Here is a 67,431-nt window from a genome sequence, read left to right on the forward strand (position 1 = left end):
TTCTGTAGACAATGACTATAACCAATGAGTTGATAGCCCGTGCCATAGAGATGATGACTATGGCTATGCAGCAGCAAAATGTTTATTTTGTTAGAATGGACGCTGATAGAGCTGCAGCTGGTGCAGCAAGGCCCTTGGGGTCGTAGGAGAGCCGGGATCTTGTTGAGTTCTGGAAATGTCGTCCCCCACAGTTCAAGGGAGATGCAGACCCAGAGGTAGCTGACCACTGGATCTGTGAGATGGAGAAGATCTTCACTGTGCTGGGATGTTCTCAAGAGAGGAGGCTGACATATGCTGTCTACATGTTGATTGGGGAGGCTAAGCATTGGTGGAGAGATACTCACCATATGCTTACTGCTAGAGGAGGAGTTGTTGATTCAGCTGGTCAAGCTGAATCATTGTTGAGGGATGGGGCATAATGCTGTCTTTTGCCTGCTGCTATGAGTGTGGAGACCGAGAGGGTCATTGCTGAGATTGATGTAGTAAGGGATTTTGTTGAGGTGTTCCCTGATGAGGTGTCTGGGTTGCCTCCTGTTAGGGAGATGGAGTTTAGCATTGACTTGGTTCCAGGTCGGGGCCAGTGTCGGTGGCTTCCTATAGGATGGTCCCTGCTGAGTTGGTTGAGCTGAAATGTCAGTTGGAGGATCTGTTCGAGAAGCAGTTGGTGTGACGAGTGTACCGCTGTGGGGTGCTCCCATGTTGTTGGTGAAGAAGAAAGATGGAGGTAGTCGATTGTGTGTTGATTACTGGCAGTAGAGCAAGTTGACCATTAAGAAGAAATATTCATTTCCCCGGATAGATGACTTAATGGATCAACTTAGGGGAGCATCGGTTTTCTCAAAGATTGACTTGAGGTCAGGTTATCACCAAATCTGGGTGAAGGAGGGTGACATACCGAAGACTGCTTTCAGGACTAGGTATGGTCACTATGAGTATGTTGTGATGCTGTTTGGTGTGACGAACGCCCCTGCTGTGTACATGGACTACATGAACAGGATCTTTCAGCCGTTCTTGGATAAATTTGTTGTGGTGTTTATTGATGACATCTTGATTTATTCAAGGACCCCGGAGGAGCATGAAGAGCACTTGAGGTTAGTGCTGGAGATTTTGAAGGCGAAGCAGCTGTACGCTAAGCTTTCAAAATGCGAATTCTGGTTGAGTGAGGTGAAGTTCTTGGGACATGTGATCTCAGCTGAGGGGATTGCTGTTGATCTGGCTAAGGTGGAGTCGGTGTTGCAATGGGAACGTCCAGGGACTGTCACGGATATTCGGAGTTTTGTGGGTTTGGCGGGTTACTATAGGAGGTTCATTGAGGAATTCTCCAAGATAGTGGCGCCTTTAACCCAACTGACGAGGAAGGAACAGCCGTTCATTTGGACCGATGCTTGTGAGCGGAGCTTTGATGAGCCAAAGAGGAGGTTGACTACTTTTCCTGTGCTGGTGTTGCCGGATTCTGGTGAGCCCTTTGATGTGTATTGTGATGTTTCTCACCAGGGTCTGGGGTGTGCGTTGATGCAAAACAGGAAAGTAGTGGCATATGCTTCAAGGCAATTGAAGAATCATGAGAGGAATTATCCCACTTATGACTTGGAGTTAGCAGTTGTGGTATTTGCCTTGAAGATATGGAAACATTATATTTATGGTGCTCGATTCAGCGTCTTCAGTGATCACAAGAGTCTGTAGTACTTGTTTGATCAAAAGAAGCTGAACATGAGGTAGAGGCGGTGGATGGAGTTTCTGAAGGATTATGACTTACAGTTAATGTATCATCCTGGTAAGGCCAATGTTGTGGCGGATGCGCTGAGTAGGAAATCCATCCACATGTCTGGTATGATGGTGAAAGAGCTGGAGCTGGTGGAGAAGTTCAGAGATTTGAATCTCTGTGTGGAGTTAGCTCAGGATCACATTAGTTGTGGGATAATTACCATAACTAGTGAGTTCTTGAGGCAGGTTAGACTTAAGCAGTTGCAGGATGTGGAGCTGGTGAAACTTCTTGGTTTGCTGGGAACTGAGAAGGCTATTGGTTTTGAGCTGGGAGGAGGTCCTACCGCCGGTTGAGTTCACGTAGAATAACAGCTTTCATGCTAGTATTGGGTTGGGACCGTTTGGAGCCTTGTATGGCAGGAGATGTAGGACTCCTCTGTGCTAGTATCGAGTTGGTGAGTCAGTGGTTGTGGGACAGGAGCTAATCCTACAGACTACTGAGGAGGTGAAGCTGATTCAAGAGAGGATGAAGACTGCTCGGAGTAGGCAGAAATCATATGCTGATAAAAGGCGTAAGCCTTTGGAGTTGCGGAAGGGGAACATGTATTTCATGTGTCCCTGCTGAGGAGGTATGTCCATGACCCTGGTCATGTGGTTGAACTAGATGATGTGCGGGTGAAGGAGAATCTGACATTTGAGAAGTTGTCAGTAGCTGTAGTTGATCATAAGCTGAAGGAGCTGAGGGGCAAATCTATTGCCTGGTGAAGGTGTTGTGGGATGCAGCTACTGGTGAGGCTACTTGGGAGGTGGAGCAGCAGTACAGCGAGCGGTATCCGTTCCTTTTCCCAAGTAAGTCTGTTTTCGGGGACGAAAACTCCTGTTGTTGGGGAGGTTGTGAGACCCCTCATACCCGCAACCTCTCTCCCTCTCTTTGCTCATATCTCTTCTCCCTTCCGTTTCCTTTTCTTTCCAAGCTCTTGATCCTTGTTGCTGATTTCTTCTCCTTAGGCTGAGTTGGAAACATCAAGGTGGTGCTTTTCTCGTGGAGCTTATTCAAGAGCGGAGCTTTCTTTTTCTCCTTCTTCCATTTCTCTCTTCCCGTTGTCCCGGAGCTCGGATTTCTCTTCACCGAGGTAAGGGAAGCTAGTTTCTTTGTTGTTTTTTGTTGAGAATGAGTCTTAGAAACTCATTTGCTGTTTGTTGGTGGTTGATCTTTGGCTGAGATTTAAGAAAAACTAGTTTTTGGTGTTTTTCGAGGTTGGGTGAAATTTTGGGGTTTTCCCCTTAATTTTGGATGCATGTTGAAAATGAGCTGTTTTTCTTGATGTTTGATGGAAGTGTAAACTTTTGGATGGTTTGCATGTTGGTTTCCTGGTGTTTTTCGCAGGTTTTGATGAAATTTTCGCAGTAGGTAAGGGTTCCTGTTTGAATTTGCGCTGGGCATGATTTGAAATGGGAAATCTCTGGGTGAATCGCGTCGAGCGCGGGGAGAACCACGCCGGGCGCAATAGACCTCTGTAGGTCTCTGGTTGAGAATTGAGTCGGGCGAGTTTTTAATGCGCCGGGCGTGCATTTGATTTTGAGAATTGGACTTTATAGTCTTCATGAAAGTTGTAGCCTTGGATGTTAGCTTTCCAATGGCGCTGGAATACCCAAAAAGGAGTTTTAGAACTCCAGATATGGTTGTTTTAGTGAAGAGGGGTCAAGCTGCTAGCATTACTTATAGCTGTTGCGGTTTTTAGAATTTTTAGCAAGGTAGATGAAGGAATTAGGACTTGGTGTCTTCATGAGAGTTGTAGGAAATCTTCTTATCTTTCATATGAGATTAGGATGAGTATGGTAGGAGTAGTATAACTCCTGATGCGCTATTTTCTGTGAAGGTTGCCATTTCACTTTTAGTGATTTGGTTAAGTTGAAAGTTGTTTTAGGTGCTTAGGTGTATTGGTGTTGTTTGGGTGAGTAATTTTGACAAGATAGATGAGTTGTAAACAATATGGTTGGGTCGTATTATGTGTTGAACATGTTGTACGTTGTGAAGTTGTTGATCATGCTATTTTAAGCTGTTAATGATGGATGTTGTTGAACTGAATGATGATATTGATGTGCTGCGCTGAGCGGGACCCTTGTCGCGCTGGGCGTGAGACTTCTTGGGAGTCACTGCCTCGAGGGCGTTGGGCGCAATTTGGTTTGCGCTGGGCGCGAGACCAAGGGAGGTCTCTGCCTTACCTGCGCTGGGCGCGGGTTGGGGCACGCCGGGCGTGTGAGACTCCTTGGAGTCTCTGCCTGGCCTGCGCTGGGCGCAATTGGGTATTGCGCCAAGCGCGAGAGAGCTTTGGACTCTCTGGCTAAGTCTCGCTGGGCGCAGGCATGCTTGTGCCGGGTGCGCTGGCCCTGGAGCCCTCTGGTTGTGCCACGCCGGGCGCGACCATGAGTGCGCTGGGCGCGTATGAGGATGTGAAGTTATATCCTGAATTTGCTGATAATATTGTTTTCTGCTGATTAATGTTGCCAATGTCGTGTGATGAAAAGTTGTGTTGTGTTGTATGTTGTTAATGATGTAACGCTGAGTTATGCTGTGTGATGCTAATGCTGGACTTTATTGTTTGAGTCGAGCTGAATTATATGCTGATAGTTGTTGGATTATGCTGAAATTGCTGAGCTGAGATGTAATTGATAAATATGCTGTGCTGACTAGATGTAAATGCTAAAAAATGATGTTAAGCTGTAATAGATGTATATCGTTGTGCTGAGCTGAGCTGTTATTGATGATTTTAAATGCTGATTTATAATATGACTGTGCTCTAGAATGATGAGCTGAGTTGTGAGTAGTAAGCTGTGTTGAATACTACTTAGCTGTGTTGTATATTGATTTTGTTGTGCTGTGCTGTGAGCTGTTTTGCTGTGTTGTTTATTGCTGAGTTGTATGCTGTGTTTAGCCACTATTGTGGTGCTGTTATAGCCGCTATGTCGGTGCTGTTAGCCACTATTGTGATGTTGTTATGGCCGCTATGTCGGTGCTGTTATAGCCACTATTATGGTGCTGTTATAGCCGCTATGTCGGTGGTGTTAGCCACTATTGTGGTGCTGTTATAGTCGCTGAGCGATACTGATATTGCTGAATTGCTGTGGTGTAGTATAAGCTGTGCTGGTGTGCTGATAGTTGTAGGTGCTTTTATTTACATATTTATGTATGTATGTTGATCTCTTTACACTAGCTTACCCTTTGTTGTCTCCATGATGTTTGGACTGCAATGATCATACTTTGTATGGGAGCAGAGCAGGGATAGGTTGGTGGCTGGCGATAGGTTTGTAGCTGGCTGATGGAGCTGATCTGTTTTAGACCTTTTGTTGTTTTAGCTACTGTGTGTAGTAGCTTTGATGTATTTTGTTGTACACTCTAACTCTAGTCAGATTGGAATCTTGTATATACATATATTCTAGATTCTATATTATATACTTGTTCTATCTGTCTGGTGTTTCCGGTGTGCTGTGCCGTGTGTAGTGACTAGCTGGGTCGTTACAACAACCACAATTAGTTTTGAAATATTTACATTTTCTTAGAGTTTTTAAATATTTACACATGAATAATGAAATTTGTGCAGAAGAACAAGTAGATAATGTCAATGACATTGATTCAAGTATTTAAGAACTTGACTAGGTAATACAAGAGTTTGTTAGGAAGGCATGGACAATGTGGTGGTGAAGTAGTTGTGACATAAATGAAATTAAAATGACAAATTAATATAAAATCTTTACTAATATATAAAAGAAATACTTTTTCTTATAATCATTTTTCTTCTCTATGATTATATATCTTTAATTATTAAAAAATAATTTTAATAATCACCTGCTAATAATATAACATTATGCTTCTTTTCATCAGTATCCTATAATTGGTTTATTATAATAAAAAGTCAGAGGTATTATTATTCTGTAATATTATTTTTGTGACACCTTTACTACCCCAACACATGTATTGTAATAATGAAAACTTAACAAAAACAATTTTCAGTTTCGGTAAAAGGGTTCACATGAGAATCTTCAAAATTATTCTTCAATAACCACAACAATAAAAATGAAACGTGAGAGTTTACAAATGATTTTCAAAAATAATATTTACAATTCTAATTCCATATAACAATCTATGTCCTAAAGAAAATCCTCTGCCCCGATGTCACAATATCAGAGCATACCCACAACTCAACCGTTAGCATTCTAGATACCACTCGTAGCCGGATCTTCCTCACCTAAAATATCCACAAATCGCACGGTGAGAAAAGAAAACATCTATATATATAGCACATAAGAAAACACAACATATTATCTCATTATAACTTAATATTCATAAATATTTCAACATATCGTATTTCAATCAATCATGCATCGTCATCACATCATAATTCTCAATCACACCAATCATCACAAATCTTGCACTTCACACTATGCCAAGGTCACGCTACCCATTTAACAATCTTAGGTCGTGCTCACCCCTGATATAACACTGTGCCAAGGTCACGTTATCCCTATCCCAGGGCCGTGCTCACCCTTGACATGTTAACCAAGGTCACGATACCCACATAACAATCCAGAGCCATGCTCACCCCTGATATAACACTGTGCCAAGGCCACGTTACCCTTAACCTAGGGTCGTGCTCACCCATGACATGTTAACCAAGGTCACGATACTCATGTAACAATCTAGAGTCGTGCTCACCCCTGATATAACACTGTGCCAAGGTCACGTTACCCTTAATCTAGGGCCGTGCTCACCCCTGACATGTTAACCAAGGTCACGATACTCATGTAACAATCTCGGGCCGTGCTCACCCCTGGTCATAGGTGTGAAGAACCACGATCACATCTCATTCACATCCACATTCACATTCACATCCACATCCACATCCACATCCACATCTCAATTCCACAATACACACACAATCCACACAAAATGGTGATTCACATACCCCTCAAGTAATTCATCATCTAGATCATCAAATAATATAACAATAACATTCATAAACTAATATAACAAACAACAGAATTATCAATTTAATATAATTTTAACGTAAACAGTCAAATCCCCAATTGTTCCAAAACCTAACTCACAGGCACTTTTCTACAATTTCGTTCTCCCTCTCAAATCATCATTCTTACAAATTATTAGCATATCTATAATCCTCAACACATACAGAATCTAATGGGATCCTCAATTTCTCAAACAGAAATCATCCAATTTTTCACAACCTAACTTACAGACACTTTTCTATAATTTCGTCATCTCTCCCAGAGCATCATTTTTACAAGTTAAACATATATTCGTAATCCTAAATATATATAGAATCACATAAGATAATTAATTCTCCAAACATAGATAATTATAAAATTATTCATAACCCTAAGGGCTCTTCCTCTACCTAATTCCCTCATGTAACTCTACATATAAATAATCTCCTTTTCTCTCGTACCTGGATAAATAGGAACTCGGGCAGAACCTCCTCCTCTTTTTCCTTAAACAAGGATCGGAACTAAAACTGAAGCAGAACCTCATTCTCTGAGTTCCTCTTGGTCTTCAGAGAGAAGAAGAGGAACGAAAGAGAGAATAGAAGAGAAGAGAGAGTGAGAATGAGAGGTGTGTAGAAATGAGAGGATTTGAGGCCTATTTATAGGATTTTTCGCCCACCTACCACTACGGCCCATTCCAAAATCGAAACGACCTGTTCTGGGCCCTTCAAACCTATGTAAATTTTTCAACTGGAACGGCCCGTTCCCAAACCAGAACGGTCCGTTCTCAAACCCAGCAGAACAGCCCGTTCTGCTTTCAGAACGGCCCGTTCTGCTTCTACAATTTTGGTCATACTCACTATTCCAGAACGGCCCGTTTCAAAATTGAAACGGCCCATTTTGGGCCACAAATTGGGCCTTTGGCCCACGAAAAATGGGCTGTTACAATTTTGATAGCGAATTATTTATTTTTTTAGCACTATATTTTTTAGTTTTTATGTCCTTTTTATTTATCCATCAATTCTTCTTGCTTGTAATTTTGTTGGGAAGGACATCTAGAAGGACATGTGACACTTTCTCAACAACAATACCCATGAAACTTCACCTTAACGTCTCTCCATTTATTCTCTAAAATAAATGAAGATAACTTATAAACTATTAATCCATTCAAAATGTTTTTAAAAATATAATCCATTAATGACTTTTTTCTTTCTTTTGAAAACGTCAACTTTATTTTTTTTAAATATTTATTTTCTAGATGAACACATAATTCATCTAATTGTTAAAAAGTTATATCTTACTTTTTTATTTGTGAATAAAAGTTTCTCTAAAAAGTTTCTTTCTTTATTAGTATTTTTCTTAAAAAATAAAATGAACTCTTACTTTCATGACTATTATTAATCTAATATTTTAACCAATTGATTTTTAAAAAAAAATAATGGTTGATTTAATTACGGATTAATAATTATTGTTGGTATTTCTTACGCTGAATGAGGCTAAACGACCATTGTGGGACAGTTTTACAAACTTATTATCAAAATGGGGTTGTTTTGAAACATTTTACACCTTTGGGGCTATTTTATTGGGTGTCGCTATGGGCTATAGCGACACCCATGACACGTGGCATTTTTTTTATTTTTGGCTTGGTTGGGCTGAAACAGTGTCGCTATAGGCTAACCCACCACACCTGATGGGCTAAAAAAATCATGTAGCCCATAGCGACACTAGGTAAAAAAAAAATAATAATAAGGAAAATAATCATAATGTAAAATAAATATAATAAAGTGAATTATTTATTATAAAATTATAAAAAGAAAATTAAGTTTTAAAAAAACGTAATTTTAAAATAAATAAAATGTATTTTTTTAACACAGGCGCTGTGGCCCATAGCGCCTGAGTGGAGCTATGGGCCATAGCGCCCCAATTAAAATATTTTTTTTTTGTTTTTAAATTACTTTTTACATTTTATTACTTATTTTCTAAAATTATTTTTTTCTTATTTAAATTATTTTTTTCCCTTTTATCTGTAAGTTTTTTTTATAAATTTCTAAATAAATTTAATATTTAAAAAATATTAGCTAGATTTTTATAACGTTAATATTTAATATTTAAAATTTAATAATTAAAACGTTAAAATTATTATTAACGTAAACATAAAATAAATTTAAAATATTTAATAAAATAAAATTATAAAAACGAAAAAAAAAAAAGACAAGAGAAACTTACGAAAGTGAAAGGAGGCGCTAGGGGCCCTCGCGCCTGTGAGGCGCTATGGGCCCTAACGGCCCCGTTTTTATATTTTTTTTTTTGTTTTTATTTTTTTCTCACATTATATTACTTTTTTTTTTAATTTTCATTTTTTCTTATTTCACTTCTTTTTTCCGCTTTTTTATGGGAAATTATTTTTAATTAATTTATCATATTTTATTTTTATAAGATATTTTACATATTTTCCACTTTTTTTAATAATTTCTTAATATATTAATTAAAAAATATTAAACGAAAAATACATAATTAAAAAAATGAAATAAAAAATTAAGGCAGTGTGACACTGCCAATTCTCTCTATATATATTTTTTTTCGTTTTTAATTTTTTATTGCATTATATTATTTATTTTTTGAAATTTATATTTATATAAATTACAGTTCTATTTTTCTCTTTTACTACTATTTTTTTATAATTTTTTAATTACGTTTTAATATTTAAAAACAATATTTAAATTTATTTATTGTTTTTATTATATTTCTTAATCAATTAAATCATTTTAAAAGTTAAATATACTTAATCTTAAATAAATATAAATTACACATAAATTAATTATATCATTTTATAATTTAATTATAATTATGTTTTAAATAAATAAAAATTACACACAAATCATTTTATCAATTTAAAATTTAAATGTATTTATTATTTAAATTAATATCAATATACTGCAATAAATTAAATCAATTAACAATTTAAGTATAATAAATTTTCATATATATATATAACTGAAGGAGGCGCTATGGGCCTCGACGCCTGTAAGGCGCTACGAGCCCTGGCGCTCCGTTCTTATATTTTTTTTTTTTTGGTTTTTATTATTTTTTTCCACATTATTTTACTTTTTTTTTATATTTATATTTTTTCTTATTTCAGTTCTTTTTTTTCGCTTTTTTATCCGAAATTTTTTTTAAATTAATTTATCAATTTTTATATTTATCAATTTTTTAATACAGGCGCTGTGGCCCATAGCGCTTGAGTGGAGCTATGGGCCATAGCGCCCCAAATAATTTTTTTTTTGTTTTTTAATTATTTTTTACATTTTATTACTTATTTTTTAAAATTAATATTTTTTTCTTATTTCAATCTTTTTTTTCCCTTTTACCCGTTATTTTTTTATAAATTTGTAAAAAAAAAATTTAAATTTTAAAAATATAAGATATATTTTAAAAATATTAGATATATTTTTAACACAGGCGTTGTGGCCCATAGCGCCTGAGTGGAGCTATGGGCTATAGCGCCCCAAATAATTATTATTTTTTTTCGTTTTTAGCCGATTTGAGTCGCTATAGGCTATAGCGACTCTTTGAAGGTCTCCACCAGCTACAGCGACTCTATCAATATGGCGTTCATGGCTCATATTCAGACAAAAAAATGCCACGTGTCATGGGTGTCGCTATGGGCCATAGCGACACCCAATAAAAGAGCCTCAAAGGTGTAAAATGTTTCAAAACAGCCCCATTTTGATAATAAGTTTGTAAAACTGCCCCACAATGGTCGTTTAGCCCGCTGAATGAAGTTTTACTTTTATGATTGGGAGATTAAACGAATTTATATATAGATGGATTGGATGGTTATCGAATTAATGGATATAATATCTAATCCCATTTAAAAATAATTTTTTTTTTTTGGTATTTTAATGTAAATAGAACAAAAAATAATGTTTATATATATATATATATATATTATATAAAAAATATCATTCAATTAATAGTTAGAGATTAATTTATTTGTGAAACATAAAAATTATCGAAAGAAATTTTTATCTCTTTTAATAAAATTTAGAGTTGAATTCAATTATCTATTAATTGTGTTGAATTTTGTTCGTATTTTTTTATACTTTTTTTAAGAATAAATTAAATAACATTTTAAATCAAAATATCAATAAAAAATGTATCAATATCAAAATGCAGGGAAATTTTTTTAGAAATGATTTATTTTACAAAAAAAAAGAATGAAATTAAAATACTAATGTTTTTATAATAAAAAGAGGGTAGTTGATGGATCGTTGATCCTTATGTAAAAACTTGCCAACGATATGAAAGATATGTATTCGGGGATAAAAATTAAATGCAATTTTTTTAGTATATATATATATATATAGAACGGTTCAAAAGATACTGGTATAACTTTTACTAAGTGTTACACTGCTTAATAACTTTAAATTAAATATAAATTTTGTAAATTCAACCGTTAGATTGAAAGTTTTTTACTCTTAGATCATATATACAAAATTTTATATTAATCCAAGATAATTTGATATTTCATTCTTATAAAACAAAATTGACGTAATATATTCATTTTAAAATATACTAAAATATGAACATTTTGATTACTCTCAAATTGTTGTTGAATTTTAACAAAATTTGATATACACATATAAAGTGATATGAACTTTCAATCTAACAGTTGAATTTACAAAATTTATATTTAATTTAAAGCTATTAAGCAGTGTAACACTTAATAAAAGTTACACCGGTATCGTTTGAACCCTCCTCTTTTATATATATATATATATATATATATATATATATATATATATATATATATATATATAATTTTATTTTTTGAGTGGTAACGATCCAGATCAATCTGATACACCGATGAATTCAACTCGATCAAAAACTTAAAAATTTATATTAATTTGGATCGGATTGAAAAAGTTGTAAATATTGAATTATAGATTTTAATGTTGGAACAATCATTTTTTTAAGTTATATAAATCCAATCAAATACGATATATCTGATCAATATTTTATATTATTATTTTTTATAATTTTATAAATATTTAAAACTTATCAGTAAAAAAATAGAATTTGAACTAAAAAACAAATCAAACTTTTCATTTATTTTTTATATTATAATACACTTCGTAATATACATAGTTTTATAATTTTATAATTTGTAAGGGTTAGAATTTAAATGTAAGTATAGTAAAATCACTCATATTGTATGTGAGAATGAATATAACATTAAATTTGTTTTGTTTTGTTTTTTTTTTAATTTTTATTTTTAAATGATAAATTCAATAATCTTGTCTAAATCAAATTAACTATACTTGAATTGATTCAATTTAAATAGTAAATTTTAATTCAATTCAATCCAATTAAATTTAATTAAGTTAAATAAAAAAAATAACACAAATTCAATTTCATACATGAGAATCCTCTCCTCTCCTTTTTTTTTTTAATATTATTTCTCCAATGATATTGAATTTTTACTCAAGTATCACATCCCTCTCCTCTCCTTTATATATATATTGTTACTCAAGTGATATTGAATTTTTACCTAAGTATTAACACAATAAAGACTTATATTAAAAGTGAGTATAAAATTAAAAAAAAACAGGTATAAGTTTTGTCATGTGACTTTTGTTGTGCAAAAGAAAAGTAGGTTTGATTAAAGAAAAGTTGCTACTCCAAGGGCAGGAGGAGTGTCATCATGAAAAACATTGAGGGTGTCCTTAGCAATTGTTGTGGTAGTTGCACTAGCCTTTGTTGGTGGGTGCGTTTAAGTGTGGTGAAGTGCTTCACCAAATTAGGAGGGCATCACATTGATGACCTGATCAAGAGTGGGGAAAGTACTGTCCAATTTTTCTGACAATGTTGACCACTTTATTTTAAATTTTAAAAAAACTATTTATAAAAAGGTTTTTTTTATAATAAAAAAATAATAGATAGGAGTTGTTTATTATTTTTAATTAATACATTAATAAAAATTATTTGTTTTATAAAAAAAATAAAATTAAACACACCGATCCATTGTGTCATTAAAGTTAGATATGCATTTTATTTATTATAAAACATATGCATATAAAGAATTTTTATATTATAATCTAATGAAAAATTGTTACTTTTTGTAAAATTTTAATTAATTGACAGTGTAATTTTTTACACTAATAATGTATAAAAATTAACTTAAAATAGTTAGACATGCATGCTAAAAATATGTTCTTTATGTTAATAAGATGTACGATTGATCCTTGATGGAATTTATTATAAAAATATTTATTTATTGTGGAAAATAAAAATAAAAATTTATTTAGGAAGAATTTTAATCTAAGAAAGTGCTTAAAGATATTGATTTTGTTTGTTTAAATTTAAATGTAAGTATTTATAAATAAGTATTTTTTTAAAAAAATAATTCTTTAAGAAGCAAACAAAAGTTGCTTCTTTTAAGAAATAGAAAATTGTTAAAAAAAAGTTTAGATAAACACATTAAAAATTAAAATAAAAAAAAACGGTTTTAAAAGAAGAAAAAAAAAAGTTTGAACAATCAAACTCGTTGAATGATTTGTGGAGAGTCTTGAACCCATTTAGTTCAAGAGTTGTTAAGGAAAAATAATTGCAACTTTGTTATGAAAAAAAATTGCCATTTTTTTAGAAAGTAAGTTTTTTGTATCCCCTCCCTCTTCTTCTTAGAAGCAAGAAATTCTGTCTTAACATTATTTTTACCTTTTCTTTTGTACAAAAATTACATTATATTTTTATAGCGTTGTTTTGTCGGTGCCGAAATTACTTTGTATTTTTCAAGAAGATTACCAAACTGTCTTTAAAGAATTATTCTAATGGGATTTTTATTTACAAATATTTTTATTTTGATCGAGAATTTTAGTTAGTTTTTTTTTTCTTTACAAATAAAAAATCTCATTAATAATAAAATTATTTAAATTGAACACAAGGTGTGGAGCTGTAAGTCAAGTAAATTTCACATGTCAAGACAATTTACTTTATAAGTCTAAAAGTAATTGGGAGCTATATGCTAAGTATGTTATTTCACCGGCCTACTTTTTTGTATTGAAAATAAATAAATTAGATTTTATTTTTGCATTGTTTGTTTGTTTATTTATTTATTTCTCAACACACATTTTTCAACTCATACATTTTCCAGGGACCAAACAACACGTTCTACAGGGACCAATATTAAAATTTTTAATATGATTTTGAGTTGGGATTATATAATAGATATTTTTTTTAGGTCTATACAAAAGGCATGTTTATTGTTTATTAATAATTTAAGAAATTTTAGAAATTAATTTTATCGTATATTATTATATAAATAATTTAAGTTATTTTATTTTATTTTAAAATCATGATTACATGATAGAGATTATTTTTTTCCTGGTCAATGAATTAATCATTTATTCGAATTAAATGATTTGAGAGGAAAGAAGTGTGACAAAATTGAACAAAACAACTGTGAATTTCAATTTCAACGTTTGGTTTGTTTGGTGGTACGGATGAGGATAGAAAGAACTAGCGACTAAAGAGCAATTTTTAATGTTGAAATTATAGTAGAGTTATCTGATTTGGTTTTGCTGGGTTTTACAATATTACAGAAAATTCAATTTTTTAAAAAAAACCAAGAGTATAATTCTTAAAAATTTATAATTAGTTCTTCAAATATTTTACAAATATTAAAAAAATGTTAAGAATTTTATTTGTTTTCTTGTGTAAAAGTTTTAAACATAGTTTGTCTTCAAAAAAAGAGAAAATTTTAATTTGGTATTGATTGTTTTTTAAAAAAAAAATTGTAAACATTAAGATTTCCCACACTCTCACACCTGGTACCATTCAAATCGCATCCGATGTCTTCTCAACTTGAAATGAGTGTCTCTTTTCATGTTTAGTGTTACTGATCCTACGCCTGACGTGATTGAGACATATCTTTGGTTAGAACTATGTTCGACACCACAAAAACGCACCTAACATGACTGTGATTTCTACATGATCTTGATCACAAAAATTGTCCTAAGCACTAGAAAATTAGAAACCCACCAACATGCATTGCAACGAAAAGCAATACATGCAACAATAATCGATTTCACCTCTGTGTACCCAAACACTCGAGCTTGACATGTCCCACCCCGAATTCAAGTAATTTCAGCATTCAAACCACAATCCCTTCAATGTATTCAATTTAGCCATTTGATTTTGAGCTCTCTAAGAAAAAAGAAGAAGAAGGGAAGAGAAAACTCCATACCCACACCGAATTCTGAGTTCCAACAACTTGGGATTTTTACTTCAATGATCCACACAAACCTCTCAAGCCTCCAAGGAATTTAGAAAGAAGAGAAGAAGTGTTAGAACTCCAAAACTTCTCACTCTACTTTCTCTCTCTAAGGTCTATGAGGAATCGAGTTTATGATGTTCAACTCTCATAAACTTTATATACTTTTCCACCTAGGGTCAACTAAACCTTTGATCAAAGAGCATCACCACTCACCTAAGCACATTGTTCTAGTCTCTGTAAAATATTTTTGTTAAATTTATATCTCTTTAAGGTTTAAAATCACTATTTTTTTCCTAACATTCATTTTCAAGTATATAAATAACATTATTTTAATATTTATAAAAAATAACATTATTTTAAAGATTTATAATTTTTTTATATGTATCGCACACTAATAAGGTATTGTAAACAATTGTGGATATTAGTGGATATTAGGAATGTAAATGAGTTAAATTTGACCAAATTCGTGAAGCTTGAACTTGATTTGTGGAAAAAAAGATTGTTCATTCTTTTTATGTATGAAAATTATAATAACAACAACAAGATTTGAACTTAATATCACATAGATACTATTCAAATTATACTTTTATATGTTTAGGTTATTTATAAAGTTATTTTTTTGGTATTATATATGTTATTTACAAATAATAATTAAAATATAATTTTTATGTAAAAATGAAAATAAAATAATTTTTATTAATTAATTAATTTTTGACATTTAACAAAATTAATCTTTCAAAACTTGTTCTTCAATTTTATATATGTTTTTATTATTATTAAAATAATTATACATATTAACTTATAAATGTATTTGTTCATTAGACGAGATAACTAGTTTAAACTTTTAAAAAATACCAAATAATTTATAGTTGAAAAAAGAACTTTTAATCCAAAAAAAATAAAATTTAACATTAAATATTAACAATCTAACTTTTAATTAGAAGTTCTATATGTATAAATTAAATCTACAACTTTTTGCAAAGTTTGAAAACCATATGATACTTTATTATTTAGATTTAATTTAACAGTTAAATCATTGAAACTCATTGTAGACAATGAGTTATTAAGTGAAGTAAATATATGAAGACTTCCTCCTGAAGTAAGAGAATCCTCCTAATACACACATATAAGGAGGGGGTCCACTTATTTTAAGAAAATTATTTGATACTCTTTTTCATTAATTTAAATTAACGTATAAAATATTTTTATGATTATCTATCAGTTTGAATTAAAAAAACAAAGTATCAAATATCTTTTAATTTTTTAAGAATTTATAGACTTGATTAATGTATTAAAAACTTTTAATTTAGCGATTGAATTATTAAAATTTGATGTAGAACATGAATTATTGAGTGAAGTAAGTTTACAATTTGATGTAGAGTATGAACTATTGAGTGAAGTAAGTATCAGTATACTTATTACACTTAATAATTCATAATTTACATCAAATTTTAACAATCAAAATAAATTAAAAAATTTTAATATATAGATCAAATTTAAGTTGTACATATATATATATATATATATATATATATATGTATATATATATATATATATATATATATAAACTTCATTTATTTACTATGTTAAAAAAAGATTCATCAGATAAATTTTACTACAATTGGAACAACCCGCCATGATCGTCACACTTTATGAAACCAACTCTAGTAGTGGAAAGATTAATAACATTTATCTAAGGGCAACATTAGGCAATTAATAGATATATAACAACTATTATGTACACGTATAATCACAACTAAAATAAAATTATATATATATATATATATATATATATTAATTTAAATAACCAAAATGTGACCCTAAGTGCTGACTAAGCACACATATACAATAGTTACTAGGGAGTATTACCAAAAGACAACAAATGCCACCATTTTCCAAATGACTTCCACAACATCTCTCCTTAGACTTATCCCTACTCTGTTTTCATACCAAATTACAATTAAATTATATGAAAACAGGCAATACATACATCATGTTTTAATGCCTATAACATTTTCAACATCAACACCTCAACATACATTATCTATATGTATTACCCTAGGTCAATACATATAGTGATCCAATACCATTAAGTACAACATACCAATGCTTATCAACAATTTCAATCATACTACATCTACATATATTATACCAAATCAATATACATAGAACTATCATCATCCTTCAATATACAACATGTAATATATTTAATAATTCTATCCATGTTCACCATCAAAGTCACCAAACAATAATAACATACAAAACAACTTGCGCTCGACGCAACATACCTTGCACCTATCACCATGGAGGCAAGAAACTCTCTACTTCGCCTCAACCTGCATATGGGGTGGCTAGGTTAAGGAACCCTTGGGACTTACACTAGCGTGGTAAAATCTCATGTTCGACTTCATGCTTATCCAGGATGATTCTCTCTTTCACTTCTGGTACCACTCTTTTTGTACTCAATGCTAATCTAATCCAAGATAATTATCTCATCTCATGTTTAACACTATTCAAATCACATCTAATGCTAGTTCAACATGGGACGATTCCTTCTCCTCACACTCGATGTTACCATTCAAATTACATACATTTTATTGAATTAAATTTAACAATTAAGATATTGGAGAAAAACATTTAAATGATCATAACTTAAAAAGAAAAAAGCAAAACAAAATGTGAAAATAAAAATACTAAAACAGCACCGACTCCATTAACTTTTTAAGACATGTAATAAATCTTTTAAAATGTTAAATATAAAATTGGTAAGTTTTATATGAAATTGCTTATATTTTTATCTGTAAATCCCTTAATTAAATGATGACACAATTTTTTTTTAAATAAAAACTTTTATCAAACACGTACGATAGAATTTTAGAATAGAAAGTTTATATATTATAATTATTATTGGATTAAGTAAGAATATAAATAATATAATCTAAATGTTTTGTTAGGTTAGAAAAGAGTATAGGCTTAAATGCTAAAGTCTGATTTAGCACAGTAGAAAAGTTTGGATCCGCAGAATGAGGTGACACGTGACTGTGACATTGACCTGGTGACTCAGCATTGCCTTGCCTTTGTCTGCCATGTTTACTATTATGCTATGGTGGATGCCAATGCCCCCACATGCATCTTACATATCTACCCATTATATTAATCATTCAAATTATTTTATACCCACGTGATATCACTTTGACAAATTGTCATGGGTAGAAGTAGAACTCATACTCATAACTCATACTTAAATAATATTTAGGTCTACAATGAAAAAAAAATCGTAATTGTATATATTTATAGGTAAAACTAGTGTAATAAAACACGTATTATTTATTGTACAAATAATAAGATTTTTTTCTTAATTATATTGTTATTTCTCTAAATTTAGAGTAATTATATTTTTCTTTTAAATTTAATACTTATGTATTTAGTTCTCTAAGTATAAAAATTATTTAGTCTCTTATGATCTCTAATAGCATAATTGATAATAATAAATTACAACAATTTTATAGTACTAGTTGATTTAATGTGATATTTTCACTAATAATGACATTATTAATAACATAATTGACAATGATAAATTAAGATAGTTTTATAGTATTAGTTGGTTTAATGTGATATTTTCATTGATAATGACACTAATAAAAAAATTCTATGCAATAAATTAATTAATGATATTTTAGCAGATGAGTTAAAATAATATATATATATATATATATATATATATATATACATGTGAGGGCTGAGTCCAAAGTGAACAATATCTCATCAATATGGAGACATGTGTATGTGTGTGGTAACCCCCAGTGCTCAACAAGTGGTATCAGAGTCGATGGTCTGATCAGGTGATCGGCTCGACGAGTATGATAACTGGCAGGTGAATCCAAGTTTGGGATCCCTTGTGTCGAAAGTATTCCTAAACGGTGGAGGGTTAGGAGGTGTGTCCCAGGTCATGATGGAGCAGCGGTGCAAGCACTCAGAGCGTGAGTGAGCTTTGTGGGCCACCATCAGATAATACTCGTAGTTTTTGCTACAGGAGAAGGGGTAAACCGTGGTCCTTTGTTTGAGGAAAAGATTGTTGGGATGCAAGCAAAGTCCCACATCGTTCAAACAAGAGGATGTATATGTGTTTATATACAAACAATTGTCTCCATTGGTAGAAAGATCTTTTGAGTAATGTCCAAAAGTAAAACTGTGAGGGCTAGGCCCAAAGCGGATAATATTGGTGACATGTGTATGTGTGTGGTAACCCCTGGTGCACAATATATATATATATATATATATATATATATATATATAAATATTTTAAATTTGAGAGATAAAAAAGATAAATTTTGAATCTAAGTGACCAAAATAATATTTTAGAGACTAAAAATACAAGTTTTAAATTTTAGAGACAAAAAAATACATACATGAAATTGAAGGACTAAAAACATAATTAATTCTTATTATTTCTTTTTACAATTTTTAAGATTACAATAATTAATTTATTTTTAAATGCTTTTTTTTATCTTATATAACACTTATCAGTAGTTATGTTTATACTATGTGTATTTTGTGAAATATTGTTGTTTTATTTAATTATATCTCGTTGTGATTTATTGTTTACACATTGAGAACTCTATGAATTCAGGAATTCTTAGGGGTTTTCAGTTATTTAGATGTTGCTCTAAGTAGAGGTCAAGTTGACTAATTTAGGGAAAGATATATAAGATTTTCTTTAAGACTTGAATTTCGTAAATTCATTTCTATAGAAAACTTAAAGAGAAGTTAGAAAAAGAGAAACTTTAGAATCTGAGGAGAACCATTTTCTCTTCCAACCCTATATATTTCTTCCATTTGCTCCTCTAATTGTAGATCTTGTAGTTATGTAGGTGACTCAAATCTCTAGAGTCGTGTGTTAGAGATCTTGAAGGATTGGTCGAAGTTCTTCGAAGGGTTCTTCTTCTTCCTCTATTTAAGTTGATTCAAGGGTAAGGAAAATTAGAACTTCAATCTTTTGTTGAATTGTGGAGTTGAATGGTTTGTGATTTCAATAAATCTGTGGTCGTGTTGATGATTGGGATGAAATTCTTGTGTGTTGTGAGATTGGTGGTCTTGAACATGTTGAGATGAATTTTGGTGAACCTTATCTTGGATAATTGCATGTTGAATTTGAAGCTAAATATAAGTAGTTTATGATGTGTAGTAGCAATATATGACATTGCATGTTGGATTTTCCTGAGTTTCAGGTTTGGAAAACCAAATTTGTGATTTTGCCAAGTGTAGAAATCACCATCATGTTGGGTGTAGCTTCAAGGCGTCGAGCATGATGCAAGCCAGAGGCTCTTTGTCTCACTCTCATCAGGTGTAAGATTGATGGCGCAGGATGTGAGTTAGAGGAGAATTTTTTGACTTGGTCACGTTGCGCGTAGGTTGAATAATGACGTCAAGCATGAATGCTTTTGGAGTTCTCTGACTTGGTAACATAATGCGCTAGTTGTGATATACAAAAGCTTTTTGCCTAAATGACATTGGGTGCCAGTGTTGTGACGTCGGACGTGAATCATACAAAGACTCTTTACCTAAAATGAGGTCAGGTGTGGGTTTTGTCATGCTAAGTGTGATTGACACAGGAGATCTCTACCTCATTTATGTCAAGTGCAGGTAGTTTGTTTTCAAACATGGGCAAGCCAAAGGCTCTCAATGACATTTGGTGCGGGAAGAATGGCGTCGGGTTGTGCCTAATAAAAGACTTGTTGTTTTGTTGATTAAGTGTTGAATATGTGTTAGTAGATTAGATTGCTCACATGATACAAGTTTATGTATGATTCTAATGCTTTTATACATTAATCTAGGACGATGTATATTGATATTTAATTTACTAAAAGTTTTAAGGTTGTTGAATGGTGGAATGCATTGAGAGTTATATATTGTGTAGTGTTAAATAGTTGTGTTAAAAATGCTTAAAGTATAGTGTTGAATTGTGTCAATTGACTTAAGATTAAAGGGAAAATTATTTTAAAAGTTAAATATCTCATTATAAAAATATTATATTGTTAATACAATGTAATTCGATGCTAATCTTAGCCTGAGTTGTGTTTGAATTGTTGTTTATACGCATGTCAAAACATCTAAAATAGAAGTTTTAGAACGTTTGTGCATTATAAACATAAAACTATAACATGGAGTTAGAAGAGACTTAGATGCACTTCTATTTATTTGTTAATAGAAGTTTTTTGAAATTGATTTATACTTCAACTTATGTAATTTGTTCAGATTGATTGACTCATTCTTTGATCTTTTAACTGCTTTGCTCTTGCATATAATTTGTTGATATTGATTTACACTTCAACTTATGTAATTTATTCACATATCAGATTGACTGACCGAGTATTTGATTTTTTTAGTTGCACTCCTGCATATTTACGATTTGTTTGAACATTTTTTTAAAGATGCTTTTAAAAAGAAAAAAATAGTAATAAATGAAATAACATTTTTATTAGATAAAATTAATTTGCACATAGGTTAAAAAAAGTTTGTAATAATTATAAGAAATAAATAAAACAACTTTTTATTAGATAAAATTAATTTATACATAAATTAAAAATATTTTTTTAATAAAAATAACATGATATAAGTTTTATAAATTAATTTATGAATAAATCAATTTTAACTTATAAAAAATCATTTTATTTTCCTACATGTTTTCTTTCTAAAAAATATTTATAAAGAAGTTTATTTAAAGAGACTTTTCACTAATTATATTAAGGCTCGTCGTCTTGATGTAATAATTATTCATCAAATATAATTAAAGAATTCAATAAAAAAAATTTAACTTTGTAACCATATTTTAATGCAGGTATATCAACTTTTGTAACATAGTATTGTGACTTGTATGCTTTATTTATATTGCATGTTATTTGATTTAGGTTAATATGATATTTGTTGTGTTTTTAAAATTTTAAGGATTAAAGACTTTTTACAAATATAGTTGTTTGATATTATTTTATATTGAAGTTAAAGTTGACTTAAAATCAGAAAATATACATATAAGATTTCCTGAGAACTTGAACTTTAAAAATTTATTTATCAAAATGTTAGGAAAAAGTTTTTTTTTAAAAAATAGATTCTAGAGTTGAAGGAGACGTTTTTTCTCTTCTGATTTCATAAAAGTGTTTCGATCCTCCTCCAAATTAAAGTTATGGTAACTAAGTTGAGATTTTGGTACAAGAAATTATGACATATTTTTATAAACAAATTGAAATAGATTATCATTTATAAACTCTTAGTTTTTTCCTCTCCTTTTTTATTCTTATTAATTCACTTGAAATCTCTTTTCATTCCTTTTAATTTAGAAATAATTTTATTTGTATGTTATTCTTATAGTCTCATTATTAAATAAGTAAATACGCCTTTATACATTAATCAATTAGCTTATAAACCAATCTTACTTAATATTTTTAATTCAGTCAATTAATTTATAAATTTTTAACTAATTCATAATTTATAAAAAAGTTTGTAAGCTAGTTGGAAACCGGAAGAATATAAACTAACTAATTGAATTAAATTAAAATGGTTAGTAAGATTAACGGGTAAATTAGTTAAGTAATGTAAAATGATATTTTTTTATTTAATAATAAAAATGAGAGAATAATATATTGTCAAAATTATTTCTAAATTTAAAAAGAGTAAAAAAAATTCAAATAAGTTAAAGAGAATAAGAAAGATAAAAGTCTATAAACTATAAATTATTTTAATTAACTTACATAAATAAAATTACATGTCAAATAAATTTATTTTGGTTAAATTAATTTATAAACAAGACATATGAGATTATAACTTTCTCAAATGTCTTGCAAAACTATCGATGGATTCTTTTAGAAAATTTGAATATTATAAAATCATTATGGGTGATTATGATTTAGGAATGATAAATGATTGTCTTCATGCATGACCGGAGCTTTAGATACGTAATGAAGATCGATAAGATGATTGGACGTACGAAATTTTTTGTCGAACCTCATAGTTTTATACACTCTTCTTAAAAATCTTTCCCAATAAATTATGAAGTCAATTTTATAAATAAATTTTCATACAATAATTATGTATCACACATTCAGACACGACGTAAGAATATGACACAGACACAAATACAAGAATATAATAAAATAAAACAATAAGACACATGAACACGATATATATATTATATATAATATAAATAACATTAAAAAATATATTAACATTAAATAACTTATTAAGTTTTTGAAAAATAAATTAAGAGTTATTATATTCTACAACAAAAAAATTTTGTTTTTAAAATCTCAAATCTTCTCTTCTTTGTTTCTAATTTTATTAAGGTTTATTTTTCTTACTTTTTAAAAAAAAAATCTCAAATTCTCTTTTCTTTGTTTTTATTTTTATCAAAATTTATTTTTTTTTAAAAAAAAATCTTGAATTTACATATTGGGTAGTGCATCAAGATAGACATGTTCAGGTGTCCGCGATGGAGATATATAAGTTTTTAGGTGTTCATGGTAAAGATATGTCCAATTTACGTGGATACGATTTGTCCAATATGTATCCATTCCGGAAGAGTGTCGAAATAAAAAAACATGTCAATCTCATGCCGTATCTATGCAATATATAATAATAATAATAATAGTATAATAATAATAATAATTTAGTATTACGAAAATAATAAATTGGATAAAATGCATCCGTGGTCCAAATCCATATTAGTTGATTTAATACTTTAGTTTCCGACCTACCCATTCCACCGAACAAAGAGTCCATCAAATGAAAACAATAGGCCCGTGCCGTGCCCGCCATCTACTTCCTCTTATCTCTTTCGGATGCTCATTCATTCAATCAAACGATTCTTCAATTTCTTTTTCTTTTTTTTTTAATTTTTAAGAATTATGATACCTTTAACAATTCATATCTACTCTTTTCAACTCAACTACACCTCTCGAATTATGTATCTTCAAATTTAATTCAACTCTAATAAAATACAAAATACACATTGCGTCAGATTATCAACACCAAAAGTTCATGGAATACTTCAATTTATATTGCTTAATCATTACGCAACGGAATCTAACTTTGATCACGAATAATTGGTTTAATGAATTTTCTCAACTAAAGAACCTTATTCTTTATAGGACCTTTGTTTTTTTGTTTTTTTTTTTCTTCGGATGGGGTGAAGAAAAACTGTTGCTTGATTTTGTGCATTGGAGACTATAATTATGCCTTATATTTTAATCTATTAGAATTTTCATAATCTCCCAATCGACCAAATTGATTTTTATTCGGTAAGCCCATATTAATTTTCTGTTGACAATATAGTGGCTGACTAATTAGATTACTTAATACATACAAGCAATTAATCTTTTCATTTTACTTATTTTTCTTAAACTTACTGTTTAATGGAGTTCATTATATTTTTGTGCTTCTAATGTAATTTTGTGGTCCAATATAGCTATGTTATAGGTGACACGTTCTTTCAACAAGTGTGATGATAAAGGTAAACTAGTTTTATACTAAATGCATAAAAGTGATGCTGAAATGCAGCACTGAGGTGAAGGACAAATACTAAAAATAAAAAAAAAAACACAAAGTAATAAATACACAAAGCACATATAACAAGTTTTTTTTTTTTTTTTTTTTTTTTTTACAGAAAATTACATATGGCAAAAAGTTGTGTAAGTGGCTCACTAACCGTACAAACATTAAGGATATATATATATATTTTTTTTAACGAAATTTTTTTTCTACTAGTAATAAATAAGAGAGTATAAATAAAAATAAAAAATATATACCCATCAAATTACTTCATATTACAAATTTTGGGTCCGAATCTAACTGTAATAGACCATCCATAAGTCCTAACGAAGGATTTTTTTTTGTCTCGAAATTTTGCATCTAATAGCATATTTTTTGGGGTTCCAAATACTAATAGCATAAATGTTTGAACCTATAAAAACAGACCAACATAAGGTACGCATAAGCAGTAAAGGCCCATGCCTGAATAAGCACTAAAACAGGCCTCGTTTAGCTTCAGGTCCATTCTAAGGCCCACGTCGAAATGAAAATCAAAGCCCAAGGCCCAAATCCACCCTCTCATTTCGCCCAGAGAGAGCGAAACAGAGAAACCACGCCCTGCTTGTGCAGTAGCAGTTCATCGAAAATGCAAGCGTTTCGACGAATCACGACAGCGACCATCTCTACGGCGAAGCAATTCAACGCTCTACCATCCGTCGCCGCCGCGAAACCTCATTTCGCTCCGTCCGGCGACGGCGAAGTTCCGGCGACGAGACGGCGGTGGTCGAGCCGCCAGTCCCGGAGCGGCGAGGACGAGTGGAACGAGGCGTGGGAATCGGCGTGGCTGCCGGACGACCTGACGCCGAAGGCGCGAGCACCGTGGGAGAGCGACGTCAACTTCCCTTCCTCCTCCTCCGCCGCTGACGCTGATGCCGCCGCCGACGAAGAGACGAAGGCGTTCGTGGCGGAGATGAACGAGAATTGGAACGAGCGGCGGAAAGGATCGAAGGAGAAGGAGGAGAAAAAGGAGGAGACCGGCGCGCTTTACAGTGTGGAGAATATGAAGAAGGATTACCGGCTGAAGAAGCAGAGGATGCACGCCGGATTGTGGATGAAGGAGATTGAGAAGCTTGAGGAGGCGAAATTGGGAGATTCTGACGTTGCTGCTGGTGACGACATTCAGAGATTGCTTGATAGTTGCTCCGAGTATACCTCTCTCTCTCTCTCTATCTTAAATTGGATTATGTTTCTTTAGCTGTAGCTTGATCGTGTTAATGGAGTTTGTGGTTCTTAATTTATTATTCATTTAAGTTCCTAATACATATATCTCATGAAGCATTGTGATTATAAGGCATCTTTTATAGTCTTAAACCCTAAAACATTACTCCTAAACCCTAACCATCTCTTTTGTAAGAGTAAATAATGTGTGCAATTTTACACTATGATTCATGAGAAACTTGTTGAGTATTACAATAACTATCTTAAAATTCGTACCAGCTATAATTTCTGATTGATAGATACAAGACTATATCACTATATAAATTATTTATGGTGCATAAAATTGGAGTTTTCCATCTAGAGTGTACAACTTGGGACTATTTCTGGACCTTGAAAATTTGTAATGAATTTTGCTGTGTGATGAACCTAATCGATCCTCTGTTGTGTGACCTACTCTCGCAATAGCTTGGGCTTTAGGTTAAGGCTTGGGAATTCATGATTGGTTTTATGTATCTAGCATGTCCTTCTAGCATACAAAATTAAACTTGAACTGTGGGCAGGGCCAATGCATAGACATACGCTGCCTTGTGTTGAAATTCAACTTAAAAAAATGGAGTAGCTGGGATTGAACTTCTGACTAGTTGGTTGTAGAAATATCTAATATGCGATGTCAATGACTCAATTAGCAAATCTCTTAGTAGCTTAAGCTTTATGGTGAAAGTTCAGGATTGGTTTTCTATCTCTAATATGTACCTACCTTTTCCTTCAAACGCCAACAATATTGCATTACGTTTGAGAGTTGTTGACAAAAGGTAGCGAATGACAATGTATGAAGTACTGCTGTTTAATTTGTGGGGGAATGGTAGATGTATTTTCTTTCACTTTAGAATTCTCCTCTTTGGATAGGGCTGGGTATTAGTTGGTGATTATTTATTTGATTTTCTTTCAAATTTTTATGTTTGTCTCTTATTTTGTTTTGCAAACACCAAGGTTGATGTGGGTTCATGCTATGTTATATACACTAGTGATTTTTCAGGTCTCTTGTATCTGTGTTTTTCTGTGCACATTAATGTCTCACAGCATCATAGATCAAAGTTGTGGCCTTTTAATCTTCAATTTTATCAAATGTCACACATTGGATGCTAATGTATTTTGTATTTATATGCTACTGCAGCATTTTTGACTCTGGCAATAATGATCTCAACAATGCACAAGTTCAAACTTCTGAGTTCAAAAATATGCCTGATGGATGGGAAACAATATCAAAAAATCAAGAAGGAAATGTATGGGAGATGTCCCAGAGAGAAGAAGATATACTTCTCCAGGAATTTGAACGACGTATTGCCTATAGCAAGTTTCAGGTGTGCATAAAAATAATAGATTGGCATGTTGCTTTAAAATGTTTTTCTAATCCCAATATAAAGCATTGGTGTTGCTTTTGGGAATCATTTAGTGTAATGTAAGATATCTTAGTGTTTCTTCCGAAATTTTACTCTTCTTTTCATTCACAACTTTAAAACTTGTGTGCAGATTGCTAGTTTTATCAAGACTCACATATTTAGCCGGAGGAGGCCAATTGATGGCTGGAAATATATGATAGAGGTGGTGGGACCAAATGCTAAGAGAGGGAAGGGTAGTGTATCTAGAGTACCAAGTCTATCTGATCCCTCTACCCAACCATTCAAGGAGGAGAAAAGTTCAGTTGATAAGACTTATCTTCCTCAGAGAAGGTAGCTTGGTCATATTGTGTCGTGTAATCTCTTTTATTGTGCAGAGGTCATTGATTCAAAAAATGGTGAATGAAGGACAGTTGCTGATCCTTTACTGAAGGCAGATGCTCTCCATGGAAATCTTGGTTAAGGTTCAAAAAAACCCTGCATTAAGTTTAAAAGCTAGTGGCAATATGACCCAGGATGAATGTGATACTAATTACCAATTAGTGGTGTAAGGGCGAAAGGATTTTTCTATTTTGCCATATTAAATGTTACTCCAAATATGGAGCAATTAAACGCAGGCATTTAGGACTAAAACAGAAGGATGTACTCAAAAATGTTAAATAGGGTTTCACAATTTTTATAGGTATTTAATATCTGTAGCAGTATTTTTATTGTCCAAATTACACGAAAAATGCACCGGCGATTTATCCAGGATTGTTAATGCATCAAAGTAGAAACATGGCGTACAATACATTCATTGAACTTGTAGAACTAGTAAAGCATTGATGCCCTCTGTGCCTACTAAAGCATTGTAAACAATTAATCCCATTAGACAGATGGGTCTAGAATCTAGATAGTATCAAAAGAAACGCTCATTGTATACTTGACACCTTCTTTTAATGTTTATTAGGTAAAATTTTATGGTAGTCTTAGCCATAAAATTGGAGTCAATGTGCAATCAATGCAAATTCATCTTTGTTATCTGTTGCTAGATAACTCAGACTATTTGCATTTAGGTTAGGTCATTCAGTCAGGGTTCTTAACAGGAAAAGTTTGATCTGTTTAGTGATGCTTATGTTTGGGAGAAGAAATTGGCAATGGAATGCTTGGTGGAAGTGTGCGTAAGAGCTGGAACCTATTCTAAATCAGAGATATACACATTTATATCCAAGGCACTAGAATCGAAAGTTGTTCTAGTGCCTTGGATATACATGTGCATGTGTGTCAAAAGTTCGAGGGGCCCTTTGTCGAAATGAAACTCCGCCATTGTTTACATATCCAAACATTTCATTTACTTCTATTGTTCTACCTCTTTTCGCCGATCCAAATAGACTTTAAAGACAAAAGGAAATCCTGATGAATAGAAAATCAGATTCAACTTTACTTTATATCTTAAAGTAAAACCTTCGTTATGAATCCCTATGAAGTTACATCTCTGCATCTGGCAGATTTACATTATACCAGACTTTGTGTCTAATAGCGAGAAAACAACTTAATCTTTAGATTATATTATTATATGTTGGTTAGGTAGTGAGTGGAACGATATATTCAAATACATTCACTGTCAAGTCTTTGGCTCTGGCTCGCGTATGAAAATCGGGACCTTGTATTCACGCGAGAGCATTGCACAATTATTGTCCTAGATTTCTATTAGTCTTCAATAAAAATCGAATATATATGCAAAATTTCTGTCAAATTAAGGTCTGAAAAAAAAAGTCATCGTGGTTTATATCTATTTACTTGAAGTTGTGATTGCTCATTTGCTCCTGACTTTGGTCATCACTAAGATGAAAACAAGCTAAAATTGACACGATTTCTCTCATTCCCCATCATTTTCTCCCACTTTATCTTCCTCCTTATATCTTTATAGTCGGGCTAACTTGATGAAATGTCTCAACCTGAACTAAACATATATATATCTATAGTCACTAAATTCATAAGTCATACACTTAAATAACTATTAATGCATTGTCATGGTGATACTACAGAGAAAAGTTTAAGGGTTAACAGAGTTAATATATATAATCATCATCAAAGATCATATGATTTCCATTCCTCCTTCCTCTAGCTTCTCTGTCGGCCTGCATATCAACAATCTATAAGTATTTTTTATGATTAAAATAAGTATAGTTGCATATATTATCATGTTTAAATAGCATTAATAAAAAGGGCTACTTCCTATAAGTTCAGGGCATGGATTTACAACTAAAATCTTCAATGTGATTCTTGGTTTTGTATTTTATGTGTCAGTAAATACATCGGGCAGAGGGTTTTTCCCTCTAGCAATTCACAATACAATCACAATCAAATTAGTTACAATTTTTATTTTAGAGTAGTTTTCAAATCCAGGCATTGCTATAAGTTATAATAAGAAATAAAAGCCCAATTGTGTAATATATGCCGAATAATGAGATAAATCTCCCAATTCTTCGTAAGGGTCAGAACAGTTATACCAAATACCAATCTTGTTTTGGTTTTCTTCCTAGGAACTATAATATACCAAAAAGCTTTTTCAAATTCTTATTTTTAAGATCACTAATTCATAATTAAATGCATGAGATATATAACTTAAATTATCCAAGGTTTGTGGGAAAAACAAATGAAGTGAGATGAACTCTAAAACTATAAATACTTTTCACTTGAAAATTTGGATAACGTGTACCTTGGTTATGAGTCTTTCAAATGCTTCTGTTCCATGCTCTTCCATGTATCTCTCAGCAGCAGTAAGGACATCATCCTGCTTACTAAATATGTTCTTCCGTGGAACATACCACATTTGAGAAGCTCCCGGCAATGGGATTTGCGGCATTTGTGGATTCATATAGAATGGTCTAACGTAGTGCCTATAAACATGTGCTGCCCCATTAAAGTTTGGAAGAACCAGCCAGCAGCTTAGGATCAACTTAGCATAAGGCCATATGGCAAGCCTGAAATTTGTAACACAATCACATGGAAACTTCTTAAAACTTTTCTTGCCAACCATAGAACATGTGACAATTTCTTGAAAGACAAAAGTTACAAGCTAACTAAAAAGACTTCTGTAACACACTCATAAATAAGTAAAACTCATGATTATTACTTTAAATTTGACTTGTTTAATTTTAAATAAAATAACAATACTAATTTTTCACAAACCAAAATTAAAAATTGAAGCGCTTGATTTTACTCTATCGCAATATCCCATCATACCCTTATTATCATCATTCATCAGTTTTATTTCTACTCATCAATAGTGCAAAAAAATTGACACTACCCCCTTTATCTTAAAATGACGGCAGTTTCTGATATATATTAAGAACAACACTGAATATATTATCTTTAAATATAACTTTATTAAAATAACTTCACTTTATCAATTCATGTATTACTTTTAATTGTGGTAGTTAAAGAATTTATGAGTGACAAATTAGGGAAAAAGAATAATATTACATCGAAAATCAAGAACATCAATCTTTTTAAGATTTTTTTCAAATGTTAAAACTGCAGCCAATTTAGATTAGAAGAGGTAATAATTAATCAGAAATCATCATGGATATAATTATTGAAGTGGTTATTGTAAAAGTGAGTAAATTACAAATTTATCAAAATGACATACTAATTTGTGAATGGGTGATACTCCCTCCTTACAATGACTATAGTTTAAGATTTTTATATACAAATTAAAAACAAAAATATCTGTATCACTTTTTATACAATTTTACTAAAATTTGTCTCACTCTCTCGATCAATACATTACATTTAATTGTAATTAATGAATAATTTATAAAAGTACAAATTAAATAAATAATAATATTACATTGAAAAATAAAAAAGTAAGTTGTTTAGAGACATTTTTCAAATACTAAAAATGTATTCAAAGAGTGAGAAATAAAAACCCTTCACAATCTTAGTGCATACACTATTTACTCTACTGACATCCAAACAATGTACCCAAAAACAAATTGCATACTGAAGTCCTGTATAATCTGCATTACTTGACCACCAATATATAGCATCCAATAATGTCCAGATTCAATGGTTAACTTACACTTCAAGAACTTTAGCAAATGTGAGCTCGAAGAGTGTGATCATAGAATAGAGAACCCAATAAGTGAGCCATTGTTGATCATCAGTAGTAGACCTGCTCTCTATGGCCTTGATTGAAGCATATCTGTCACAAAGACCAAAGGGTACCCCCACAAACCAAAATCTCAGATACACATTGCTCCACTAAGTAACATTCAGAAAACAAAAGACATACTTACAAAGGGTAAACGAGGGTGACCAAGGGCCTGCATAAAAAGTTAAAAACAACACACAGATCAAAATGATTCAATGCAACATACACAACATAGTTAAAAACAAAATAAAATCTGAATCTACATCACATGGTGGCACCAATGCTTAGAGATACAACAGAAAAGAAGCATACAGAGCAAGAACATCGAAGTTCTTAGCGACCACTTGGAGAAAATTGTTGCCAGAAGCACCCATATGTTGCAATGCTGTTTTGTTTTCTTCTCCTTTTCAGAAAGAGGGTTAATAAAGAGAGACAATGGAAAACAGAGAAACTAGAAAAGGAGGGACGCTAAAAAGTAACAAAGGAAATCAAAGTAAGTTGACAAACGACTCCTTAACATAAACCTTATCTTATTATTATTTTTTTTTAAATTAAATGTGTTTTTAATTCATAAACTTTTTGTCAATTTTTATTTTTGTCTCTCATCAAATTTTTTACTAGTTTTAATCCTTAAATTTATATAGATTTTCACTTTTAATTTTTAAACTTTTTCTATTATTAATATTTTGATCCCTGAATTAAAGAACTTTTGTTCATAGAGAAAATTTCTGGAAATCAAAACTAAATAAATTTTGTTGAGAGATTAAAAATAAAAATTACCAAAATTTTAATATTAAAAATAAATTTAATGTTTTTTTTAATCATATTAATTATTCTATAAATTCAAAAAAAAAAATAGTGTATTAGTTCATATAATCACAAATTATTTTAATTGTGGATCATAAGTTATGCATGATTCTTTCAACTTAATTAGTATTCTCACATTTGAATTCTAAGGTACAATTGTGATTAAATAAGAACTTTATCGCTCACTCAATCAAGATTCCTCGTAAAGAATAGACATGTGAATTTGTGCTCTTCATAAAAGAAAATGAAACGTATTAATTTTTACAAAAAAATTATTTCAAAATTACATTAAAATAATATTTTTTAATTACAGTAATTGATAGTGTAAAAAATTTATATTAAACATATAAATTCAAATCCTTATTTTTTTTTCAGACACTTTTCTTTCTTTTTTTATTGTACAGTTTTACAAAAAAAAAATATATGAATTTTATTTTCTGTCAAAAAAAGATTTATGAGAAAATGTAAATGTATTTAAGCACGACAACAGAGGCACCGAAATGTGATGTTTGTTTGGTTATCACTGCCAGCTGTCATCCACTCATCTCTTTCAAATTAATTAAATTAAATTAAATATATAAATCATTTTAGCATTTCGAAATACAATAACAACAATGCCTTCTAATTTATCTTCTCAATAAAATTTCCATGAATTACGCCCATAGATTTATGATATACTATATGCTTTCATTCTTCATAGTTCTAAGTAATTACTAATTACAACGTTTTAGTATGAGTATTAAATAAATGATAATTTTGGTATCATAATTATCGTATAAATAATGTTTTAATTTTAATATAATATTAATTATTTTTATTTTATACGCTTAATGATGCAATATTATTTTTTAAAAAATATTATTGTGTTGTATTGTTTTTAGGAGAAAAAAATTAATACTAAAGTTGATATTAAAAAATACTATATTAATTTTATGATTTTTTATCTATTTAATATTTTTTCTTTGTTTTATATAAAAAAAATAGCACCACATTCATTACGGATAAATTAATAAATTATTATTCTTTCAATGCATTATATAATAAATAAATTAGAAGTTTATTTTAGTCTTTTATTCATAAGAATTAATGTATCTTTTATATTAATTATTTTATACAAAAAAACACCTGTAATGATGAGTTACTTATCAAACTTTATTATTCTCTCTGTTACTAATTATATAAAATTAAAAAAAAATTGATTTCACATATTAACTACATTATTCATAAATTGTCTTTATTATTCTCTTTGTTCATAAATTATAAGAAGTCATATAATTGTATTAAATTTTAATAATTTCATAATAATTTTCATAAATTATTCTTATTAACTACATTAAGAGTGTGTTTAACAAGTCATTTCAGAAACTTATAAGTTTTTTTTAACTAGTTTATAACAATTATAAAAATCGAATCAAATCGATTGCTTTGACTAATCGAACTGGTAACCTATCTAATAAACACTAAAAATCGGGGCACTTGAGAATCGATGCAAACCAATCAAGAACAAGACGAATCAGATCAAAACTGGTGAAAATCAGTTGTAACCGATGTAACAAAATTGGTATGAACCGTTCCAATTCAAAAACATCCTTTTTAATTTTAATTTTTTAATATAAATTTTATTAAAAAAATAATATTAAATATATATTATAAATAGGAAAGAATCATTTATGTAATTTTTAATTTTTTATATCTTGAAATTTTATAATTTAAAATATATTAATTTAATATTTATAACTTGAGATGTAAACTTGTTACTGGATATTGTTATATTTTATTAAAATTGAACTTAAATATTGTATTATATTTGGTTTATAGTTTTATGTATACATTGAGGGTTAAGAAACTATAAATAATTTTATTTTAATTTTAGCATTATAGAATTATAATATTATATATAATATTATTTCACATTAATAATAATAATAATTAATTATTATTATTAATATTAATATCAATTTAACCATGGTTGAACTATTTGAATTTTGAATTAATATTTAAACCAATTCAATGATCAGACTAGTTTTAAAAATAATGGTTTATCGGTTTGTGTAACCAAAATAAACTAGTTTGGTACATGAGATTAATCTTCAATTTCTTGATTGTTCATGTGTGTTTGAAAGAGAAATTCTAATTGTGGGTTGTATGTGAATTTGTGTTTCGCTTCGTATATGCTTTTATGGGTGATAATTGTGTTATATGCGTGACGAAATTGACTTGAATCCAATTAATTATGAATCTATGAATGTTTATAGTTCTTATGTGAACCCTTAACAATGAACAATTTCGACATTTGATATGTCGAATATTTTTTACTTTCTTGGGAATATTAAATTGGAAATCCTAGTTTCTTATATTTTTGGTAGCTATTTAAAAAAATCATCGAGGTTGAAAACCATTTTTATCTAACTTTCCCACAAAAATATTTTTATATGAGGTTGGGAATTCAACTTTTTTGAGTTACGAAAAAGAATTTATATATAAAAGACCATAGTATACATCTATTTTTAAAATAGGATATATATATATATATATATATATATATATATATATATAGTTGGAATTCATCTTTTCAAAGTATTTCTCTCCTTTTATTTATCTTTCTCCCTCTCTGCTTCTCCCCCCTCTCTCTCCCTCTCATATATTTATATATGTCTCTCTCTTTCTATCTTTCTTGTATCTCATTATTTCTTGATCTTATTAATTTTAATGATATTATTAAAGTCTGTTTTGTTTATACAGTTTAATAATAATTGTTCACATTATTTATTTATTTTTTTAATGAAATGAAATAATATATTTTTATCCTTCTTAATTATAAGGTAGAATTTTTATTTGTTTATTTTTTTGTTGAATTGTGTATTTAAATAATTTTAATTATAAGTTCTAAACTTTTTAAAATAGTTTAATGTCATATTTGTAATAAGATTTGAATAAATAAATATATATAATGAGGTTATTTTAATAAAGAATATTTTTGTAAACAATATTTAATAGCCAATAATATATTATTGTCACCATACATGAAAATTTTTAATTCATGAGAATCCTATATGAATATTCCTAGCAAATTTTACAAGTAATCAAACAGATTTTAGCTATCCTAATGATTTCCAATTTTTGTAATTCTCAATAATCATGATTTCTAAGTATAAAAAAACTTATCCCCTAACAAACAGTCCTTAAAGTATAGAGCAAAATGAAAAGTAATAGAATTGGTGATGTTTTGGTATTAAGATGTTTATTTGGTGTAATTGATGGTATAATTATGTAGAATTAGGTTTTAATCATGATTTTTACTAACTGGAATGCAAGGTTTGGGTTTTCGGGAAACTTGTGTGATTTCACACTTGCTGCAATTTCTCTTGAAATTGGTTTGGCATTAGGAAGCATGAAGGGTCATTGGGCCAAGGAGCAACATAGAGCATAGGCTATTTTCTATACCTTATACATCGGTCATGGGGTAGTCCATGTTGTCCATGGGAGCTCTAAGGGGCTCCTTGGTGCAAATTTTTCAAGCTAGAATGTAGTCACATTGAGCAAGAGACTTAAAAAGAGAAATGTGTGCTCTCTATGTGACTTGTGCCAAGTGTAGAGGACTCGTCGCTGAGCACTACCCTACATGTGAATAAGTACTTATATTATATATGCGATGATGTTTTTGGAGGTACCTAATTAAGTGAATGATTTTTGTTAATTGAGGAATATAGTATGATGTTTAAGTGATGAATTATATAAATAGTTAAAAGTAAATCTTGATTTTATGCTTATCTCTTAAGGTTGGTTAACAATGATGTATGATGTGTTCATGTGTGAATTATGTGATGGTCATGCGACATGAAGTGTATGTCAAGGCTTAGCTAGGATAACGTCTAGTTGTGTTTGTGTAACAGTGATGTGAAAAGATATATGATGTGACTTGAATCTTGTATGACATTCACCATAAACATAATGATTTTATGAAAAGGTGTGACACGAAATACAATGTCAAAGAAGATGCCCCTTGTGTAAGTTTCAAGATTCAACACCTTGGAGACAACTAGGTTTGAGAGTTCTAATTTTGCTCATTTATACGCAGAGCGTGTAACTTGCGCAACACTGTTGTCCCAACACGCTCTAGACTATCTCCTTCAAGTATAGAGTATTATGATGAATTGTCCCAACATGTTCTCTTAGACTATTCCATGCGTGCCTTCTGACAGAGTTAAAGTGTTTTACTAGTGTCACTTGCATGTAGACTAATAAAATATGTGTCCTTAACATTTGTCTGAATCCTGTGCTTGTTTAAGATAAATAAAACTCTAATTCGAAATCTTATTTAAGATAAACTAGTTCAATATATATATCACTTGGATCATCGATTTATTAATTTTTAATTTTGTGTTTGATACAATGGATATGAAGTTAAGATCGAGTTAATGATATTTTTTTTTTAAAAAAGTTTTGCTTATATTTAAGAAATATTAAATATTTGTATTCTATTGACTTTTTTTTTTTTTTACTTTTCATTTTATTTTCAAATATATTTTCCAGTTTATTTCACATTTCATTTATCTTCATAATAATAATAATAATTATTATTATTATTAATTATTTTAAAAATAAATTGGCCCTATTGACTGTGAATCTTAGATCCACCACAAAAAGTGGATGAAAAACTAAAACCCAAAACTCCATTTCAGTAACTAAAAACTTGTATAACCCTTTTTATACCATTTTTTTTATAGATAACTAAATCAATCAAATAAATAAGTAAATATGTTTGCGATAACCGACTGTTCAAGAGTTGATTAAAAATGTATGATACCACATTTTACCCTTTCTAATATGGGGACAAAATGGGTTTGATCAAATTGTTCAACCTATTTAATCCGTTTTTTTTTTTTCTTTTTGGGGACCCATCATAAACACCATGCTTAATTTATCAGAAAAATAAGTTAGAGTAGGTCAGGGCAAATCACCAGACAATTTTTTTTTAATTTTAATTATTTTATTTTATGTTTATTATATATATATATATATATATATATATATATATATATATATATATATATATATATATATTATCATTAGATAGAATTATTAGTTATTACAATAGAGGACAAACTCCTATAAGGGTTCAACCCCAAAGTAACACATTTGATTGGCCGAAGCCCATAGAATTAGGCAAACCCCTATTCATCGTGGCCCACTTCAATTGATGCACACCTACTCAGATAAAAAATTCCTAACAAAAAGCATTTACACTCATAATTGAGATTTCATAATATTTTCTTGTTAGCTTTTGTTTGTATCTCAAGGGATTATTAATGGGAATCTAATTTGTTTAACTGGAAAAATTTTGAGATATCATTATAAATAAGTTACTGGCAAAGTCATATTAATAAATAAAAATCCTTATTCATTGTTATTCATTCACTTAATTAATTTTGTTTGAAATATATCATTAAATTTAAAATAAATTATTAAAATAATAAATAAAATAGAAACTATGAAATAAGTTATACATATATACTTATATATATACACGTCAATGTATATAATATAAATTAAATTATATATATAAGTATTTAATTTTATAATAATTATATTTTATTTAATCATACATTTTTAATATAAATATATTTATTTTTACAAAAATATATTTAATATACATATTTTAGTATTGTATTAATTTAATATAATAAGTAATACTTCATCATAAAACACTAGTTTTTAGTGACACTTATTATATCACTATAGGGTGTGTATCACTATATATATGACAATTTTTTTTTGTAGTGGAGGTGTGATAAAGGCAATAGTTCTCTACTTGGATGACACCGAGTGTAGATTTTGTGGTGTCAAACGTGGGATAGGTAGATACTCTCTACCTAAATAATGTCAGGCGTGGGTTTTACGATGTTAGACCTAGTAGACTCAGAGATTCCTTATCTCATCAACATTGGGCGTAGTGGTATGGTGTTTAGCATGGGTGAGCTAGAAATTTTATGCCTCACTAAACGCAGGTTGAATTGTGCTCGACTTGGTTCTATTGAAGAAAAATTATAACTTAGTTGATTTTTAAAGGTTGAACCTTAATGATGGATACCTTATATGTTTGATGATTTAATATGGATCATTATGTATTGATTTTGATTGATATATTTTGGTGCCTAAGTTGATTATAGTTGAAGATTTTATGAAGTGGAGTGTTTGTTGATAAGATGAGTTGTATTTGCTGAAATAAGTTGTGTCGTGAAATACTTGAAGCATGTAGTTGTGTTGTGTTAATTGACTTGAGACCAGAAGAGAGGTGTTGTTTTAAAAAGGTGAATATCCCATTGTGAGAATATGATGTTGTGGTGTTCTAAGAGCATAATTGTTGAAAATCCTTCTTGAGTATAATTGTCTCTTGAAGTGAAGTGTTGAGTTTTCTCTAAGTCCTTAGCTGATATTGTAAGGGGGTAAGGTTGAGGCATATTGGTTTAGAAGTGACCAACTAAGTAAGGTATTAGATCTGTGGTCAAAATTTCTAACTAAGTACTAAAAAGGTATAATATTTGAAGGGTGACCAACAAACTATTTCCATATAAACTTAATTATGCATGTTAAGATCGTGGTAGATTCACACTCAATTGACAAAAATAATAGACTTTCCTAGTTTAAGTGGTGAAATTCGAGAAATTATATTGTATTATAGATTTGATATCCAAATTCATTATTAATCTAGCAAACTCAAAAAGATTGTGTCGTTAAGTTAGTTGGGTCGGATCAAACCACTTAGATTGCTCACAACATTATAAGAGATCTTTTAGTTGAAATATGTGACGACGCATCATGTTGTTATGTTGATATGTTGTTAATTAAGTTGATTTTGTGTTCAAAGTTGATATGTGCTACTATGTTGTATTACTGCTTAAGTTGTTGTGTTGATTACATATATATTGTGTTGTAAAGTTGTATTCATGATAAATTTATATGGCAAGTTGGGTATTGAGCCATATTTACGATGAAATGATGTTATGTGTTTGTGGTGTTGATATGATGGGGTGATGATTTAGTTGTACTTTATGTGGCAAGTTGGGCATTGAGCCATATTTACGATGAAATGATGTTATGTGTTTGTGGTGTTGATATGATGGGGTAATGATTTAGTTGTATTTTTTCTATTGTATGTTACCTTGTTATCTTTAAGCACTCCCTTGTATTCTTTGTTATTGGACTGTGATAATCATATTTATATGATAGTAGAGCAAGATTAGACTAGGGGATTTGTTGGTGGAGTGTCATGAGGAGATAACACTTCTTTGGTTGGAGGCTACTTGTTATAGCTTGTATAGAGTAATTGGTTGATCGACAACCTAAGTTTATATGTTTTCAGTCCGAATTACTTATATATGTATATGTATAAGTTTTAGTTATAGTTCCATAGAGAAATTTATACTTATGATTTTCAGTTGTTAAGTTTTATACATATATCCATATATTGTTGCATATATATCAAAGGACTATTTGCATGAAAAATCCTAGATAATTATATATATTTTTTCGCTATTTAGATTGATGAATTGTAAAGTATAAGAACCTATCAGGTCGTTATAATTATTAAAATATTTTATTAGTATCATCAATTAAATAATACCTTAAAGTATAACATATTTAAATTTTATTAAAGAAAAAATGTTTATTTTAACACAAGAATAGATGGTGGTGTAATATTTAAATATTTAATAGAATGTTAGTATGAAATGGTGTCTTGATAATAATATATTTTTTTGTGACAGAAGTTAACAAAAAATTTAAAAATAAATAAAATATTATATATTAAAATCTGTTGATATATAATACTTTAATTTTTAACATTAAAAAAAAAAAAGAATAATGTAATATTCATATATCTTAATTAGGAGAGAGAATTACAATTTACTCGAAAATAAAACTTGAATATGGGGTTAAGGCTATTGCCTTCTTAGCCATGATTCAACCATGGCTTTTGTTATTGACCGTGCACTAAATAAGAGTTTATTAAGTTTTTAAATATGTACTTTTAAGAAAAATAAAAAAAAGTTTTAAAATTAAAATCAGTTTATGTATCAACTAAGTTATAGAAGCTATTTGATATTAGCTTCTACAAAATAGGTTTTCTTTTAACTCATATAGAAGTCTATTTAATTCTTTTTTCTTATTTTCTTCTCTTAGAAATATTTACAAGGAACTTTTCCAAACAAATCCTAGTATTTTGTTATAAGGGTTTTATGTAAACTTTTTCTAGAAATACTTATAAAAGAAAAAGAAAATAAAATAAACTTTTTTATAAACTAAAATTAACTTATACATAAATTAAAAATATATAATTTTAGAGAAGTTAATAAAATAGAGTTTCTATAAATTAACTTATGTTTAAATTAATTTTAGCTTATAAAGATTTTTTTATTTTTCTTTTATATATTTCTCTTGTAGAAACCCTTTTAAAAAAATTATTAAAAAGAAAAAAAACCCTAAGTATTGTTACTTTGTTGATTCAAATATTTACTTAAGCATCATAATGCCTTTATAAGTATCCTTCACTATTGTTGTGGATTGCTCCGTGGCTGAATTCATTACTCTTGACTCAAAAATCCCGTTCATCAATGGTTGCTATTATTTTTTTCATGTGTCAATAATGAAAATATCCTCAAATGTCCAAGATTATATTTGTATAGTTTTTTCTTCAATAATTTTATTCAAAAACACGACCCAACACTAAATATGAATTTTTCTTTTAACAGATATTCGAAACCTTAATTTGTTATGATATGTGAGACTAATCCCTTGCCAGACCAAGTTCATTAGTAAGAATAATTGCTTTTAAAACGAAAAAAATTCTAAGTCCAATTAACATTCTTAAAAGATACCACTACATAATATTATTAATAGATCAGAACCTTGTAAAGTCAATTTTAAGAATTTTATGCCTGTCGCACATACTTCAATATTTAAATGAAATCATAACAACTTTATTCACGCTTCAAACTAAAAGAGGATCTGCAAATAGAACAATATATATTCCATAACAGATGTTTCATATTTTTTTTTATTCATCTCTGCATCATATTATTTATTATATTTATCAATGATAAATAAATTAATACATTAAAAAATAATTTTATACAGTGAATTGTATAAATTATGATACGTATATTATTACCTTTTCGAAATTAAATTATGAAAAGTCATTAATGGATCTTTTTTCATCTTAGAAACTTCATCCCGTTCTGCTAGCTTTCTATATATTCCAAGGATGAAACTAGATGGATGGATATAATAACTTGTTCTTGATAGATAAATAAATAAATAAACAAGTAAAAACTACAACAGTTGTGTACTGTTATACCACTCATGAATCTTTTACCCTTTTTTTTTTTTTTCGTTTTAATCTCTTTCTTTATTTTATTTATGTAACTTTTACTTTTTGGTGGACTCTCATCGTAACATGGTTTACTTAACAAGGTAACATGTCTGCCCTACCTACCTAAGTATTTCGCCATGCACTGCTTACTAATGCATATATGCATGGACGACGTTCACATTCAACAAGGACTTACAAAACAAGTACTTATAGCTGATGACTTAGCCATAAAGAAATTTTAACAAGAACCAAACGCAAGACTTTTGTATCCATCTACACTATATTTGATCCAATTAATTGAGACCTTGGCAAAATTATTTATAGCACATTACATCCTTTTCTATCAGTGCAGGACCACTGTTATTTTTAATAATCATTTAAGGTTTTTATATAGACAACTAAAAAATGTTATAATTATTTTTGTTCTTCAATAAAATAGTTTTAAAGTCTCCTCTCTCTCTCTATATATATATATATACACTAAATTTTACTTAATTATTGTTCTTGATAAATAAATGCATATTAGTTGAAAATATGTTAATTAATTAAAAGTTAAGTAAGAAATTAGAGTATAATTGAAAAAAAATAATGTTTTCTTGAATTTTGAAAACAACGAATAAATATAGATAAATATCTTATAAAAACCCAAAAATAGAGAGAATATTAAATTAAACCTCTCCCTCTTTTATTTTGATTAAAATATACATTTTCATCTCTTGAGGATGAATATAAGTTACACTTAAATCATTTTCAATATAAACAATAATTATGAATGTGTCTCTCAAGAAAGTTTTATCTTTTTCTATAAATTTTACTATAACCAACAAATAATTTTGAACATTTGTTATTGATTTTAATATTTTAGAAGGTAGAATAGAATTTCAAATACTTTCTAGGTTAAATTATTTATTTGATTTTTTTATTTAATTAGTTCAATTTGGTACTTTTGTTATTGAAAAATTCAATTTGGTTCCTTAACTTTAAAAATGATGCAATGTCACATTTTTTTATTTAATTATCAAATTGGGACTAATCGTATTAATTCTTTGTACACATGACACAATAAAATACTGACACATATTTGTCATGCGTATAAAAGTTAATGTTGTTAGTTTTAATTAGAAAAAAAAAATATAACATTTCATAATTTTTAAAAATTAAGGAACTAAATTAAACTTTTTAATAACAAAGAGACCATACCAATTAAACAAAAAAGAGGAACCAAGATAATATATTTTTTTGTCCATAGACGTAGTCCATGCAATGTTTTAAAATTGAAAATCAATGATTAATCTGTGTTTGATTTTTTTATTTATCAAATATTATTTTAATACAGATAAGAATCAAATTTAAGAGTATCAGGTCAACTCTCATGTTCCAAGACAAATCTTACAACTACTTGGTCCAGAGGCTTGATTATAGAAATTTAGTTGTACTTTTAGTATTGTTCTTGAAATTTCATCTAAATGTTTTACTTAATTTTCCAAGATAATAAAATGGATAATAGATGTTGAAAATTTGTTATCAAAGATGTCAAGAATCATAGGGAAAGAAAAAAATCTAAATAAAAAACTATTTATATTGAAAATGGATTAATGCAACTTTTCAAGAAAAGAGAATGCATATTATCATAAAAATAAAATAATAATAATAATAAGGAAAAAACAGTGTAATTTAAGCATCTCCGAAAGAAAGTGAATGTAACTCGATCACTCAAGTATTAAATTTTATTTAATTTTAATTTTCTACAACTAAATTGATTAAGGATAAGCATTTCATTTCATTAAAACCAATGAAGGTCTAGTTTAATTGAATATGAGCAAAGTGTTAAGTTGTATGAAACTCTTTAGTTCCAAGTTTGATTTTCATAAATCAACAAAAAATATTTCATTAATGAACTTATTATATCTTTTGTTTTTTGTTTTATTTTTTTTTCTCTAACCATGTATGTAGAAGAAAAAAAAAGAAGGAAATTGCAAGTAAAGAAGAAATAATTAAAAATCATGTTTATTTTTTCCTTTCAAATTATCAACATTTAATCAAAGCGGCAGCAACAAAATATTTGAACCTTTTATTTATATATGCACATTGCGTATGTTGATGGCACAATGTCACTCTAATTAACTTGTACTATATCCTGGTTTTAACCCATACAATGCAATTAAATTAGGGAATGTCTAATGATAGAAGTATGTGAGTCCATGAATCAACATGATCATTAATCTTGTGCCTAATTAAGATGCTAGAAAGGAAAAAAAAACCTGTATTTACCCATGAAATTCTTATATAATTTTTACACTTTAATTACTTGATGGGGGCGAAATAACAAAAGTAGAATTTTCATATTTCATAATGTAAAGATGCAGTGCTGTAAATTTTTTGATGCCCAAAATATTACTATAGCAAATTAACTAGAGAGGACTCATATGGGATGAAGACCTAACTAACATTTTACTTCTGATATATAAGAAAATAGTAACGTGGGACCGATTGAAAATGATGTTCAGAAAACAAATTTAGTGCATGTAATTAGATTTGATTATTTTGGAAAATCAATTATTTAAAAATTAAAAGAAATCTCAAAAGTTGAATAAAAAAAACAACTATTTGCACTAATTAAATCAAATCATACACACATTCAGAAACCTAATTTTGGTGTAGGTAGTTTTAAAATTTTTGAGAAGAAAGAGTTGAGAATAATAGAGGCAAAGGGTGCAAAAGGAGGTGATATATATGTGATGTTTTGATAGGCTAGAGTAGAAGATTATTACTACTAATTCGTGCAACGTACTACACAAATATTAATAATCTGAGGCTATGATGCGAAGGTGGTAGCATGCATCCATTTTATATTGGAAAGAGAAAGAATGAAGGGGTTGTAAACCAGTGAGTGTATGTCAATTTTAGGCAATGGCGAACCTCACCACCTGAGTTTATGAGGTAGCTACTTCAAAAGCCTGAAGAAACTGATCAGGATTTCAGGAGTGGGCTCTTTAATCCAAAGCATCTATGATATAGATATTGGTCCCTAGCTAGCTATGTAGTACATACATAATTCACAACTGCAGCAATAAGGGATGCATCATGCATGTGACAGTGTTTGCAGTACTCACCAGAATGCAGTAGTAAAAGATCAATTTCATTCGTACCCTATTAATTTCCCCCACACCAATAATGGATTCACTTTGCTAAACCTACCCAGCTTCCTCTAAACAATTAACACTCATTTATTAATTTACTATTATGTCTCTCTATAAAGTTACAAAATTAATTCATTGCTCCATAATTAACAAAACGTTAAAGTCACACTATGTAAACAAAATCATGACAGCTGATCATAGTGCACTACCAAGCAACAAATAATCATAATACCAGATCATGAAACAACGATCTGATTCATAAACCTTTATATGGAAAAAATTAATATACGTGTATATTATATTTCTTCTCGAACCCTAACATGATCCTCAGAAAAAATTAAATCATCACACCAAAGGTCCAAAATTGCATACTGAACTCAATATACCAAAGCAATCAAACTTGCGCTTGCATCTTTTGCAAAGGGACATAACATATATAATTACGTATTTAATATATATTTTTGGAAACCATTAATTAATAGCACTAATATATATATAGTAGTAGTGATAGTAGCACTAGTAATTAATATAGTGATTAAAAGAAAAATTAAGAAGCTAGCATCAGATCATACACTTGTGATTATTTGACCTTCATGAATGTTGACTGGTGGAGTCACGTCCGTCATCTCCGCCGTGAGGTTGCCCGGCGCTGGCCGGAGACTCCGAGACGCCGTTCGCCGGAATTTGCCTATAGGCATTGAGGGCAGCAAGCATGCCTAAGTTGCTTTCACTTAGAAGTTGACCACCACCACCACCGCCACCGCCACCGCCTCCGCCGCCGCCAACCATGCCGGAACCTAGTTGACCACCTGGCATAAGGGACATCGGAGAAGCAAAATTCATGAAATGAATGCCACCCGGAGCAGACATAGCTCCTCTATACACGCCACTATTCCCAACAGAGGGAATTGCCCAAATGGGATTATCGCCGCCATTGTTGCCGCCGCCGACGCCGCCACCACCATTCATGCCTTGGTTACCGTGACCCGCCACCATCCAAAACGCCGCCGTATTGGAAGCGTGGCTCGCCGGAAGCGACCCTGTGCTCGATTGTATCAAATAGCTTCCCATTTGTGACAGCTCTTGCTCCGGCCTTCTCTTTCTCCCTAAGCCTCCATCGGAATCCGAAGCCACCGATTCAAGACCGCCGCCGCCGCCGGATTCTTCCCGGAGCTCCTGCTTCGCTTGTTGAATTACATTCACGTTGCCCATAGGGTTGAAATTCAAAATCGCGGAGATGGAAGAACTGTTCTCCAACATGCTCCTACGAGAATCCTCCATCACCATGCTCATGTTCCGGTCCCACTCCGCTCGGTTTCTCAGCTGCGCCGCGGCGGCGGCGGCAGTAGCAGCAGTAGAGGTAGAGAACGTGCTAGGGTTGAAGTAATTCCCGCGGAAATAGTGTGACGGCGCCGACATGGTGGAGCCGGAGCTGCGGAGGGAGATGTTGAGAGAGGTGAAGTTGGCGGGGATGGTGCCGGTGCCGGTGGCGGCGATGACCGCTGGCTCCGCCTGCTGGAGGAGCCATTCTATGGTCTCACCATCAGACTTGTGTCCCAGCTCACGCGTGAGCTGGAACACTCTGGCTGCGCAGGCCGCCGGCATGCGGATCCGGCGGCCTCGCCCATCAACCTTCGTGTGACGGTCCTTCGTGGAACTCCGCTTTGGCGGAGCTTTCTTCGCCTCCGCCAAGTGGAGGTTGTTATTAGTAGTAGTAGTGGTAGTAGTAACAGCAACTGTGACAACACCATCTCTTGTGGCGGTGGAACAAGGTTGTTCCGTGACGTCATCAACGTCCTTTTTCTCTAACAGCTGCAGAGGGAAATTGGGTCTGCTTCGGATCCCATTTTGATGATCAGCTTCCAATTCCATGATCTTGTTATCTCATATAACCAAGCTTCCCTATAAGCACTTTTTTTAAGGAAAAAAGAATAAATGAATTGGTGGGGTTTATTAAAAAAAAATCTCTCTTTCTTTTCTCCTATCTGGTAGCTAGCAGCTATAGTGGAAGTAGTAGTACTGCCACTAGATTTCTTTCCTTTTTTTTTTTTGCTATGTATGTTGTTGTGTGTGTAGCTAGGAGGTGAGGGTGACCCTCAAATTCTAACGCTTAGTGGGCTAGTGGGTCTCTCTTTTGTGTGAGTTGTGGAGCATGGAATTCCTTTCAGATGGGAGATTGCAGCTGAGTTGTTCTCTCTGTGGAGAGAGAGAGAGAGAGAGAGAATGAATGATAGAGGATAAGGGAGAGGAGAGGGCAAGCTTTAAGCAACAAAAATAATGAGTGGGAATTATAAGGGCTAACTCTGTAAAATTTGAAAACAGCACAGGTTTTCTCTTTCTTTTTGTTTTTTTATGAATGGAATCATATTTTTAGTCTTCACTCGTTTTATGACTCTTCTTATTTTCAACAGTCTTGAAATCAATGTGTCTATTTTTATTTTATTTTATATTCACTTTTCTCATGGTAGACTCCTTCTGCAACTTGCTGTACAATAAATGTCAAATTGAAAGTATATCATAACACTTGTGTATAACAGCATTTCATATATCGCGTTTAGTTTTTTTTAAACGTTTAAATCATTATTTCTCATTTTATTGTTATGTTAGTAAACTAATATATAAACTTTTTTTTAGACTGGAAAACTAAATATTTTTCTTCATTATTGAGAAAAAAATACAAAACAAATTAAGGTTTAACAAAAATTACACCTATAATATCAGTCAAAATAATAAAACTTAATTCTGAAAGACAAGTCTTCTATATTATAAAAAGGAAAACAAAAACTAATATAAAAATTAACCACCGAAAAAACTAATATAAAAATGAAAACATTAACTAAAAAATTAGTTTTGTCCAGCATGTTAAAATTCTTAAAATTTACTAGAAAGTGATTAATTGATATTAAAAATCAAACTTTATAAATGCTATTAGTTTATACTGGTTTTCTTCTTAGAAGTATCATGTTGAAATACTCCAGAATTATATTTTTATAATAAAAATTTTCCTATAAATTTTTTTCTCATGAAAAGTAAATTTTATCCAGGTTTATTTTTTTATTCGTGAACTTTATCTTTTAATCTATATAATCAAAAGTATTTTATTTTGATTCTTATATATACAAATTTTTATGTTTTTTAATCCATATATTCATATAAATTTATCTTTAATTATTATAAAAATAGACGACAAAAATTAAAAGGGATAAAAAAATATAAAAATTAAAATAAAATATTTTTTTTATCATAAATACAAGGTAAAATTTATGAAATTATAAAGACTAAAAGAGTAATTAAACTTTTTTTTTATCAATTTAATAATTTTTTGGGTAACCTATCAATTTAATAATTAAATTATATGACATTATTGTCAGAGACGGATCTTCTTGGTGATTGGGGGAGCCACGATTCTCTCAAATTTTTCGTAAAACTTATATATATATAATATTATATTTGTATGATTATTTTATTATCATGTATGTTTATTTTAAGTAAAAAAAATGAAGAATTCTGTTAATTTTTTAATTAATAAAAAAATTTATTTATACATAAAAAGATTAATTTGACACCCTTAAATTTTTTTATCCAAGTTCCGTCATTGATTATTGCGGTGATTATATATATTAAACTTTAATGATTTAAACATTTATAGATGAATTTATAATCTAATAAAAATATTTATTTATATTTCAAATAATATATAATACATTAAATAAAATGATATAATTAATTATCAAATATATAATTTTATAAACTTAATTCACTTTATGAAGATTTAAAATCTTATACTAAGCTTAAAAATTATGCTATTTTATCAACAACAAAAAAATCTAAAATAACGCTTAGATTAAAATTTATCATCATTAAAAATTATACATGTGGTATTTTATAAAGTTTGTGCTTTTCAAATAGAGATATATAAAGTTAGCAATTGTTGACTGATCCTAGCTATATGAAACTGATGAAGAATCAAATAAACAGGAAGAATATTGATCAAGTAGGAAATAGATGAACTTGGTGAAGGTTTGTTTTGGGAATAAAGAAGGGTTTTATTGAATTTTGAAATTAGAAGTAAAATACAGGGTGTCATTTGATTGTGGTTGGACAGTGGACAGTCTCTTGATTCAGACTCCACGTGCGGTGCTCTTTATCATTCAATCCATAAAGACTGTGGTGGCCGGAATGGGTCCCAAACTCCTAAGTCAAAAATAAACTAAGCCAAATAAAAGATAATCAAGTGGATCCCATGTCATTCAACTCATCATTGCTCTTTTCTTCTTCCTCTTTTGCCCCTCCTCCTTCTTCATCTTCTAGGGTTAACTCAATACTACCATTTTCATTACCCACTTTGCTTTTCTATCATTCTACCACTTTTCCATTTTTTGATTCTAGGAAATACCATGGTTTACCTTGCTAAAAAGAAATCATGTATGTGAATTACGTCATCTTGTTAATGTTGCTACTTATCATCATCATCATTGTAGTTAACACTTTTTTTTTCTTTTTTCAAAAGCACCATATGTTATATGTATCCTGAATCATTTGACATGCATTATATTATACGAGTCAATCGAAGCCCATGTTGTTTTTATCAAGAAATTGATTAAAATAAACTGAATCAAATATGCATGTAATGAAAGGATTAATTCTCAAGTTTTGTGGTTTCTTTATGGCCCTTGTTCTTAGTAACATAACCAATGCATTATTAGCTAAAATTGGATTGACCCAAGAAGATTATTAGGGAATCCGGAGTTCAACTTCCACTATCTTGGCATGGTTTATTAGTAAAAGCTTCAAGTTAATTTTTTTGTTAAACTAACTTTTTTTTTTCTTCCAAACCAAATTTAAAATAGGTTAATGATAGTTAATTAATTAATTAACAATCGATCATCTTATTTCTAACATTTCCCAAGCTAATTCTTCACGGCGTGCGTATATATATAATTAAACCAATACACACATATATGTGGTCCTTAGAATTTTGATTTGTAAACCTCAAAACACTATAAGATCTGCCTTTTACATAAAGTCATAAAGGTTCACGTCACGAAGAATTGTTGTGTCATTGCTCTTCGACAACATTGTGGTTAATAATTAAAAAAAATATCGCCTACTTTCTAAATAAAATTGGCTATATAAAATAAAATCATTTCTCCACTACTTCCTAGCTAGCTAGAAAATCTGCAACTTGACTTAGAAAATGATAATAATTATACAAAACTTAACATCCATGAGAGAGAAAATTGCAGCAAGGCACGTGTCACCCCATGTGGCCAAAAGGCCCAAGTTAACTTTAAAGGGAACAAACAATGGAAATAATATGACCCCGCAATGCAATGGCATAGTACAATTACATTTCAACAACCAACATACCTAACAAAATGATGAAACAATATCCAACACCGCAATTATATACACTGTACTATGTGGTTTAGAAAAGATTAATTAATTAAGATGTAACATTGTTTGCACATGTCACTAAGAGCAGTTTTTGTATTCGATAACGATAATTCCTCCAACTGATTTGTGTCTCAAATTTCCAATTATGTTTGTTTGATTTGTACCACAATTAAGTTGCTCGGTTCTAAATGACACTTAGTCATGTCATTCCTCTACAATTGGAGATGCACTTTTTTACCCACCATGGCCATGCCAACGACGATTCTTGATGCCTTTGAGTCATTCAGATGTAACCAAAAGGTACACTTTGATTTCTTAGAAAAATAATCAATAGTATTTGTGGGCTGTCTCATGCACTGTCACTATAGCTAACGACACAACCACGTTCTGCTCAGAAACCTAATGGGTCTGATCATTATTTTGCCCGTGTAACAGCAATCTTCCAAGCATTTTCATACAGGTGAAGCACAAATTACAGTAGTGTAATCACATGTGTAAATGATGTAACATTTATGTCATAATAGATATGAAAAAAAATAAAAATAAAAACAGTTCCGTTTCACATATATACGAGTTATGAGTAAATCAAAATGCAATATTCCCAATATTGATCATATGCCTCAAATATATCTTCCTCACTCTCCATAAAACTAGTTCTCTTAGGCATGTTCCATGCACATCCAATTATAAATTCGTGCCTCAAAAACTAGACCATAAGAGAAAATTAGGTCTGCCTTGCATACACCGCATGCAATACTTTTTTTTTTTGTGCAACCCCCTTTTTACATAGAAATGGAAAGACCAAATTATTTCCTAGCTCTTTTTTCCTTTGTGAGTTATCATTATTTTGGTACCAATTACAAGTATTTTTTACTCGAGACGACTCTACTCGAGTTGAGTAAGAGTAAGAGCTTGTTTAGATACAAATTAGAAATATCCTTAAAAATTTCTATACTGAAAATAAATATTATTTTTCAGAAGAAAACTCTAAAAAAACATTTCTATATTTATATTCAAACAAACTCTAAGACTATTATGAACAATCAAACTCTCATTTAAGGTATTTATCGCAATTACATACTCAAGACTTAAATTTAAGACCACTTATTAAACCAGAATAATCTCATACCAGTTTTTTTTTTTTCATCAGTGAACATTGAATTCAATGTGAAGGAGTTTATGGTATTCACACATGCATCTGTTGAATCAACTAAGTTAGATCTCCATGATCTCTCGTACCAACCAGTTAATCCACACACTTGTTGATTTGTGAGTTAGTAGCATAGTGATATGAGTAAAGAGTGAATGTAGAGTGTTGATGATGGGGCAAAGGACTAGTACAATTTGTTGATGATCACAAATGACAGAGTTATTTTGCGAAAGTTGATGAATCACGTGCTTGGTACCTATTTATGCCGGTGATGAGGATGGCTTACCATCCATATCAGCTCAATCATGCACAACAATTTTGTCGGAATATTGGTGGTTATCGGGCTATATAAATAAATCTTTTTTATCCCGTTTTCGGTCTAGCTGGTCACTCGTTTTGAAAGGTGCAAATCTAACTCCCATTCTTGATTCTTATTAAATATTATTCTATCGTAATTCTCAATCTTCTGCCTATACACAAAAGATTATTCCAGTAAACGCGTCATCTTTATCACTATAATAACGACGTTTGGATAATATATAAAATAAATTAGATTTATGGTGCACCATACGCCACTTCGTATTAACAATTTCATGAAAATGGGACAGAGAAAATAAGAACTTCTCACGGTGCATATTGGAACGAGTTTTTTTTTTTTTTTTTTTTTTTTTTTTTTTTTTTAAAGAAGAAAAAACAACAAAATTATGATACTAATAAATTAGTTCAGTTGTATAAAATTTGAAGTTTTACAAAGGAATTTCTGTAGAAACTTGAATTTATGTTTATTAAATTTTTAAAGATTGTCTGAACTATAAATGCATGTACAGCGTTTACAATTAACTCAAGTTCAGCTAAAACAGTAATTACACGTACGAAATTGTGTAAGCATAACATCCGGAACATGTAAAAGAAAATGAGAAAAATGAAAGTTAAATTACTTGAATATCTAGAATTTGATATTATGTATGTAATTTTGTATTCAATTATAAATAATTCTATATTTTTTTATAATACTTTATATAAGAATTTATTACATTTTTAATCCCTTAAGTACTGTAGTTATTTTGTCTTCTTAAGTTTTAATTGTGTGTATCGGATCCCTACAGATTTCTCTCATATAATCAGGTCCCTCCATTGCTTTCATCGAATATTTAATGGATTAGGTGGCATACGAATCTGGATACATATGACATTGCAATAAGTAAATACAGTGTATGAACTGAAAAATATAATATTTGAAAAACAATGTTCTAAAAAAATGCTTTGACTGTTGACTTAATTGTGTGTCGAAGATGCTTGAGTAAATTATTATTTTATGACATCGATGAGCTGCAAAAATAAAGTCTTTCCATTCTGAGCAAATTAATTAGTTAAATACTATATGAAACCCAGAATGGCAGCACTTGAATGCAACTGAGAGAAAACCCAAATGACCTAGTTGAAATTCGAAAAATCAAAATCTTGTAATTACAATATCTTGAAGATTAAAATTATAATTAAGTTTCTATGCGAAGGTTCCTACTTGTTAGATAAAAAAAAAATAAAAAAATTAAACACATTTTATGATTTCAAATGAAATTATTTTATACACACTTCCATTAGGTACATACTTTATAGAGTGAAGAAATTTGCAAGAGAACATATCATAATTTTATAATTTTTTAATGTCTCTCTCTTATTTATTTATTTATTAAAAGTACATTTTAAAACCAAAAGAAACAAGTTTTTTGTTGTTTAGAAGGCATGCATTTTGTAAGAAAGAAACAAGGGTGGTGTTTCGTATTAAATCGTAGTGGTAATTATTGTATGATCAAGAGGAAAGAACATCCATCGGAAGGCAGAGGAATGACAGGTTTTGATGAAAGAAAAGCAAAAGAAGGAATGACAGGTGGCACTGATAATCAATCTTAAATTGAAGGGCCAAATGGGAAAAAGTATAATAAAGGAAAAAACCAAAACGAATGACAGGTAGGTTAACAAGTTGTGTAATTATCATAGAATATATAATTAAATAATTTGGTCCAAAGGAGTATTTGTTTTGAAAAATGAAAAAGGTTTAGAATTGAATGGTGTTTAGATGCCGTACCCTGCACTAAAAGTAATGCATGTTGGTACAGTACAGGGAGTGGGGTCATGCATACGCAGCGTAGTGCGTTCTAATTAGTGAACTCTCTTTCTCTTTCTAACCGCAAGCAAGTTTCCAGTTGCAGAGAGAGGAATGCACTGCCTTTTTCTTCCTGCCTCAATCTAATGGGTCAAGACAATAAGATTCCTTTGAAATGCAAGTCAAATACTCATTCATCACACCCATTTTAACCTTTTCTTTTTCCTTTCCTATGCCTCTCTTTTCATTTCACTAGTTATTTTAACTTAATTGTGTCATTTTTTGTCATAAAGGAAAAAGAAAAAAAAAACAAAGTAAAGAACAAGTCATGAATGAATACGATGTTATTTCATCCTATAAAACAGTTTTATTGTGAGAGTTTTTTTTATATATATATTTTTTATTTTATTTTTAATCAATGTGAAAATTTGATTTTATCAATACACCAATGCGCTTATAATTATTAGATTTAGGACATGTATAAATGGTAAGTAACACTTTTAACGAATTTAAAATAATATCTTAATACTATTTTAAAAAAAAGAATTAAGTCTAACTCAATCTAATAAAATTGACTCTCTCCATTCATAAATACTATTTTGACCATACTATTTATTAGTGTGAGATTTCTTACATAGGCTGCAAAACTTGTTTGTAAGGAGAGAGTTGTTTCTCCTACTTAATTACTTTTTTATGTCTTATCTCATGTGATATTTGAATTTTTTTTCCAATAACCCCTTCACGCCCAATATTATTGGACTTTGTACATATATAAATGGTGAGTAACCTTTTTATACAACAATAAAATTGTCATATAATGACACACACCTTTTAGTGGCATAATACGTATTACTAAAAACTACTTTTATCCACACAATAAAAATAATATATGTTGGTATATTGTTAAAAAAATGTAGGCATAGGTTATAGTGACACATAATATGTTGTTAAATCTCATTAAAAATCAATATTAAAATTATGTGTAGCTTTATGTCAAGTAGATATATACACTTACATATATTGTATCTATAGTGACATTTTTTGTATGTCACTTATATATAACATTTCTTGTAGTATTACTAGTGTATTTAGGTTAGTTCCAATATCATTTTAAGAAAGTGGATTGAGTTTAATTCAATCTTACAAAACTGGTTCTTCCTAGTTATATACACTAATTTGATCATACCATTAATCAATGTAAAATCTCAAACACCCTCCCATGTTAAGAATTGGACATCTCAAACATGAGGTTTATAGAACTAGACATTTGTGAGTGGTATGATAAAATCCAATAGGAGCTAGCTAGCTTGATAAGCCCCCAACAAATAGTCGTTAGAATAGACACTAATACTATCTTAGAAAATGGTTTTGAGATTAAGTGTAATTCAATCCTATAAAATCAGCTCGTAAGGAAAGAGTTATCCTCCACTTATATACTTATTGTTTGTCTTATCTTTAATTGATATGAGACTTGGGTCACCAAAAATTCAATCTTTGTTGTTTTTTCTAAATGAATTTCAATATTTTGATAAATTACTCCTTAACTTCCATTTTAAAAATACTTTTGATTCATCTTTAAAGAAGAAGAAAAAAAGAGAGAGAAAAAATTAAGTAGATAAAATGTAGAGCTGCAAATAAATTGTGACCGACATGTCCTTATTTGTGTGGACGACATGCTTAATAAACATGATAGGATTTGAACCTAAAATTTAGTAGCTCGACTTGACTAGTTTAGTCCATTAGATCAAACTAAATCAACTCAATTATTTTTTATACCATTCATTTAGAGTTTAATCTAATATATCAACTATTTTTGATACTTTGAATAAAATGAAAAATAGAATAAAGAGGGAAAAAAAGTTAAAGTTTGTAAAAATTTATATAAATAATATAATTGTTTCTTTTACTTTCAAATATATAGAGGCATATTTCTTAACTTGCTTTGTTATACGTAATTATACAAATGTTTGTTTGTTATTCGAGTATTTGCATAAAGGAATTTTATTAAACAATGAGTAAAATAAACTTATATATAAGAGTAGCTAAAACCTAGCTAACAAAAGAAAAATAGAAAGTAATTCACTGACATGATAATAAGCATACTTGAAACACCATCACTTACTCCTTCATTGTGCTCCCACGAATGAAACAATCTTTCGAATGATGAAAAATAATTAAAAATAAAAATATACCTTTTAATTAAGAATAACATACCTCACATCGATCTGCAGTAAATTTTCTTAGAAATTGGTTGCTTACACTTAATTTTTTTGTGTACGGATTTTACATGTATTCTTCTCAAGAAGCAATATTTTCTCAGTCAAACATGGTGAACTGCAATCCAATTTGATTTATTGATAAGTTGAAATTGCTGAAATGAATGCCCTCTTAAATCAACATATCTAGTAGTGACCAGGCAAATTGAGAAACTTTGGACATTTTTTTTTGTCATTTTCTTTTGGTCAAACTCTTAACTACGGTAGATTGACTTTGCTTGTCCACATGGCAACGGTCCCATGCATGCAACTTGAAGTGAATTGCCCATGCTAACAAAGACGTTTTCACTATAATATTTACATAACTTCTTATAAGAAATGGTTCTTGGGTACATACCAAGTGGATGGTATTATTAATTTCCTTATAAATGGGTAAGCTTTAATTTACGTAAAAGATATTTCCAACTTTTTATTTTTTTAAATCCAGGATATCATCATTCATCAATCATGAGTCCAAGATATTTTTCTAACTAATCACGATGATTGAGCAGATCATGGACATATATATTTAGGTATACAAGTAAGTTTTAACTTCTAAGATGATATACTTGTGTAACTAATTAAGGTAATATTTTTAAATTTCTTAAGCAACATGCATGAAGGATGTATGTTTATTATACACATGATATTTAAATTTACAAAATGTTACTAAGAGGCATGGACACAAGTGACGTGCTTTATTTTAAAAGAGAGTAATATTTGTTATGGTTAAAGATAATGTGATGTAATATGTAGCAAAACATATAATCCATATTTATATTTTGCTAAATCTTAGTGTAAACATTTCTCATGTTTACTCAAGATTATATTTTATTATAAATAAAATATTTCTATCTCTTTTTTTTTCTTTAAAAAAATATAATTTATTTAAAATATTATAATTTAATTTGAAGTTTATTTTTAATTAATTATCAGGAAAATAAAGTCTGTTGTAAATTCTAAAATCGAGAGTTTCTATGAACTAAGTAATTTTTTAATTAGTTTGACCTTATTTAAAATTTATCTTACAAATTCATGAAAATGTAAAATTTCTTATGAAATTATCATAATTGATTATCGATGTTTACACTAATATCTTGATAGGTTATAAAAATTACGTAAAGTATATTTTTAATTAGAATTAATACAATAAGACGTATTTTTAAGAGAAAACATTTATTTATAATAGCTCATGGAACAACTTGATTGACTTGCAGGAGATTAGGATAAGTTAAAAAGTTATTAACTTCCAATTATACTCACTCGAACTTGACCTAATTCAAAAATATAATAGCTCATGATTGATTTACATACTCAAAGTGCTATCTAGCTATATCGACACGAAATGATAGCTAATTAAAGCAATTTATGGATTTTAAAATCAATTCTATATATATAGTACACATATTTCATTTCTTTTCTTTAACTTTTATACAACCAAGCAATTTAAAAATCATATAATTTTCTACATTTTTCTTTTCTTTTCCTTTCACCTAAGAAAAACATAAGGGAAGGAGAATTAAATGTTTTTTTTGAAATAATTAAAAAGAAGAGGGAGACAGGAAAGACATTAATTTTATGTTTTCGCTCAAATGAAATACTAGCGTCAATCAAGCTAATGCTAATAAACGTTCATCTAATTGACTCTCATATTAAAATATATTTAATTTTAAAAAATATTAATCAGTATCAATCAAGTCAATATTAAAAATTTTGTAATTTTATTTTATAAAAGTGTCGGCTATGGTTAACACAAATTAAACAAATATATTAAAATAAAAAATAAACATTTAGGGTGATTTAGTGTCAGTCACTTACTATCAGGGTTGTTGGTGCTAATTTAAATTTTTCTTTAGCTAGCTTTATTGTCTCGTTTATTTTATCATTAAAAAAATAATTCTTATATATTTTCTAATGAAAAAAATAAACATTTCGGTGGACTTCTTTTAACATTTTCATTTTTTTTTTGTCCAATTCAATTTAAACATTGAATCACACCAACACTTTGTTTTATTTGGATAAGATTTTTCATTAACATTTATAACAAAGAAAGAAGAAGAAAAATAAAATAAAATTATGTATAAGTTATATTTTTTTTAATAAACTAAATGATTTTTGTAACGATCAGTTTACAAAAACTACCTAAAGGCAATCACCAAAAGAAATATCCAACTCCTGCACCATTGACCGACCTTTGCTACACAACTTCATACCTATCTTTGTTTACTCTCATATCATGTATGATTATCACAGTTTAAACTACATGGAAGCATGTGAGGGTAAATTAGATTGAAAGTTCATATTACTTTATATGTTTATATCAAATTTTGTTAAAATTGAACAACAACTTGAAGGTAATCAAAGTGTTCATATTTTAGTATATTTTAAAATGTATATATTACGTCAATTTTATTTTACAAGAATGAAGTATCAAATCATCTTGAATTAATATAAAAATTTGTATATATGAGAGAGTAAAAAACTTTCAATCTAACGATTGAATTTATAAAATTCACATTTAATATAAAGTTATTGAGCGGTGTAATACTTAATAAAAGTTACACCGGTGTTATTATAACCCTTATCTTTTAAAATATTATTTTTAGAAATTAAATTTTAACATTTTAAATAAATGATTAATTAACTTATTAATATATTTATTCATCTTAAATCTAAGATATAAAATTCAAAAAATGTATTTATTCTTATTTTATTTTCTAATTATCAACCATTAATAAAATACTAATTTAAAATCTTATCTAATTATATCATAATATTTTCATATCGAATTTAAAACTAGATATTAGTATGTTATTTTTTATCATCATTAATTTATAAAAAAAAAATTTAAAATGAAAATTTTTAATAATATTTATTTTTTACCAAATATTCTTTACATTACTTAGAGCATAAAAAATTTTGCCCTGCATCCCGCCAAGGTTATTTACGAAAAAATCGTAGATAACTTTATGTACGAAAAGTTTATCCGTACATAACTTTATGTACGATAAGTTTATCCGTAGATAACGTTATCTACAGAAAATTTTTCGTAAATAACTCAAGAAAGTTGTTATCTACAGATTTTATCCGTAGATAACGTTATGTACGGATAGTTTTCCATAAATAACCCACGAAAGTTGTTATCTACGGATTTTATCTATAGATAACGTTATCTATGGAAAGTTTTTCATAGATAACCTACGAAAGTTATTATCTACGGATTTTATCCGTAGATAACCTTCGAAAAAATTTAGTTTAATTTTAATAAATTTATTAATGTAATAACTCTCATATTTGGTCTCTCAAGGATGTTATTTTCTTAGGTAATATCCTGTAGATAACTAAACATTATCTATAGAAAAAATTTCGTAGGTAATATTTTGTAGATAACTAAAAATTATCTATAGAAAAAATTCTGTATGTAATATTTCGTAGATAATAATAGTTTTTCTTGTAGTGACACCTAGCATCGCTATATCGACATCTAGCATCGTACAAGCAAAGAACTCAAGCTTGACCATGTTGGGTGCCCCTCAACTTAGGGCCCAACATCTCCAAGTCAAAGACCTCCCAAAGTTTTCACGTTTGGCACCATTCAAACCATGTTTGGTGTCATGCCAATTCGAGATGAGTCTCTTTCCTTACACCCGACGCCATCGATCCTATGCTTGACGTGATCGAGATAGAGAGTCTCAAGTTAGAACGATATCCGACACCACAAAGGCATGCCTAACACAATATCGAAATTCTCCATATGTAGAACCTGATTTTGCCTCAACACCTGAAATCTAGCAAAAATTCAACACATGCAACATCAAACAACACTTACATATATCACAATCAACACATATGCACATAGAATCAACATGCAACAACAAATCAACTCAAATCACCACATTCTTCATCAAGAATCCAAAACTCCAACTTTCACTACAACCCATTTTGATTTGATCCACATACAACCACAAATTGCAAGGAATTCACACAACATAAACCAACACATCATTTAACAACTAAGCAACTTTACTACAAGCAAGAATCTAGCTTCCCTTACCTTGGGTAGCTTAGAACTGAAGGGGAAGAAGAAAGGGAACCTTGCATGAGATTAGTGACTTGATTCAAGGCTTTCACTATCTGAATCACAACATAACAACTTATGATCGGCTAAGGAAAAAAAGAATCTCATTGAAAGGGAAGATTCGAAGGAGAAGGAAGTTACGAACCAAAGTTTATCTCACTAGAATCTTATCTATGGACTTTAGAGGGAAAAAAGTTTGAGAATTTGTTCAAAATAAAATCCTTATATAATCTTTCCTTTAGGACAAACTGAATCTTTATCTAGAAATCCCTCCTCACTACAACTGAAACTCATAAGAGATTCTCAGACCCCATAGCCTATCAATATTGATTAACAACTTAACTTAATAACATAAAACGACTAAGAATAATTATAAACTTTTACAACTTACAGTGTTATAATTTTTTTTCTAATTATATTTTTTAACTTATGGATAAATTTAATTTAATTTATTAAAGAAATTTATTTTATTTTTCCTTCCAATTTTCTTCTCCAATAAATGTTTGTGGAGAAAATATTTATCTAATTCACAAAAGAAAGTTATCTATTACTGATGTAGTGTTTTAAAATCAAATTCTCCCTTTATAAAAGATGGAAGAGTGGCAATGAAGGATTTGGAGAATTAAAGAAGAGACTTTTGGTTTGTTGAATGAATACAAGAGGTTCCAATTAGTTAATTATCTTTGAATTTTATATATGCCATAAGGTCGTGATGTCTTTGTTAAGTCTCTTTCGATTAGAGACAAAGTAGGTGGTAATGTGACAAACTCAGCATCTTACTTTGAATGATTAGGGGGCAATAATAGCCCAAGGTGCCAATATCCTACCCTTCATCTCCAATTTCTTCGAGATAGAGTTCATGCTCCTTTTGGGTCACGTATGTAGATTAGATTACATTATCTATTTGCTATCGATCATAACACCAATATCGTTTTGGACATAATTAAATGGAGCTTTAGCGATAATGCTTCTCAAAACTCGATATGATTAAGGATGAGCCTCCATGAAGATGGATAATCTATGAAAAGGAATATAGACTAACTTTAATTATGTAAAATTAATTCTGATAAAAGAGAAGAGGACAAAACAGGAATACGCTAGCATTTAGATATCACGGATAAACAATACCACGAATTAAAAGAGCAACCTTCATTATCTCTATAATTTTGTTTGCTTTTGTGTCTCAAAACTATATTGAGATATAATTTATCTTTATCAACAAGTCATTCAAGTAGAATTAAATTCAATCTCCATAAAAAAAAAATCAATTTGAATTTTGTGAAAAAAATAATTAGAAAAGAAAATCTTAAAAATATATATATGTATAAAATAATTTTATGATTATCGATCAATTTGAATTAATGAAACAAAATATCAAATAATTTTTATCTTTTTAAAAATTTATAGACTTGATTTATATATTAAAAACTTTTAATTCAACGATTAAATCGTTAAAATTTAATGTAAATAATAAATTACTAAATAAAGTAAGTTTCCTAAGCAACTTTCATTATCTCCATAATTTTGTTTCCTTTTCTTTCCCAAAAACTATATAGAGATTTAGTTTGCCTTTGCTTTACTCTTTGTTTATATGCATGATAATAGATTAAAACAGCTTAAACAAGAAAAGCAAAATAAAAGTTTTGAAGATGTCATGGAAAGGGTAAGTGTATGCAAAATTAGGGTTGAAAGTGATGGTAATGAATAACAGTGGTCCTGCGTCGTGAAAGGGTCATATCGCAAAAGACTTTTGTGCAATGCCGGATGATTTGGTGCCAAAAGTTATGTTTGAAAATGAAGTTTAGGTTATCGTAGGATGATAATGATGAATGGAAACAGTTAGACGACATTGTGGAAAATTAATTCTTTCAAGTACAAAAAAAAGTCTCAATTTTATTTAAAGTTATTAATTATAGTGTGTTTTGTTTGCTTAATTAATATAAAATAATTCTTTAAAAGCTATTACTAATTCTGGAATAATTAATTGCACAACATTAAATAAATAGCGAATTTCATCTCTTTCCTTTTTGCAAGAAACTAAATTTTGTCTTTAAATATAATTGATAATTAGTATCTCGTTTATCGTATGAAAATTATTTTTTATTAGGCAAAAATTAAGAAAATTACAGCAAAATCTTGAGATACGTATGCGTAGTTAATTTAAAATAATTTAAATTTAAAACCTGTAAAAGAGAGTTAAGAACAAATTGTGTCATTCTTTAAGGGACTATAAGCAAAAATACTAAGTCACTTTCAAGATAATATATTCTAATTTAATTTAATATATAGGAGTGAAGTAATCGATATCTGAAAATAAAATTAAATATAATATTTGAAGTAACATTATTAGTGGATAATTAAAAAATTATTTAATTATAAAGTATGAGGATAATTTTATAACATGTTAAACTTTATAAATGATTGTTGTAACTTCAACTAGTATATCAAAGTATTGTAATTAAGTAGTATAGTAAACGTATAATATATATATATATATATGAGAAGGAACTACTTATTTTAAGAATAAGTTTACCTACAGTTACTTTATTCAATAACTTATATTTAACATCAAATTATAACGATCTAATCATTAAGTTAAAAGAATTTAGTGTATAAATTAAGTCTGTAAAATTTTTTAAAAATTAAAAATTATTTGATATTTCATTTAATTAATTTAAATTGACAGATAATGATAAAAAAATATATTTTATAAATTGATTTGAATTAATGAAATAAAATATTAAATAATTTTTAAAATTTTTTAAAATTTACAAACTTAACATATGTATTAAAAAAATTAATTTAATAGTTGAATAGTTAAAATTTAATGTAGAACATAAATTATTGAATGAAATAAGTTTAAGTAATTATACAATTAAATAAATAATTTATTAAATTTAATAAGAGCATATATAATTACTCAATTAATAGCAAACAAAACTTAAATTAATAAGTTCAAGTATATTAAGTTTGATCTTAATCAATCATCCGCTAACAAGTAGATTTAAATAGATACGGAAAATAAAAGAGAAAATATAAAGATAAAGCAAAACTCAATTGATTAAAATAGAAAATGAGTTGACCATGGAATTTTCCTTACACTAGATCCATATCGTTTTCTAAAATTAGCCTCTATAGACCCATACTTTTAGGTTTGAAATCGTGTAAGAAAATAATTGTCGCAATTTTTCTCTCCTGACTTTAATTTGTGTTTAAACGTACATTCTCAACGTAAAAAGAATCACATTCCAATGTTTTGTATTATTTTTTTTAAGTATTTCAAAAGAAAAGAAGTTTCTATTGTCTAGTTTTATCTTTAGTTATCGGTTAATATATCAACTTTGTGATATAAAATATCAAAATAATTAGCAATGATTGTAAAACTTGCCTCCATGAACATGAGTCAAGGAGGCTTATCATTGTAAATTACATATTTGCCCTCTTATGCACGTGATAATGGACTTATTGCAATTTTTATGTTGTATTTATAGGTTTTAAGTTTAATTAATTTTGAATTTAATAAGATATAATAATTTTTTCTCTTTTATATAAGAATTTTTAATTGGTTTTAATAACTCGTATTTTATGAGGCTTGTATCAAAGTTTGTAAATAAATCTTTTAAGACATTATTTTGCATGATTTTAAGAGTTTCATTCTGTTTGTATTTCAACGACCATCAATTACAATCTAAAAAGATATTATTGAGAATAAGAACATTAATCAACTTCAAAATGTTTCTCCAATGACATATGTTAAACATATGCTTGATGTATCGTAGATTAAATGTTTGGAATCCATATTATGCAAGGAGACATTGCTTTTGCTAATTCGAATTGAAAGGTGATATAAAATTGGTCTATTTCTGGCATTATAAGTCTTTATTGAATAACAACACTTGTCATAAATAAAAAGTATTGTGTTCAGCATAAAGAGTATCACATCTTGTCTTAAACTAAAACAATAAAACTAACTTAAATTACATTAAAATAATGATTGTCTCAAAATCTAACAAATAGAAATAAACTCCCTAACCAAGTTTCAATGTCACATCCTATCAGAGTATAACTCGTTAATAAAGATTAAGTGTCGTCACCAACATCCTTAACATTGTGCTAAGGATCTCCTACAACAAAACCAAAAGAACAACCCAAAACAAAGAGAAGTGAGTAACATTTTACTCTAGCTCACAATGTAGGTTGTAACCGAATAACGAAACAAAAACAAGAGACAAAGCATAAGTGTGATACTAAAACAAACATGTTACAATTATCCATAACATAATAAGTCAATACAATAGACTACATTCAATCATGCGTGTGGTGCTAGTAAAAACACTATGTGGTGTATTGCCTCAAGTAACACACAGAGTAGCCTAAGAGTACATGTCAGGTCACACTCTCAACGCACTCTCACTGGGAGGACATACTACCCGTGTCTAGTTAGGACAACAGAGTTGCACAAGTTTCACCCCATGTACACAATAGGCAAGACTAGGGTTTTCCAAATTCAGCTGGCCCTAAGCTTTTACACAAGGGAACTTTCCTTGGTAGTGTATTTCATATCATATCCTTAAAAATGTTTATGCATATGATACATGTCAAACAAGACTTTATGCATTACCATATCACATTATCACATCATTTCATTGTTAAATGATCTCATATATAATCATAATTGTTCTCAACATAGAAATAAACCATTCAATTGTATCAATTAACTACTAACAATCAATGGCATAAGGGATCACATCTTTATCATTCATATATCATGAGAAAACTATAGTACAAAATTACAAAATAGCACCCAACAACACGTATGTTGCGCCTGGCGTTGGACCACTAGAGAGCCTCATTGTTCTTAGATTTAACAACGCCCAGTGTGACAAAGGTCACGCCCAACAAACACACCATGGGGAAGACCCTGGAGCTCCCATGTCTGATAAAAGTCATTTCATGCCCGAGATGAGTGACCTTGGGAGCAATCTTTGCTCTTGGCCTCGACAATGCCTAACGAGCCCAAAGTAGCTCTCAAATCGCACATCTACAGAAAAATGTGAAATATGAACCATACATGAAATTAACCAAATTCATAATTGAATCAGTAGAAACATTCTATTTTGGATGCTAAACATCAACAAGACCTCAATTACACATTCCAAACATATGTCCATATTAACTACTCACACAATAACTATTTAGGGTTTCCACATGAATCCAAAACATACAATTACAATCCAAATAATGAAATTAGAAACACACACACCATTGACATCAATTAAAATATTCAAGAGTAACAAAGAAGACAAACACCCATCTTAGGTACAAATAAAGCATACAACCCAAAGGATTGAGGGTCAATCTCACTACCCAACATACAATTCACACTTAGAGTAAGATTACTCACTTCCCTCTTACCTTGATGAGTGCTAGAATATGGATGTGGATCTCCGAGGTGATTTCTCTCATACTTAGGTTTTCCCCAAGTCTGAAGCATGCGAGCGTACGTGAAAAGAAAGGGTCATAAAGAAAACTAATCAGAAAAACATCTTTTAAAAAAAAAAAAAAACTTAACTCCCTCTTAACCCCATAATTAAAGCATATTAATAATACTTACCAAAAACCCTTCCCTCAATAAATAAAAAAAGAATAACATAAAACATTTAATTATATACCTTATAATATATACATATTCATATAAAAATTATTAAAACCAACTCATTTAATTATAATAAAATATCATAATTAATAATTAAGAAAATATTTTTAATAGGAAAATTGGAGTATTACAACTTTCCCTTCCTTTTTAGAATTTCGTCTCCGAAATTACTTGAAACGAACAAATACGAATATGTTTTTTGCATCTGACTCTTCAACTCCCAAGTAACACTTTCTTTAAGATTTTCTCCCCAAATAACTTTGACTAAAGAAATTTCCTTACCTCTCAACTGTTTCATCCTCTTATCGTCAATTCTCAAAAGAACAGTTTCATAGGTGAGACTATCTTTCAACTAAATGTTGTCAGATTCAACAATATGAAATGGATCGTATGCATATTTTTTAAGATAAGAAACATGAAAGACACTATGCAAATTTGAAAGAGATGGTGGTAAGACAATTTGGTAAGCTACATCACCAATCCTCTTAAGGATTCAACAAGGACCAATGAAACATGAAATAAGTTTGCGAGACTTAAGTGCTCGACCAATTTCAGTCCAAGGATTTACTTTTAGGAATAAATGATCTCCATCTTTAAATTCAAGGTTTTTCCTCCTCTAGTCCTCTTATCATGGTAGCTCTTTTATACTCTAGGTTGTCCTCATTTTATCCTTGATTAATCTTACATTCTCAAGGGTTTGTTGGACTACCTCAAGACCTATCATGAAACTCTCCCCAAGTTTTGTCCAACATAAGAGTATCCTACATATTCTACCATAGAGTACTTTGTAAGGCGTCATCCCAATACTGAAATAGTACTTGTAGGTGAACTCTATCAAGTAGAAGAACTAAATTAATAATTTGATTCTTATTCTTGACATGTCCTACATCCTATTAAGATTTAGAGTTTAGGATTTATGACTAAATTAATAATTTGATTCTTATTCTTCACTAACAAAGTTATGGAAAAGAATTGTCCCCCATTCTATTGATCAATAGGTAATTATATACAAGTATACAGGCTAAATTATCTCCCTCATATCTTTGATATGATTTGGTAATATTTTGCAATAAAGGAGAATTAAAACCAACAAAATATACGCCAAATTAAATATTCTAATTGAGGAAATAATCTCAAGAATTATGCATGAGAGCATAACCCGTATATCATATCCCATATTACCCTCCCTCAAGGTGGAGCATGAGGATTACGAATGCCCAGCTTGTTAAGCAGAGTCTGAAATTGATGTCGTCCCAAGGCTTTTGTAAGGATGTCGGCAAGTTGCTCTTGTGTCGGAACATATGATGGTTGAATGGTGCCTTGGAGTATCTCATTACGAATGAAATGACAATCCACTTCAATATGCTTTGTCCGTTCATGGAAAACTGGATTTTTCGCTATATGCAAAGCAGCCTGACTATCACAGTGCAGGTGCATAGGTCCTTTATGAGAAATGCCTAAATCAGCCAGTAAGCTCCGGAGCCACTTAAGTTCACAACAAGTAGTAGCCATAGAACGGTATTCTGCTTCAGCAGATGAACGAGAGACAGTATGTTGTTTCTTGGTTTTCCAAGATATAGGAGAGTGACCCAAGAACACAACCCACCCAGTAGTTGAACGCCGAGTTAATGGACATCCGGCCCAGTCGGAATCACACCATCCATGTAGTTGGAAATCAGATGTGCTTTTGAGGAGAATTCCTTGCCCAGGACTTCCTTTGAGGTATCTCACAATTCGAATGGCTGCATTCCAATGTTCTTCACGCGGTTGTTGCATGAATTGCGACAAGGTATGAACACAGTAGGACAATTCCGGTCTGGTAAAACACAAGTATATGAGGCGCCCAACAAGGCGTCGATACCTGTCAGGTTGATCAATGTAGCGTCCAGTGGCGAGTCCAAGTTGATGATTCTGCTCAAGAGGTGTAGCCACGGGCTGTGCACCAAGCAGGTCTGCTTCTTGAATGATGTCTAATGCATATTTACGTTGACACAAAAATATTCTACTTGAATTCCTTGCAACTTCTACTCCCAAAAAATATTTTAAATGTCCCAAGTCTTTCATGTGAAAAGCACTTGCTAAGATATTCTTTAAAGCGTTGAATTGCAGCGGAATCGTTCCCACATATGATTAAATCATCTACATATACCAGAACCATCATTTGCACTCCATGGGCAAGAAGAGTAAAGAGTGAGTGGTCACAACCTGATTGACGGAATCCA

General features: G+C 29.9%; 3 protein-coding genes across 3 annotated transcripts; 1 reads left to right on the forward strand and 2 right to left on the reverse strand.

Annotated features, from left to right (window-relative positions):
* The first annotated feature begins 24,990 nt into the window (after positions 1-24,990).
* Positions 24,991-27,867, forward strand: LOC109800835 (mucin-like protein). The gene is made up of 3 exons (XM_020361738.3): positions 24,991-25,705; positions 26,892-27,078; positions 27,248-27,867. The coding sequence occupies exons 1-3, from the start codon at positions 25,044-25,046 to the stop codon at positions 27,449-27,451; spliced, it is 1,053 nt and encodes a 350-aa protein (XP_020217327.2). The 5' UTR covers positions 24,991-25,043; the 3' UTR covers positions 27,452-27,867.
* A 1,170-nt stretch (positions 27,868-29,037) lies between these two features.
* On the reverse strand, positions 29,038-31,737 carry HVA22C (HVA22 homolog C). The gene is made up of 5 exons (XM_020362249.3): positions 31,565-31,737; positions 31,398-31,424; positions 31,181-31,303; positions 29,816-30,080; positions 29,038-29,234 (listed from the first exon to the last, which is right to left on the reverse strand). Exons 1-5 carry the CDS (start codon positions 31,624-31,626, stop codon positions 29,166-29,168), a joined length of 546 nt encoding a protein of 181 aa, XP_020217838.1. The 5' UTR covers positions 31,627-31,737; the 3' UTR covers positions 29,038-29,165.
* Positions 31,738-44,926: 13,189 nt separating this feature from the next.
* LOC109801656 (transcription factor TCP15) lies at positions 44,927-46,874 on the reverse strand. Its single transcript, XM_020362776.3, has one exon. The coding sequence runs from the start codon at positions 46,439-46,441 to the stop codon at positions 45,161-45,163; it is 1,281 nt and encodes a 426-aa protein (XP_020218365.1). The 5' UTR covers positions 46,442-46,874; the 3' UTR covers positions 44,927-45,160.
* Between the last annotated feature and the right edge of the window lie 20,557 nt (positions 46,875-67,431).

This window comes from Cajanus cajan, chromosome 11, assembly GCF_000230855.2.
Source record: "Cajanus cajan strain Asha chromosome 11, NIPB_CcT2T_4, whole genome shotgun sequence".
NCBI classification, from domain to species: Eukaryota; Viridiplantae; Streptophyta; class Magnoliopsida; order Fabales; family Fabaceae; genus Cajanus; species Cajanus cajan.

What these genes read in the sequence shown, in the direction of transcription:
- LOC109800835 (XM_020361738.3), top strand. Translation starts at nt 25,044, where the DNA reads ATGAAAATCAAAGCCCAAGGCCCAAATCCACCCTCTCATTTCGCCCAG. An exon ending in TTGCTTGATAGTTGCTCCGA is followed by an intron (nt 25,706 to 26,891) that starts GTATACCTCTCT and finishes ATGCTACTGCAG; the next exon opens with CATTTTTGACTCTGGCAATA. An exon ending in TTGCCTATAGCAAGTTTCAG is followed by an intron (nt 27,079 to 27,247) that starts GTGTGCATAAAA and finishes ACTTGTGTGCAG; the next exon opens with ATTGCTAGTTTTATCAAGAC.
- LOC109801656 (XM_020362776.3), bottom strand. Translation starts at nt 46,441, where the DNA reads ATGGAATTGGAAGCTGATCATCAAAATGGGATCCGAAGCAGACCCAAT.
- HVA22C (XM_020362249.3), bottom strand. Translation starts at nt 31,626, where the DNA reads ATGGGTGCTTCTGGCAACAATTTTCTCCAAGTGGTCGCTAAGAACTTC. An exon ending in TTTGCTAAAGTTCTTGAAGT is followed by an intron (nt 30,081 to 31,180) that starts GTAAGTTAACCA and finishes TACAAATTTCAG; the next exon opens with GCTTGCCATATGGCCTTATG. An exon ending in TTGAAAGACTCATAACCAAG is followed by an intron (nt 29,235 to 29,815) that starts GTACACGTTATC and finishes GTTGATATGCAG; the next exon opens with GCCGACAGAGAAGCTAGAGG.